General features: G+C 37.7%; 3 long non-coding RNA genes and 1 other non-coding gene across 7 annotated transcripts in view; 1 reads left to right on the forward strand and 3 right to left on the reverse strand.

Annotated features, from left to right (window-relative positions):
• Positions 1 to 14,024: 14,024 nt before the first annotated feature.
• Positions 14,025 to 14,129, forward strand: LOC121100837. The gene has a single exon (XR_005832628.1). It is a non-coding gene; the product is annotated as a U6 spliceosomal RNA (small nuclear RNA).
• A 16,844-nt stretch (positions 14,130 to 30,973) lies between these two features.
• On the reverse strand, positions 30,974 to 44,222 carry LOC103672152. Its single transcript, XR_571079.1, has 4 exons — positions 42,704 to 44,222; positions 33,673 to 33,836; positions 32,285 to 32,433; positions 30,974 to 31,354 (listed from the first exon to the last, which is right to left on the reverse strand). It is a non-coding gene; the product is annotated as an uncharacterized LOC103672152 (long non-coding RNA).
• Positions 44,223 to 59,342: 15,120 nt separating this feature from the next.
• LOC121100694 lies at positions 59,343 to 63,966 on the reverse strand. The gene is made up of 2 exons (XR_005832428.1): positions 63,896 to 63,966; positions 59,343 to 61,284 (listed from the first exon to the last, which is right to left on the reverse strand). It is a non-coding gene; the product is annotated as an uncharacterized LOC121100694 (long non-coding RNA).
• A 992-nt stretch (positions 63,967 to 64,958) lies between these two features.
• LOC103672151 overlaps positions 64,959 to 72,089 on the reverse strand; it is a 112,354-nt gene continuing 105,223 nt past the window's right edge. For all 4 annotated transcript variants that reach the window (XR_571077.2, XR_571078.2, XR_571076.2 and 1 more), the window contains one exon: positions 64,959 to 65,931. This is a non-coding gene — a long non-coding RNA (uncharacterized LOC103672151). The remainder of the gene's footprint in view (positions 65,932 to 72,089) is intronic.

A 72,089-nucleotide genomic window follows, 5' to 3' on the forward strand; every position in this document is an offset into this window, starting at 1 on the left:
GCATCTTTGGAGACTTTTCACTTAAGATTATGTTCATAATATGTTTTTCTATGCTACTGTGTGTAGTTGTAGGCCAAATTCATACTTCCTGCTGTATAATATCCTATTATGTGACTACATGATATATTTTATTTATTCTTCCACTAATGGTAATTTGGAGGGCTTGGGGTTTTTCTTTTCATTTTTTTGCTTTTGACACTTCACTATAAAAATTGAAGCATGTGTCCGAAGAAAGAGAAATTAGGGAATCCATCCCATTTACAATAGCACCAAAAACCATACGTTACCTTGGAATTAACTTAACCAGAGACATAAAGGACCTATATTCTAGAAACTATAAATCACTCTTGAAAGACATTGAGGAAGACATAAAGAGATGGAAAGATATTCCATGCTCATGGATCGGAAGAATTAACATAGTTAAAATGTCCATGCTACTCAGAGCAATCTACACTTTCAATGCTATCCCGATCAAAATACCGAGGACATTTTTCAAAGAACTGGAACAAATAGTCCTTAAATTTGTATGGAAACAGAAGAGGCCCCGAATCTCCAAGGAACTGTTGAAAAGGAAAAACAAAGCTGGGGGCATCACAATGCCGGATTTCGAGCTGTACTACAAAGCTGTGATCACAAAGACAGCATGGTACTGGCACAAAAACAGACACATAGACCAATGGAACAGAATAGAGAGCCCAGAAATGGACCCTCGGCTCTTTGGGCCACTAATTTTTGATAAAGCAGGAAAAAACATCCGGTGGGAAAAAGACAGTCTCTTCAATAAATGGTGCTGGGAAAATTGGACAGCTACATGCAAAAGAATGAAACTTGACCATTATCTCACACCATACACAAAAATAAACTCCAAATGGATGAAAGACCTCGATGTGAGACAGGAATCCATCAAAATTCTAGAGGAGAACATAGGCAGCAACCTCTACGACATCGGCCAAAGAAACCTTTTTCATGATACATCCCCAAAGGCAAGAGAAACAAAAGATAAAATGAATTTATGGGACTTCATCAAGATGAAAAGTTTCTGCACAGCCAAGGAAACAGTCAGAAAAACTAAGAGGCAGCCCACGGAATGGGAGAAGATATTTGCAAATGACACTACAGATAAAGGACTGGTATCCAAGATCTACAAAGAACTTCTCAAACTCAATACACGAGAAACAAATAAACAAATCAAAAAATGGGCAGAAGATATGAACAGACACTTTTCCAATGAAGACATACAAATGGCTAACAGACACATGAAAAAATGTTCAAAATCATTAGCCATCAAGGAAATTCAAATCAAAACCACACTGAGATGCCACCTTATGCCAGTTAGAATGGCAAAAATAGACAAGGCAAGAAACAACAATTGTTGGAGAGGATGTGGAGAAAGGGGATCCCTCCTACATTGTTGGTGGGAATGCAAGTTGGTACAGCCACTCTGGAAAACAGTGTGGAGGTCCCTTAAAAAGTTAAAAATTGAGCTACCCTATGATCCAGGCATTGCACTACTGGGTGTTTACCCCAAAGATACAGACGTAGTGAAGAGAAGGGCCATATGCACCCCAATGTTCATAGCAGCAATGTCCACAATAGCTAAATCGTGGAAGGAGCCGAGATGCCCTTCAACAGATGACTGGATTAAGAAGTTGTGGTCCATATATACAATGGAATATTACTCAGCTATCAGAAAGAACGAGTTCTCAACATTTGCTGCAACATGGACGGCACTGGAGGAGATAATGCTAAGTGAAATAAGTCAAGCAGAGAAAGACAACTATCATATGATTTCTCTCATCTATGGAACATAAGAACTAGGAGGATCGGTAGGGGAAGAAAGGGATAAAGAAAGGGGGGGTAATCAGAAGGGGGAATGAGAGACTATGGACTATGAGAAACAAACTGAGGGCCTCAGAGGGGAGGGGGGTGGGGGAATGGGATAGGCTGGTGATGGGTAGTAAGGAGGGCACGTATTGCATGGTGCACTGGGTGTTATACATAACTAATGAATCATCAAGCCTTACATCGGAAACCGGGGATGTACTATATGGTGACTAACATAATATAATAAAAAAATCATTAAAAAAAAAAATTGAAGCATGTGTGGAAGTCAAATACCTGGGTCATAAGATAAATATTAAATCTTAGAAGATAAGGCCAAACTGCTTTCTAATTTGTTGACACCTAGTTTTTAAAATTATTTTTATAGTGGAGCATATGGGCAACTCGGTCGGTTGGGCACCGGACTCTTGATTTTTGGCTCAGGTCATGATATCACGGTTGTGGGATCAAACTCCATAGGGCTCAGCACTCAACCAAGAGTGTGCTGGAGATTTTCTCTCTCCCTCTCCTTCTGCCCCTCTCCACCCACTTGTGTGCAAGTGTACACACACACACACACACACACACACACGCTCTAATAAATAAATAAATCTTTTAAATAATTAATTAAAATTATCTTTATAGCTAATATGTGGTTACCATTTAAATGGACACTTGGATAATATATGAATATGTAAGTTTAATAAACAATAAATGAACATAATATTTTGAAAATACATAAAAGGGTATCTAATGAAACTTAAGTCTTCTCCCCGTCTATCCCTTAGTCTTTCATGACCCTTCTCCCAGAAACAAGCTTTGTTACAATCTTAAATAGACTATTCTTTTAAAATCTTCAATGTCAGGGAGCCTGGGTGGCTCGGGTCGGTTAAGGGTCTGCCTTCGGCTCAGGCCATGATCTCAAGGCCCTGGGATCAAGTCCCATCCCCGCCCCCTCCCAAATCAGGCTCCTGCTCGGCAGGGAGTCCGCTTCTCCCTCTACCTCTGCCCCTCCCCCAAAAATCTTAAAATATAATCTTCAATATCAAAATATTGAGCATGGATTTAATTTTTCTAGGAGATATTTAGGGCCAACTTAAGGAACAAGAAAGACAATTTAGGACCAAAATTAATTTATGTCTAAAAAATAATGGCTCAATGTGATTAAGAGTATCTGTGGGAAAGGTACAGCTGACATCATATTTAATGGTGAAACACAGAATGTTTTCCCCTAAAAATCTAGAACAAGGCAAAAATGGCCACTCTCACAACTTCCAAACTAGAGAGCTTACCCTGTAATAAGATGAAATGGTTGGGGTAAGCGTGCAGAGGAGTGAAAATAGAAAAGGAAGAAGTAAGACTATCACTATTTACAGATGACATGAATATTTACATAGATAATGCTAAATAATCAACAGGAAAAAAAGCACTGGAACTAACAAGTGAACCTAGCAAGTCTCACAATAAAAGGTCAATATATATAAGTCAATTACGTTTGTACATAATAGCACAAACAGTTGGAAAATTAGTAACAAAACAGTTCCATCTGCAATAGCATAAAATATTTAGAATTTAATTTCACCACAGATATACAAAATCTGTATCCGAAAACTATAAAATGCTGCTAAGGGAAATTAAAGAAGACATAAATAAACAAGATGTAACATATCAATGGGATAGAAGATTCAATATTTGAATATGCAATTTTCCCAAAATTAATTTACAAATTTAATCCTATACCAATCATAACCCCAGAAGGCTTCTTATAAAAATCTACATGAATTTGGTTTTAATATCTATACAAAAATAATATGTCTACAAATAGCCAAAACAACTTTAAAAATGAAGAATGAAAGACAACTATCATATGATTTCTCTCTCATCTATGGAACATAAGAACTAGGATGATCGGTAGGGGAAGAAAGGGATAAAGAAAGAGGGGGAAATCAGAAGGGGGAATGAAACATGAGAGACTATGGACTATGAGAAACAAACTGAGGGCCTCAGAGGGGAGGGGGGTGGGGGAATGGGATAGGTTGGTGATGGGTAGTAAGGAGGGCACATATTGCATGGTGCACTGGGTGTTACACGCAACTAATGAATCATTGAGCTTTACATCAGAAACCGGGGATGTACTGTATGGTGACTAACATAATATAATAAAAAATCATTAAAAAAAATGAAGAATGAAACTGGAGGATTTACATCACTTGATTCTAATACCTACTCTATAGCTACAGTAATAAAATGGTAGAATATTGGCATAAGGATGTACAAATAAATTGATGAAACAGAAGAGAGTCCTAAAGTAGACAAAATTTTACAAAAATTTTTCAACAAAGTTACCAAAGCAATCCAATGGGGGAAGGGAAAATCTTTAAAACAAACGATGCTAGAATTTGATATCCATATGGGAAAAAAATGAACCTCAACTCCTACCTCACATCATATATAAAGTTATTTTGAAATGGATCATAGATTTAAATGAAACAGCTAAAATTATACAGCTTTTAAAATAAAACATAGGAGAATATCTTTGTAACTTAAGTGTTAAAAAATATTTCTTAGAAGGGACACAAAAAGCAACAACCATAAAAGACAAATTTATAAATTAGACTTCATCAAAATTAAAAACATCTGCTCATTAAAAAAAATACATTTAGAAACTGAATAAGCAACCACAAGCTAAAAAAAAAAAATTTCACAAAAAATATATATCTGACAAAGGGTTTGTATCCAGAATATACAAAGGGCTCCCTACAATAACTCAATAACAACCCAAGTTTACCATGTAGGCAAAAGACCTGAACAAACACTTCACAAAGACTGACATACAAATGACCAATATACACGAAAACACATTACCAAGGAGATGCAAATTAAAACTACAATTACACGCATTCTTATAGTAGCTAAAATTAGTAAGAATGACCGTGTCAAGCACTAGTGTGGAGCTGGAGAAACGGTCACTATACACTGCTGGTACGTAGATAAAACCGTACAACAACTAGAAACTGACTCAAATGTGTAACAGAAGAATGAATAAACACATTTATACAATGGAACACAACTCAGCAATAAAAACAAATGAATTACTACTAACCGCAACAGCATCAATGAACCTCACAGATATACAGAGAGGAAAAAAAAAAAAAAGCCAATCACAAAACAGCACAGATTGTATGATCCCATTTATATACAAAAATGGAATGGCAAGATAGTTCCCCATTACTGGAGGTAATCAAGAATAATCAAGGTAACCACTTGTAAGGGACACCATGAGCTAAGTTAGTCTAAATGACCCCAATGGATCTTTCCAACATTGACCTTCTCTAGTTATGTTCATTGGAAAGAACTTCAGTTTCATAAACCTTAAAACTTAGACAATAGTAGGGGAATGTATGTAATTAACCTCGCAGTAATTATTACTGCCATATTGACAAATAACTGAAATATGTTTTTGAAAAATCAGCAGGGTGCTGTTTTATAAGAAAAGGCAAACAGCAAAGGATTAAAGGGTGTTGCCTAATAAACATAATGGCTTATATCTTATTATAGTAATGTTGATATGTCCATTAGGTCAATCAAATGTTAGTATGGACCCAGAAAGAGGAACGTAATCCTACCTAGTACCTGCCCGGGAGAACAAATTTGTCTGGCTTTGTAAAAGACAACTAGAGTTTCAGAACTTACTCTGCATGCAATCTCTCATGGTATGTTCTTTTAGCTGAATGATAATGAATAAAACCTAGCATCACGTAGGTGTGTCCGTTTCTAACAGATAGGTAGTTGGAATGGGAGGTATGTTTTCATAATATTTTTAGATAGTGGAGAATATTCTTTGATTTTACACCCAAACTCAACAAGAGGTAACTTCTTAGTGGTTAGATGCAACATGGAACCTTAAGCCTTATCAATAAACTTATTCCACTCTGTTTCATTAAAATTAATTGTTCTGGGGCGCCTGGGTGGCACAGCGGTTAAGCGTCTGCCTTCGGCTCAGGGCGTGATCCCAGCGTTGTGGGATCGAGCCCCACATCAGGCTCCTCCACTGTGAGCCTGCTTCTTCCTCTCCCACTCCCCCTGCTTGTGTTCCCTCTCTCGCTGGCTGTCTCTATCTCTGTTGAATAAATAAAATCTTTAAAAAAATAAATAAATAAATAAATAAATAAATAAATAAAATAAAATTAATTGTTCTATGTTGTAATTTGAATGGATCTTTTAACCATAAATGATTTTGTAACAAGATACATTGGTCATTTCAAAAATCTTGGTCCAATGAGTTATGAATATCCTCAAATATTGACACACTTCATTATACAACATCAAAAAAAATCATGTCATCTCTATATGGGCAACACTGTGTTCTTAAATGACAGGATTAGAAGAGCTACATGGAAGCAAAGTTTCTATCACTCTACGTGATCCTCCAGGGTATTTAAGAAACCTCACCTTGAAGAAGATAGTACTGAAAAAAAGTAAAGAAGCTGCAATGTCTAAAGAACAGCTTAATACCCATTATTTTCATTGCTGATGACATAAGGAAAGTCTAAGTATTAAGAAACTTTCAAGTTCATGGTAGTGCATGCAAATTTTCCAAAATGCTAGTTTTCACTTGAAATCTCATATTTTGTCATTGACTATAAATGCTGTTCTTGGATCGACATTTATTAGAAAATATCTGCCAAAAACCCAAAATAACCATATTGCGTTTTTCAGTAATTCTTTCATGTAACAGTGGTGATCCATTAACTTGCAACTCAAAGCACATGTAATGTTTCCTAAAGACAATCATGATACTTGAAGGATGTAGAAGAAATGCTTCATGTGTACCCATTTTCCCACAAAACATTATAAACATGTACTCAAGGGTGGAGATATAATAAAATTAATAATTAAAGCTGCTTCATCAAGAGCACTATTAAAGAGATACTGATTTTTCTTGCAAGTATGTGGAAGTATCTATATACAGTATCTACAATTTCAATATGGTGCCACTGCCTTTCTGCTAAGATTTCAGCAGTTTGCCCACTGTTGCATCAATGCAAATGTTTCACAGTGTTGACTATGAAAAAGGCAGTAACATCTATTATTATGAAAATAGCTTTGAGTTTGCAGTCTGCCTGAAAGAGTCAAAAAGACTCTCTGGGAGCCACAGATTACACATTCAGAATTATGGGGGGTGAGAAGTTTAATTAACTAAATATCATTCAGCATATTGAAGAAACTATTACTTTAAAAAGCTATTACTATGTATCCAGTGTCTTAGGAAGAAGAAAAAACTGCTCACCCACTCTAATCCTACTTTGTTGTAGAAACCAATACTATAATTTTCCATATTCAAAATCAGAAACAAAACAGATTTTCATAACATACATATATATGTATACACTTAATTGTATATATAAGTATATACATACATAGGTATACATACACACACATAATAAGCTTGAGAGCTTGAAATTTGTCACCATGGTTTTGAATAATATAAAATATAATATGGTCTTGAACGTAGCACTTTAGTTCATTTTTCTATCTATTGAGGTGGAGATGCAGCTTTAGTCAATAAAACCAGTCAAGACATGGTTTTTTACTGCTCAAAGGCCAGACTGCCAACCACCCCAAACCCTGCGACCTTATTGCTGAGCATACTACTGTTGTCATACCTAACAGTGATATACTCTATTATTCAGGGAAGAAGCAACTATGATATTTACCTTTTCAATCTCTTAAGTGCATCATTTTATGAGACAGATGCAAAGGGAGAAGGAAATTTGCCAAGAAAGTTCTTAAAAAGACACGGTAATTAGCTAGAGACATCATTCCACCCCTAAGACTAAAAAAAAACCTACATTCCTGGGATATTACATGGGGGAAAAAAGTGCCCTTTAAAAATACCATATAACATAATTCTGTACTTTCTAGCTTTCATCTGCCAGCCCATATAACATTCCTTCCCACACATGTCCACATTAGGTCAAGTATCGATTTTGGAGCTGGATGAATAAAATAAAATATTTGTGAAAGAGCAAAATATCAGTCACATCCAGCCAGTCAGATATTATCAAATATCAAGGAGCCAACACTTAGATTCTTTAATGTTCAGACTGTCAGTAATAGGGCCCCTATGAATTTAAACCCAGACTCTTTTCATACGTTCCTTTTATATTTGAGGAAATTTTTATGAAAAAAAAAAACCAACACTGATATTATTATCTTCATTTTCCTATGAGGTCACTGGTTTTCTTCCTTCCTCCATCCTTTCTTCCACAAATATTTTTTGAGTACCTACAATTTTTTGAGTGCCAGATATTGAGTACTGCAGTATCTCAGAGAATAGCATTATGCCTCAATCTGTTGGCTTTTTTAATCTATAGAAGTGATTTCAGAATCTTTGAGAACTAATGCAAAAGAAACTGTACCTAGAATACACAATTATCTAAGACAGTAATAGCTTATTCCCTGTAATTAGGAGTTTTCCCCCAATCTCAGCTATTTTTTCTTCTATTGTGTCCCAACTTCTGTGCTGACGATTGCATGCTGTTTTTTTAATATCTCCTATAATGTATATTATTTTTGGTGTGGGTAATTTCCTGGCTTTTACTTTTACTCAATTCCACTCATTTAACAACACTGACTATTTACATTGTAAACAGCCTACTCTTTCTTGCGTTGCTGTTTTTATTGCTGTCACTGAAATTTAGACCTCCTTATCTTCTTCCATATTTATGAACTGTATATAAGTCTGGGATGACAGTTTATCAAGTAAAATCTTGGGCTCTGAAGTCACACTACCTAAATTTTGAATTCCAACTCAGTCATGTCCTAGCTTTGGGACCCTAAGCAAATCACCTAACATCTAGAAGCCTCTGTTCTCTCAACCACAAAATGGGGCTAATGATAGTAACTTCTTCAAAGATTGTTTTGACACTAAATGAGATAATGTACACAAAGCTCCTAGCATACTACCTCAGGGGTGTATAGTAGGGGACCAACAAATATTGGTCCAGTAAAATTAACATGGTGAACAGATTAGATTCTCCCTAAATTCACTTACTATTTGGATTGCTACAGCTTATTTTGTACACCTCCCACTTTCATTGAGGATGTTGCCTTGTACAAGGAATTAAAAGTAATTGCCACTCTTCCTTGGAATTTGAATACTCATTTGAAAGTTAAATAGCCATATTAAACAGTATATGACTTAAATGCAGTAAGAGTGACCCAAATGGAAAATACCGTGAAATTTCAAAGAAGGGAGAGATCACTATGGTCTGCATGGTCAAGAAGGCTTCACTGAAGAGAAAAAAAAAAGGGGGGTGAACTTAGTTAAGTAAGGTAAAAACTAGTGGAACCTTCATGGTAGAGTAGGCAACAGAAACAAATGACAAAAGCAGAAGAGTGCATGGCCTGTCCCAGAATACTGGCCTGATTTGCTCACTTCTCCTCTATCGGAAATCAGCTTGGAAAAGTACATTGAGGCATGATGGTAGAGAATTTGGGATGTCTGACTGAAACATTTGAACATATTATAGAATAGCAGTCACATTAATTTATTGATTTAATCAACAGATACATATTGAATGCAGTTTATGTGCAGTGCTAAGTGCTAGAGATGTAGCAGTGGAAAAAATCCCTGTCTTCACGGAATTTATATTCCATTCTCACACCTAAATGCCTACAGAGGTATATCAGGTAACAGAAGCCAGCCAAGTAGTCAGGGTTAAGTCATGGCATGGTGTGAAGTTGAATTCTGTGTCAACCTGAGTGGGCCACAGGGTGCCCAGATATTTGGTCAAACATTATTCTGGGTGTGTTTGTGAGAGTGTTACTAAAAGAGATTAACATGTAAATCGACAGACTGAGTAAAGCAGTTTGTTCTTCCTAATGTGAGTGAGCTTCATCCAATCAGATGAAGGCCTGAATAGACCAAAAAGGCTGAGAGTAACAGAACTCCTGCTGCGTGACTGCCTTGGAACTGGGTCATTGGGTTTTTCCTGCATTAGGATTCAAACTGAAATCTCGGCTTTCCTGGGTCTTCGGCTTGCTGACTGCAGATCTTAGGACTTATCAGCCTCTATAATTGTGTAAGCCAGTTCCTTTTAATAAATTGCTTTACACACACACACACACACACACAGAGTGAGAAAGAGAACCAACAGGATGTATATATACACATACACATATACATACATACACACATACACACCCCCACGCTCTATTAGTTCTGTTTCTCTGGAGAATCCTAATACAGCAGGGGATGAGGGAAAATACAGCTTGGGGCGCCTGGGTGGCTCAGTCAGTTACCAGTCTGCCTTCGGCTCAGGTCGTGATCCTGGGGTCCTGGGATCCAGCCCTGCATCGGACTCCTTGCTCAGCCTGGAGTCTGCTTGCCCCTCTCCTTCTGCCCTGCTTGTGCTCTCTCTCTCTCAAATAAATAAATAAAATCTTAAAATAAAGTGCATGCCTTACTCCAGCTAATGGCTTCCATGTGAGAATGGGACCCACTCTGCTAGCCCATTTATCAAGAAAAGCCAGAAATCTGGGTTTTTTACTACCTCAATTTTAAAGTACTGACAACAAAGTTAAAAAAGGGGGGGGGCACATCAGCTAAGCAAAAGCTGTCTAAAGGTTATATGCATCCCAAGGCTCCCAATTCCTTACCTCAACTTTAGACAATTAAGAGGCAATAAATGTTTTCTGAGCAGGATTATTCTTATGTCAGTACATGTTAAGAATTAGAAGACAGGTATACTAAGGACCCAGAGACTAGTTAAGAGGTCCTTGTTATAATCAAAGTTCAAACGATGAAAAGTCCAGTATAATATTACAATACTGAGATGAGAAAAACAGGAACACCTGAAGATGTGGTGCTAACAGACCGGGATGAAGAATGAAACTTGTCATTCCAAGACAAGGTTGATGATTAGGCCACTGGCAGAAGTATTCCTTCTCTGACCGTGACAGCTACTTTCAAGTCTCTGATTTAACTTCCTTGACAAAAAAAAAAAAAAAAAGGAAAGCTTGCTCTGCTAAGTATGTATTTTGTTGTTAAACCAACACTAATTACTTTGTTAGGTATACTTCAAAACTCCATTGGCCTAAGAAATAAGTTGACTATTTACTCATAGAACAGCCTTAAAGGGTAGCTGCCTTCTCCACAAAGACCCAGAGATCTAGGCTTTCTTCTCCTGAAGCTATACTACATCACAGGGCCTCTGAGTCCTTCCTTTGCTCTAGGTCAGTAGAAGGTAAGGAGCCTGGAGAATCCAGCTGGGAGTTCTGGTGAGCCTAGTCTCGTAGTAAAGCACATCACATTTTATCAAGTAGAACTCACTCACAAGGCCATACCCAACTGCAAGAGATGAAGAAGAAAGGAGCATGATGGACAACTAGTGAGGGTGTCACACTAAAGAAATAAGTATTCTCTCTGAGCCTATTCTCTCAACTATAAAATGAAAGGTTTGGATTTGGTACTTTCTGAGATTCCTTCCAGCTTATTAAGTTTTTTTGTTATTTGAGTGGTTTCTTAACCAGCAGTGGAAGAAAACAGAGCAGAAGACAGAATATTTCTACCCTTGATTTATTATAGGATACATAGAGAATAACATCCTATCCTTTCTTAAGATACCTTCTAACATTATTCTGATGAAAGCAATGTTCAAATTATACATTTCATGGCATTTTATTAGCAATTATTGTAACAGTGAGCACAAAGGATTTACATCACATGATATTTCCTTCCTGTATTTCTAGAAAACCACAGATCTTTCTGTAGTAATGACAATGAGTATATACAAAAGGATAACGTACTTCCTTAGACTTTTACTTAATTAACACTGAATGGAATTATGCTTAGAATAAATAAAAGATGAACAGCTCTTTTCATTCTTATTCTCTTTTTCCCAACAAAAATAATTTATAATTTCAACTTTTCCTGCTGCTTTTCCAAAATCCTAGTTTTAAATCCAATCAAAAGATGCTAACATATTCCAAAGTGAGAGAATGCTTTGGATTCTGTACTACTCCTGTCTTCTTCATCTTTAAGAAATTTTAAGTCTTTTCTTTCCCAAGCTGCCAGTTACACTGAATTGTTCTGAAATGTGAATGAATTTTTTTGTGTCAATATGAGCTTCCATCGACTACAGCAACAATAAGAACTTCACACTTGTCATTTACTAAAACCTGCCTTTTGAGCCCTGTCAGTCATGGGCCTCTACATGTGTGTTTCTTGGTTGGAGCAGCGTTGTTTTATGGCAGCTTCTGTTTAGGAATTCATGTTGCTACTTGGCATTTATGTAGTTCAGCTGTTAGAGAGTCAGAGTAAAAGGAAAGAAAACATGCAGGAGTGAACGTTTCAGGAGCTAAGAGGGAAATAAGAAAGGGCTCTGGGTTATGAAATAACAATGCCAGCCATGTGGCAGCAGTAAACCACAGGCACACCCCCTTGGTTTAGGACAGACAGTGTGGCAGAGCAGACACAGCTCACACCCATCCTGCTGACCTGGGTGGCCGAGTGCTATTATAAAGGGCAAGTGTTGTATGAAATATTAGCAGCTACGTTCAACTTTCCAGCTTTTTCATTCCTTTACAACATTGAGCTTGATTACAACGTGTGCCACTGAGTTTAGATGTGCTTAAAGCAAAGACAAAGAAACTCTGGAAAAGATAGGCATACAGATGAAAAACTAAATACTTTGGTCCCTAACCAGGGTTGACAGAACTGTGCATGATTCATAATATGGGCTCAAATATGTCCAGAAATTCAGATATTTATCCAACATTTATCTGCATAAAACCATATCCCTTGGGGCTCTTGCTTTTAAATGGGAAAATAATAGGAGCAGGCTTTCTCTGGGGTTCTCAAACACTTTGAGCTTATTAGTCTCAAATCACTAGGAACCTTGAATTTAGAGATTTGAGGTTCAGGGAGCAAGCTTTTTTAGAATATGTAAACAAAGAGCAATGCAAATTAAATTTCACCCCTTTTCCATGTAACTCCAGGAAAGGTAATATAGGTTTCAATTTTGTTTAACTGACATCTTCTATTTGTGTTTGCCAAGGAAAGAATGTAGTTTTCTATGGGTTCTTCAGAAGATGTAGCTTGTAAAGAGAGCTAAATAGGCAGAGATAAAATAAAAAAATGTATAGAAGTTAACAAATTTTCTTCAAAAATAATTGCTTCCATTCTACAGATGCTCTACATCTTTAACTAAATAATTTGAGACTTGTGTGTAATGCATTTTTTTATTTGTTGTGAAGTCCATACTGTAACATATCCATGTTTTATTAGTATTTTAATATTGATATATTAGTATTTTCATATTATCTTGGTAGAAAACCTCTCTAAAACAACCAAATGCAAATGACTATGAATAACAAATGAGACCATCAGACTTTAAGATATGAGGACAACATAATATTTATAGCAGATCTCATTCATTTCCAACTTTTTTGGGCACATACATATATTCTAGCAGCATTTATGCTCACCCATTTTTAGTTTAAAAAAAAAACTTCAATCTAATAACTGAAATGGTATATTCATTATGGCAAAAATTATCCACACACTGTATGTGTACTGATAGTGCCCAACAGTAAGAATGCTTTGTATTTGTACACAATGAACAATGCTCTTACACCTAATATCTCTTCGCTTACAATGCAAAAAAAATGACAGCTAAGGGTATATACAGCAATTTTCAAGCACTTACAGTTTCCTTCTTTTTAGTCATTTGCCAAACCAGAAGAGTAAATTAAATTGCCTTGCTTTTCTCTTCCACACTTAAAAATATATTTCAACAACTGTTAGAGACTTAGGACTTCATTGTTATAATATAATGAAGTAGTTAACTGAGGCACAGAATCAATCAATTTTGTGTTTCAAAAGCTCAGCAACAGAAGTATTCTTAAGGTAACAAAATACTAGATGACCAAAAAAATGTTAAGTATTCAATTAACACCTCAGTGCTTCCAAAAGAGGTATGAGTTAGACGTGAGACAAAGACAGGATCTCAAGCATAGTGTTATGCCAAGCACGGCACAATACTGGGGAGTTGCTGACTTTTCTTTTCCAAAGGGGCTGACAGGATAGTTATAATTGACTATTAGAAATAAAGTCTTAAGAGATTTAATAAATGAATCCTGTAAAAAGGTTACAAACTAATATGTAGTCATAACTTACTTTTGAAACTCACTTATGTGTGCTCACTTCCGCAGCACACATACCACAGTAGGAACAATATAGAGAAGAGTAGTGTGGCCCCTGCACAGAGCACACGCACATTCGTGAAGGAATCTCTGTATGTCAGGGAGTGCCAGGGACTAGGGGATGTGGCGAAGATACTGACTACAAAGGACCACAGTGGAACTTTTGGGTGGTAACAAAAATGTTCTGTATCATGATTGTAGTAGTGGTAACGTGACTGTATCCATTTGTCAAAACCCATCAAATTGCAGTCTTACAGTTGGTGATTTTATTGTGTGTGAGTTACATCTCAATAAAGCTGAAAAAAGAATTCTGACTCTTTCTTTCACCCCATGCACTAACTGGGATAATACAATTTCATGAAAAGCACAGGGATTTTTCCCCTCTATTCTTCTTTGCTTGAGGAATTCAGACTTGGCAGAACCAGCAGGTCTTTCAACAATTTATCAACCTCTTGCAATCAAGTAAAAATTCACCCATTTTTAGATACTGAAATAAGTAATTATTTCAATGGAATATCTAACAGTTGCTTATCACTAAACTAAGGGAAATATTGAGGGAACACAGAAAGCCTTATTCTTTTTTTTTTTTTTTTAAGATTTTATTTTTAAGTAATCTCTACACCCAATGTGGGGCTTGAGCCTACAACCCTGAGATTAAGATTTGCAAACTCCACAGACTGAGCCAGCCAGGCACGCCTTGAAAGTAAAATGATCAATCACTAGTTCTGTGTTGTTCTCAAAAAACAAAAGACTTTAAGGACAAAATCTTTCTTTAAGATAAAGATTATTACTCACCTTTTGATCACCAAGATCTAATTTCTTTCTCCAACCATTCAAGTTAAAACTTTGAAAAAAAAATATGCACATTATGCACATAAAATATGTATTTTTCTGTCTCCAATACATACACTGAGGCCAACAGATTATTTGATGAAATCAATAATGTAGAAAAGAGCTACTTTTGTCTTTTCTCCTTCTAGACTTTTTTTTTTTTTTTTTTTTGCAGACCAGTCTGATGAGGTGGGAAAAAATGAAGCTTGAAGAAAACTGAAGCTAAAAACAATAGAGAAGATTGATTAACCCCACGTTATCAGGTTAAGTGTCAACAGCAAGAAGCTACTGGGCTTCTGCAGTGTTTTCCTCTAAACTTTCAGCCTTACATCCGTCAAACCTCAAGATAACTATCCATCATGGAGTCAAAGTGGCGAACAACTGTGTGGTCCTTTGATAAGGGACAGTGTCACAATTTGTCTCCTTCTCTTCCCACAGATCGCCTCTAATGGGGTAAAGCCAGGCCACAACAGCTGCAAAGAGCCCAATGACATTCTTTAGTAAAAAAGAAATTCTCAGAAAATATGCACAGCAGGAATCTACACAACCTTCAAAAAGTATCTAAACTCAATGATTATCTAATTGTTCTGTGACAATTATATTTGTTCTTCCTAGACACTAATATTGATAAACCACTTTTTAAGTATAATTAAATGGCAGGATTGTGATACATTTAAAAATGTGATGATGTTAACAATCCCCTGAGAGCTACAATGCAGCATCTATATAACTAAGTAACATCTAAAATCTGTAGCTGGACTATATTAGCATTTACGCAATGCCTACAAGGAGGTAATTCATACATTTAGATGTATGATACAACAGAATATCATCTATGCCATTTAAAAATGGAGCCATCATCTCTGCAAAAAAAAAAAAAAAAAACAGCATAACTAATGAAGAATGCTTAGCAGCATAGAAAATAACTATGTCATAATATTAGGAGAAAGAAAGCAAACTTCTAAAATATGAATTATGATTACAATTATGTTAATAAATATTCATGGGAAAAAAGTACTTGAAAGTTTATGCAGTATACCAATTGGTATATTAGAGTAGTGAGAATATGGACAATAATTTTTTCTGCTCTGTTTTACAAATGTTTTCAAGTTATTTTATTCCTTCTTGACATTTTTTTCTCTACACACTTGAAAACTAACCAGGTTTACATTAAGATTCCCTTCCCTAACATTCCATATCTGCAAATATTACTTTTAAAAGAAAGAGCTCTAAATCATCACCATCATCAAGGAAGATGTCATCTCAAGCTGACCTGTAACTACCCTATTGTGGGCCAAGAGATCCCAGCTTCTTGAGTAGGAAGCAGCTCTATTCAAGGATAGTGAGAAAAAAAGTAATCCTAGGTAACTGTTCTGAGGCTTCGTCTTGCCACTCTGTCTTTCCAGTGGAATGCAATAAAGTAGAAATGAGGGAGGAGAAATAAAGATTTAGTTCAGAATCTCATGGGACACCCTGATGACCAAGCCAAAGTAGTTATTCTGCTCCATCCTGAGCACGTTTCTCCCCTTAAGTTATAGTATAACTTCTTTTGCCTTCACATTTGCTCTTGGAGTTCATTTTAGACTGATTTTATGTGTATAAAAATATTTAAGTGGGAAACACTGAGTTTCCCCAGGCTTCAAGCCACCTTCTGATAAGATAGTCCCTTAGCCCATATATGTCCCCCAACATTCTCCAACAATCATGGTATCTGAAGCACATTCTTCATTGTCTTAAAGGCATTTTAGTGTATTGGGTTTTTACCAAAATGCAAACACCTATTAAAGAAGTGTGATTAGCTAGTATCATTTTCAATTAACATTTATGTTGGGACTGGAAAAGGATATGGGCAAAACAAAACCTATGAGAATGAGACAGTGGCTAGGAATAGGAACTGCCAAAATGGAGGGAAGTTTATTGAAGGGCAAGGGAGGGACAAAGCAAATGAAATCTGCTGCATTCACCATTTGATCCTGGGCCAATCCTGTTGATTCTTGTTGAGTAAAAAATGTGAACTTTAGAATTGGAACAATTTGGATTCAAATCCTGTCTCTACTGCTCAGCAATTGTGAGGACATAGATCAGTTACCTAACCTGCCTCAATAGTGTGTTTTCCTTATCAGCCAAAAAGGAAAGTAACATATACTTCATGAAAATATTTTAAGTAACAAATAAAATAATTGTGCATTTAACCATGTATAATCGGAACTTCACAAATGTTCATTACTATTCCCTTCATTTTCCCTTTCTTCTCATTTTCTTCTGCAAATTAGGGATTCAACATACTCCCTAAATTCACAGAGAGTTTTGACACCCTATTAAAGACAGTTAACTAACATCATTGTCTCCATGATGGTCAAGATTAGACTTCCAAAGGCCATGCTGGCTCCTAAGGATTCTACTTTCTGTCTCAAAGAAAAGATCCAGGTCTGTTTTCTAGCTCTTTCAGTAAATGGCATAGAAACTCCACTTCTGTACTTCTTGGATGAAAAATTCAAACTGCCTGTTCCATACTAATCTGTTACAGAACGTAATGAGCTCCCCAGATGTGGGCTGTTTGAGAGAGGAGCCACATGCAGAGATCAGTAGAGAAGTGACTCTCATCACGAGCCCCCAGATGAGGCCTCGAAAATTCAGAGGGCATCGCAAAAAGCTATGAGAAGCCCAGCTATAAGCATGCAGTGCCCACTGACCGTCCCAAATGTAAAGTTTTACTCAACCTGAAAAACTGTCAAAGACGTTCGTTCTTAATTAGCAACACATATACCCTGCAAACTGAATAGCAAGAAAGTTCTGATTGTAGAGTCTTTGGTTTGTCACATACAAACTGTTTGGAAGTCCCAAGTTCCAAAACATTATGAAAAAAATCTTCCAAGGATGTAGGGTAAGACATAACTAGAGTACAAGCCAGTTGGGTTTTTTTTTTTTAATTTTATTTTTATTTTTTATTTTTTGGATCTATGGGTTAGAATTAAAAACAGCTCAAACAACAATCTGTGGCATGTTAATTGCTTTGTACCTGATCTTCCCATGAAGTCAGCAGGAGTTTTGCCACTGAAGAACTATGAGAAGGATGGTTTCTGCTAGGACCAAAAACTGCTACCAGCTATTCCAGTTTGATGGGAAAATTAAGTCCACAGTATGTGTAATAATAATCCATAAGCATGCTCTAACAGCATTTAGCATGCAAGCATTATTTCTGACAGTACTTTCAAATAAAAACAAATATGACTCAACCTTTAAACGTGGATAATTATGAACTTTGGGTCTATTAGACTAGAAATAGAATGAAATTCCTAACATAAAAAATGAGGGATACTTTGCATGTCCTTTTTCTTTGCTTTACATTTCAAAAGCAAAAAAGGAAAAAAAAATATTTTTACTGAAGCTTTTCCATCCATGAGGAACCACTTCACACACACACACACACACACACACATACACACACACACACACATCCTAATACATGAACATATCTTCTGGAGTGCTAAGCATGTGATATACATGATAAAGCATTGCTATTCCCAGAAATATGGCTCTAAAATAGTCATATGTGACTATTCAATGAAGAGAGTGTTTAGGATAGTCCAATTTGAGAAAGCTGTGTTACAAGATCAGATTCTATTTTTAGGCTGGATTTTTCTAGACAGATGTTGAAAACCCATAAAGAGGATTTTAAAAGTGTTATTACTGGTAAGTTATTGCACCCTTAATGTGGTCCGTACTGTGGCAATAGAAGCTTCAGGAAAACATCTTTTCTTTCCGTCTCTTTCTCTCTTTAAACTTTATTTATAGCCTTGCAAAAGACTAGCATTCACATAACCCGCCTTTGCAGGCGTGCCAGAAGATTAATGATATCGCAGTGTTCTTGAGAACAAAAATGTGTCTACCACTGTGTTGAATAATCTCTCCTTTCACACATTAAAAGTGAGATGAGGCCTACTTTAGAAAGCAAGGACAATGTGTCGCAAAGAGTTAGTTGGCTTAAAGACATACCCGTATTGCTATCCTGAATCACAAATTGTTTTCATGCATGTTATCTTGAGAATAAGAAAGCTTTTATCACCATCCCTTTTTTTTTAATTTACATAGAGCCTCAAAATCTGACTTTTTCCAGCATTTTTTACAATCTGTTGCTTGTAAGAATTGAGAATTTAGAGAAAATTGTTCATTGTGACCTCTTTTATGTCTACTGAAATTTAGCTGAGAAGAGTGAAAGCTAAAGATTTAAATATGATAGATGTAGTCATTTATGTTAAAGCTACTTTTGCTTATCCTATAGTAATAATAACTCAATTTTTATCAGAACTTTTTCTGATGCCGTGCACCATGCTAAGTATTCAATTTATATCATCTCATTTAATCCTTGTGAAAATCCATAGAGATAGTTACTACTATTATCCCCCCTGATGGAGGAGAGAATTTATGTTTAGAGAGATATAGAACTCACCCTAAACCACTCCTCCAGTAAGTGACGGAACCACAGTTCAAATCCAGGTTTGGGGAACTTCAATGCCATGCTCTTAATCACTATGATACACTGCCTCTTGGGCAATATTAATTTAATATAGACTTTCATTCAACCAGGTGATACTTAGATGCTTATAATTTTCAGGAATTTTATCACCGGTATTTAGTTATATGCCATATACCAGTCACTGCCACTGGTCTTTGGAATCATAAAAGTGAGTAAAACATAATTCTTTCTCCCCAAATGTAAGTGGGGACAACAGAGCCAACTTAAGACCTTTTCAGGCTCTAATCATTCAGAGTTTTCTAAATCCACCTAACCCCAAATAAAACATTAAAATGCACTCACATCTCACATTTAATATAATCACATAACTACATATGAGTTGTGTTACAGTTGCTTGAGATTATTTTTATGTGCATTTTAATAGTCATTAATTTTTCATAACTTATAGCCAATATATGTTCTTTTCCAGAGTCCCAGACATTTTTACCCAGGTTCTCTGCCTATAATGCCTAACAGTACATTGGCCCTCGTGGGAAAGACAGAAAAGCAAACTAGGAAAGCAACACAATGTGGTAGAAAACAATATAGAAAAGCAAACTAGGAAAGTGGCACATTGTGGTAAGAAAATAATACAGATACGTGCAAAGAATTATGGGAGCCAAAGGTATCACTTCACAGGTTAAGGGACATTGAAGGAAAATCTTAAGAGTTTGAGTGGGAGTTTACCAGGCAACAAAACCCTCATTTACAAAGCTACTGAGCTACAAACATATATGATATATCCAAGAAATGTCAAATAATACTGTGTGACTTAAGAACAGTATTTGGGCAGCATGATAGAGATGGAGGCTTACAATTCAATGTCATTGTATGTTTTCCTTTATTGGAAGGAAATTTTAATATATATTAAACTGAAAATTCTGTTTCTTTACTGTACTGAACTTAGCAGCTTGGTGTTCTCTAAAACATAATATAAATTATAATTAATATTCTTCTGCAGATTTTATTGCCAATTTTCCTAAAGGAACGACACTAAGAATATTGATTCATCAGGAAGTATTTATAAATCTGGGCTACTATGCTATATATATGTGCATTTATACTATTTATACTATTTATAGTTTGCATCATACATACAGTATATTCATTATGTATGTATACTATATACCATAAATATAGAGAATAGTAAATACAGGGGTGCCTGCGTGATTCAGATCGTTAAGCGTCTGCCTTTGGCCCAGGTCATGATCCCAGAATCCTGGGATCAAGCCCCACATTGGACTCACTGCTCAGTGGGGAGTCGGCTCCCTCTGCCTATGCCTCTTTCCTGCCTTGTGCGCGCACTCGCTCTCTCTCTCTCTCTCAAATAAATAGTAAATACAGAGTATGTGTATATATACATATATATGTATACGTATCAGGGATTATATATAAGCTTTATGTCCACAACCTTAATATTTCTTCTTAAATTATGAAATACGTCCAGAACCGACCAAATCCTTTATTTCCCATTAAAACTATAAGGCAAAAAAACCTGACCAAAAAAAAAAAAAGCCTTTGAAAGTAAATGAAAAGATTTTTTAAAAAAGTAAATGAAAATGTTTGAGGGTGAAACCATCTGTACAAGTGGGGAAAAACTTAATTTGCAACATTTTTTTAAGTAATTATCTTGAAAATATTTAATCTGTTAAAATAGTGTGTCTTCTTTAATAACTTAGTTCAATAGAAGGGGAAGATAAATAGCTCAGTTAAAGAGTCTCTGAATTAAGTATCTTTTAAAATACTGGAGCGAAGATGCTGTTCTATATTTTTTGGTAGTTAGAAATGGGGGAAGGGTTCTGAGAATAAGACCAACGAAAATAATAAACCAACCAAACAGACTAATACTACTACAACTTCAAAGCTATGTCATCTGAGAACTCTTGATCTAAATGAAAATGAAAGATTATAAACTCAGAGTTTATCAAATAAATGAGTTTTGACCTTGTGAAGTAGTAGAAAAAAGGATGAATAATCATTTTAAAACATAGGCTGAAAAAAAAATTAGGACACACAATGAAAAAAATATATGAAAAAAAGTCACAGAGAACTGAGAAAAATTCTCCCCTCAAACTATGATGTGAAGGCTTTAGACCTATGCTTACTAATATAAATGGGCTGAATAGAATACAACATGTATGACTATGGCCAGACAAGACTTGGATTGCTTCCCAATGCCTAGATGTTTGTGCTGAGACTGACACCAGATTAAATTATGTTGTAATGGCATCAAATGGGGCATCACCCCAAGGTCACAAAACTCTGTGCCTTAAAATCTTACTCCTGATTTACTCTTTATTTGTACGATGCTCTAATGAAATTCTCTATTTTCTCTTCTTTTAAAAAAAGCAAAAATGAGCTTTGACCCATTTCTCACTATTTTTGTTTGAAAGTCACAGCTTATTATACATACACTTACATATTTTTATCCTTTACATTCTAAACGACCAAAATTAAGCTACATGTTAAGGACATAACCTTGAAAAATATGGACATGAGGGGTGCCTGGATGGCAGTCGGCTAATCGTCCGACTCTTGGTTTCAGCTCAAGTCATGATCTCAGGGTCATGGGATCGAGCCCCATGTCAAGCTCCGAGCTCGGGGTGGAGCAGAATTGGGACTCTCTCTTCCTTTCCTTCTGCTCCTCACCTCTGTTCTCTCACGCTCTCTCAAATAAACAAATAAGTCTTTAAAAAAAAAAAAAGAAAAAATATGGACACAATCCTTGCCCTGTTGGAATTAAAGTCCAATAGGGACAGAGAGGTAAGTAGACAACTGCAAAACAACATAATACATGTTATAATAATAAAAAAAAAAAAAGTAAAGGGGTTATGAGAAATGTTAAGAGAAATTATTTGGAGGAATCAATGTTTTGTTTCCTAGAAGAAATAAAATCTAAGCTAAAACCTCAAGTATAATTATCAACTTAAGATAGAGAAGGGTGGGGAAATCAGGGAAGTGCTTCAGGCAGGAGAAACAGCATGTACAAAATGCCAGAGGTAGAAAGACATGGATTCTATGGAGGTGTGAAAATTGGAGAGATAAGCAAAGGCCAGTTCACACAGGGCCTTATACAGCATGTCAAGGAAACAGTATTTCCAAGCTGAAGAAGAACATAATTAGGTTTGTTTTGTAGAATCATCTGCTATCTTCTATGTAGAGAATTGAAGACAAGACAAGAGGTAAGGAGACCAATTGTAACAGCGTTGTAGTAGGTCAGGCAAGAGGCCAATCAGAGGATGGACAGTTGAGATAAAGAAAGATTAAGGAAATATTTAAGATGAAAAATATATAAGACCTAATACCGTATGTAGTTAGCCAGTGGAAGAATGAAAGAAACAAACATAACCCTCGGGTTTAATGAGCAGCTGGGTAAAGGATGGCACCATTTAATGGGTTGGAGGGTGTGGGGGTGGGGGTATCATGAGACAGGGAAGATGACAAGTCCAATTTTCAACATGTTGAGTGTGAAGTTCATAGGGGATGCCTAGTAGACAGGTGGGTATAGAAGTCTGATGCTCAGTATTGAGGTCTGGGCTAGAAACAGAAATTTAGAAGTAATCAGCTTAAAGGTTCTGTAATAATTCAAATCCTAAAACCAAGTAAGATTGGCCAAGAGAACAACAAGACAAAGGCTGAGCCCTGACAAAGCCTAACATTTAGAGAATGAAAAGAAAGGCACACTCAAAAAGTACTGTAGAAGAGATGGCAGAGAAAACTTGATGGAAATAAGAAGACTGGGAAGAGAAAGAGGGAGTGCTCAACAGTGTCCAATATGGTTGAGAAGTCAAGCAAGGCAAAGAGAAAAAAAGGAGACAGAGAAAGAGAGAAGTCAAGAAGGCAAGGATTTAAGAGGTGTCTATTCTCCTTATAGAGACTGTTTGGTGACAAAGAAGATAGACTATTAGCATATATAAAAATACATGTGTGTATATACATAATATACACATATGTATGGCTTTATACACATTCATTCAGTTATCATAACAACATCATCTGGTAGGTACTGTTAGTATGCTTTTATCAAGATGAGAAAATGGAGACACAAAGAAGAGACAATTTTTCCAAGGTTAAACAGCTAGTAAGTGGTAGAGCCAGAAATTGAAATTGGTTGAGGACTTGAGTGGGAGGTGAAAGAATATAGATTAAGAGTGCAGATAATTCTTTCTAGCAATATCACTAATTTTCAAAGATAGTTTTGTCTGGGCAGATTGTCTCTGCTTATCAGGTTCAAGCTATGTGGTGAATACTACCCAAATTGCAGACTGACTCTCGAGATAACAAATGGCTTATGGAGAAATGCTTTAAAAAATCCAATGTGTTTAAATGGCAGTGATAACAACATGAAAAAAATTTTTTCCAATGTACCATCTCCATGAGTTTTGAAAACAGTACACTATTGTTGCTCCTTAAACCTAAAACAAGTGTAACCCTTGCCTGGAGCTACTCCAAGAATCATACCAAGAAAGTTCTCCCAATGGATCCACCAAAATAACTGGAATCTTGAACGATGAGTTTTAATTGTTAGTATGTCTTTATGAAGTACCTATTACATGTATGCATTGTCTGTTTAGAGTGCTGTCCTTCCAGAAACATCTTAAGGAAACCAGGATCCATTTGGTCAATTTGCGCCACTGTAGAAAATTAGTTAAATGATAAATTGTCACAAAGTTGAAATTTCTTAGTATGGGTGAAATACCACTCATTCGTGTGGGAGAAGAAATTTCTCCATAATTTTCTTTTCATTTCCAAATATTTGGGGAATATTGCATAGCCACATTCATCATCTGCTAGTATCTTATTATAAACCATTGTTGGATGAGAAACCACATTAAAGTATTTGCTATTTGCAGGATTTAGTACTCTAGTACAAGTAAGTTTTAACATGGTATGACTGAGAGCATAATTAGAAAATCTCTTTTTAAACCAGATTTAGAAACAGCGTGATCTCTGGAGTTTAAAAAAAAAGGTGAAAAAAAGATACTTAAGTAAAATTATTAAAATTGTGATAGGCCAGCAGTTTTTGGAAAGTTTAGGAAACCATCATTCAATTACAATATTCAATTTGGTAGTTTCTTTTGTGTCTCTTCATTTAAAAAAAAAATCATATCCAGAAAAGAAAATCAATAGTGTGTACAGTCGCCTCAGGATTTTTCTTTGGCCAAAACTGCCTATTTTTCATAATTGAATTTCCCAGTGACAGTCCCATGAACTTTATTGCCAGGTTGACTAGCTGAAGACACTCGATTGTCCCCCCACCATACAAAGAATTGAAGGGATGCTGAACACAACTAACTTGAAATTGGGAAAGACAATGATTTGTTTTTAACCACAAAAGGCATACTACTACTTAGATGAGCCAAAATTTTGGAACAAAATAAGTTTGTTTCCAATATTCTAATATGTTACATCGGCCATGTCAAAATGAGGTTACACTTTCCCTAGGACAACCCTGAGATTCCTGAGGCACTCCTCCAAACCTCACTGTTCTACTAAACATGAAGTCTATCCTGTCACCTCAGAAACAGGTTACAGTGCCCTCCTCCGCTGACAAGAGACACCTTAGGAGTTGTAGCCCTGTGCTTGGCCACAGGTCTTATTTTAGCATTACACACCTGATTTTCAAAGGTTATCTTTCCTAAATTAAAGGAAGAGTGAGACTGAGATGTGAGGGCTCCCCTGTGCTGACTGTGGTTTGCTTACATAAGATCATGTAAGTTTCCCAATAAGAAACCATACCTTCCAGGTGATAAATGGGTCAAATTCACAGAATATTAAAAGTGTGGGAGGGAGGTTGGGAGAAAAGGAGGCTTTCCTGCTTTCTATTTCAAGAATGTAGTGTAACTGGGATACTCACAAGATTTGGTCTAAAGAAAGAAAGAAAGCCATGAAGTAACAGAAAAGTGCTAACATAATAACTAGGAAATACCTCTGTGATCGCTTTTTATTTTTCTACTACTAAATGTTTTTTGTACTTTCTTCTTTATTTTTAACCACTTCTCCCCTCCTTCCTATTTGTCTTAAACTGTCCCCTCTTAAATGTAAAATATTCCTGTCACTGTGATTATGTGATCCAGTGGGATCTGTACATAAATCCCTTGATTCAGACAATTACCATTAGATTCAAACATAATGACCCAGTAGGTATCTGCCTTATATGAACTTTCACTACCCACAACACAGAAAATCCACTCGTACTGCCCTTCCTTTATTCCAAGGGTTATTACTAGGACCAGATAAAAACGACCTCCCAGGCCATTTTCATTCTAGAATCAGGAATCCTCACTGAACATACTTGTTTCCATTCTATTCCCAATTTCCTTTCTCTTCTGGCTGATAAAAGACTGAAGTCCTGGGTCTCAAGCCAAGCTACCAAGGAGTATAAAAGAACACAATAAACAGGAGAATTGGAAAAAAAACTTCCTTGTTAGTCTTGATAAATGGGGAATTGCTATCTAGCTTTCTTGCCTCCTAGTCTCATCTCCCTCTTATGTTAGTGAAGGAGTAATCTCCTTTTTGCTTTCTCAGTAATAACCATCAATCTTATCTATCAGAACCTTTCTTCAATATCCTAAATTAGCTTTAGTTTTTGCAATAAAAGTTGGCATGAAGTCTCTTTTTTTTTTTTCCAGAAACGATATATGCGACCAGAAATCAGGTACCTTGAAGTCTACATTTCTCACTCATCAAAGACAATTAATAACCCATTTTGGCTCACAGAAGCTAAAATGTTCCATCATCAATTTCTTTTTCCATTTTCTAAACAGAGACTCTTAAAGACACTTGGTGAGCACATTAAGACTACAGAATCAGCTGATGCTAATGCTATCATAATGGGTGTTCTTCTAACTTACTTTGTCAATTTATACAAAGCACCTGTTTTTTCAACCAACTACATTAAATGGTTGACTACAGTAGCAAGACCAATGTCAGAGACAGGTAGATTTAGGGTGGGTTGGCTCTGTATCCTGACAGATATGACTATTATTCTTTGTCATTTTGTCAGAAGCATCTTAAAACCCAGAAAGAATCTATAGAAACCAAATGATCCATCCCTCTGTCTTCATACTGCTAAAGGATTATTTTTCATATTTGACCACCTGAGGTCCAAAGAGGTTAAGGGACTTTCTGGATGTCCCTCTGTTAACAGTAAAAGACAACAAATAGCCCATACCTTCACACTCTTATGCATAATACTATATGTTATTTACTGTGCCCATGAAAGACAAAGTAAAATAGCCTGTTTTATGCTGTCCATAAGTTTGTAATCTTAAAAAAAAAAATCTATCATCTACACGTAACACCCAAAACACTATATTCCAGTGACTCAATTTACCAGCTATGTGAACTGGAATAAAGTACCAACTTCTCTAAACCTCAAATTCCATTTTGATAAAACGAAGAAAGTAATAATTATTTTCTTAGAGTTTTTTGAGGATAAATGAGATAATACAGAGAAAGCTCCTAAACAGTGCCTACCATGTATTAGGCATCCAATAAACAGTAGCTATTATTAGTCACCAAATCCTGGTGATTTAGATATTAAAATAATTTCTCTTACAGCTTGAATGAGATGTATTTAGGAAAAATAAAGTACTGCTTTACACTGCAGGTAGTAAACATGAAATATTAACCCAAGAACTGTAGAGGCTAGATACATAAGCAGCTACCTAAAGGGGTAATATAAACATGGCATTAACAATTGACAAAAAAGAAAAAAGACTGATGTGAGATTCCCTACTTGAGGTTGACTGGAAAAGATGAAAACTTTGCTCTTACCAATGTGCTTTGCAGTTATTATCCGATTTAGCATAGCATGACCCCATTAGGTAGCAATGTAGCTTCTCTTACATTAATTGAAGGCAGTCTATCCAAAATCCCTGACCTCTTCAAAGAACATGTAGGAATGGTCAAAGCTCAGAGGTGGAGGCGCGTGTTGTGTAGGAGGGGCAAAATACAGTGGCTCCTTGCATGTCCAATTACATATGCTTTTAGACATAGCTTATGAGTAACAAAGATGATAAAAACAAAATCCTCTGTTATGCTGGTCGTTTTCCTACCCGAGGCTCAGGTGAGACCTCTCAGCGTGGCGCCACACCCACCTGCGGAGGAGCACTGCAATCAGTGGGTAGCCGCTTCTCTTACCTTTCTAATGCAGTACGTTTGGGTCTCTGTGGTGCAGAGAGGGCTTCAGCCTCACGGCCAACTTCTAGGATTCCTCTCAGTGGTGCCTTGTTCATAAATAGTTGTTAGCTGTTCTTCTTGTGAGGAGGCCCGAAGTCAGAGACCATTTATGTCGCCATCTTGGTGACGTCACTCTCCCTCGGTCCAGCAGCAAAGGATACTATTGGCCTCCTTCACTTCTTTGAAACGCCGACTTCGCCGGCATTTAAAGCACCACGCTACCTAAGCATTTTGCTTTGCAACCATTCTAGCCATCCAATTGTGAATGTCCACTGCATGCCAATCTTATTCCTTTAAACCCCAAAAGAATAAGCCCCATCCAATGACAAAGTTTTAAGTATCTTGGTAAATGAGACTCCTTTTACTAGAATTTGGGTATTTCTACTTCATACTAATACCAGGACTGAATTATGACAACGATGATTAGCCAGGAATTTATAAGACTGTTTCTTTACAGGGAGACCATTAGCATTATAGATCTCAGCATTCCTTTAAGAATGAAGATTCAGGGGCGCCTGGGTGGCTCAGTGGGTTAAGCGTCTGCCTTTGGCTGAGGTCGTGATCCCAGATCCCGCAGCCAGCTCCTTGCTCAGCGGGGAGTCCGCTTCTCACTCTACCCCTCCCCCTGCTTGTGCTCGCTATCTCAAATAAATAAAATCTTTAAAAAAAAAAAATGAAGATTCAGCTTGGTTTTTAACTTTGTTGGAACTCCTTCACCCCTTTGCTGGTTAAGTGTACTGGGCAGAGTGGTGAACTGGTGAGCCCTGGAAAGGCCTAATGCCATCATTGAGTGTTCTAATAACCTTTTTTTTTTTATATATCAGCTTTTCTGCATATAGAAGAACAATTCATACACTTGCTAAAGCTAGAAAAGTGAAGCATCCAGAGATATTGCTTTCCAATAAAGTAATAATGCTCCATTAGCTGTTTTGCTGTTACATGTTTTACCACGGACGTCTCTTCTTTAAGCCGTCTTGCCGTATGTGGCCCTGTGATAAATTTTATCAGTGGTCAGCGGGACAGGGTTGCAGGCTGGGCAGTAGCACAGTGGCTTTTTATCTGGCTTAGTTCCCCCTGCCATGCCCCCCACCCAAAGCAGCATTTTCTTGGCGTAATTTATGTTGTGGCATTTCTGTCAGTAGATATGGTGTCAGCAATTTGTGTTCCTAATGGAAGTTTACATGGAAATGAGATACTTAGCCACAGAGTAACATTAAGGATGGGATAAACATAATAAAAATTGTAATGCAAAGGTGTTGGTGCCTGCTCGTATATTTTTTAAAATTCTGAAACAAGGATTGTCTTTTGCCAGCAAAGTTTGTTTTCCAAGTCTAAAATACTGGCATATAAGTAATATGTATAGAGCACACCCATTCACAGTTAAGGCTAAAATTGTGTCAGCACATATATTAGAAGCTTCTACATTCCAGAGGCCTTATAGTACTGTCATAATATTTTAAAATAAACTTTCTTTCTCTTTCTTTTTCTTTCTTTCTTTTTCTTTCTTTCTTTCCTTCTAAATTGAAAATTTTAGAACCCAGCAAGTTTAACCAAAATCTGTGGCGTTGGTACTTTGGGAAAAATATGTACATATGACGTATATTTTTGTAAAGTTAAACTCAGCTTAGTGCAAGTTTTATTGGAGAAATCATTTCACTGATTGAATAATCTTTGTCCCCATACAGTTTACCATAATAAGATTTTCAATTATTCCATTGCAGGATATTGAGAGCATTTAGAAATAGCTGTGTGCTGCATTAGAAATGAAACAGAAGCATTGTTTAGACTCCTTAGCCAAAGTCCCCTGAGATAGCCCAAGCTCTGGAGTTAGATAGACTCTCAACTTGTCTGTCTTAAAAAAGGCTTTTACACAAATGGGATCCTCATTCATTTTGAGTTGCTGCAGACAGAAGCAGAGGTAGAACTCTTTCATGTACCTACAACCTCTGTTACTATCACACTCTCTTCCTCACAGACAACATGTTTCCCAAGAAGCAAAGAAGGAACATGGACATCGGGAATCCTCGAGACGGAGTTTCACTGCATTATCATAGGAAGCTTCCCGCTATTGAATTAGCAACAAGCAGATTTTATCACTTACATTTTTGTGTGATTTAAAGTATTTTAAAAATGATGTGTTTAAAGTATTTTTAAAATAATGACATTTTTCCCCTTAACTAAAATTTCATGGTTGACCCTTCCATCATATGGATTCTATCTTTAAGTATTTGGTAATATTCTGAGCCGAAAGTGAAATCATAGTTATTTTATGCACAAAGATGTTCAGAAAGGGAGACTTGCTTCCGCGAATGATTCCTGCATTTCTGAAACAATTTTCCTCAAGTCAAACTGGCAAGAAAGACCTGAACTCCATTAGTTGAAAATTTTCACCCTTTTGAAATGATTTAAGGACCTGTCCTTAGTAATTTTGATTAAAGATGAATGTTTTGAAATTCAGTCCCTATATCCAAGGTATATCTCCCAGAGTCCTACTAGAATCTTGAATAGACAGCCGAGCAGCATACACAACTTACACATACCAAAATGCCAATATATGTATTCAGCTTTGTAAATACGGCTTTAAAAATACCTCGCCATATTTAGCCACTCCTAAATATGTATTTACACAAGTCTACACACTGTAAGTGTTTACCTGGGAGACAGGAAAGGTCTCTCTGGTAAATAATATGGGTTTTATAGCCTTTCATGAAGGAATTTTTTGTTTGCTATGTAGAAAAAATCAGCTCCTCTCAGTTATAATTTAATAAAATTTTTCTTTCCCTGCAAATTTACTGCATAGCACTTGAGGTAAAGCCCGGTAATGTTCAGAAAGAAAAAAAAAAAAAAAAGACAACACTGGTGTTATCTTTGGGTACAGAGTGGCTTTGATTCATTTTGCTAAAAACTACAGAGGGTAGAAAGCATGGATATGATTTCTGAAAACCAAACAAATAAAAATAACCTGTCAGATATATTTTAGAGCTAAGGCTATTGAGTAATTATCTATTTTTTCAGGTTAAAAAAGAAATCAGAATCTTTAGGAAGATCCAAATGATTAAAACTACTTTGCCCTGAATTTTCTAGATCATTGACTTAAGTTTATACTTTATATTACATGAGTGGGTATAAGTTAAACATTTTCAGCTGATAAGCAAAATTGTGTTAAATCCAACATATGAACAAATTCTTACAGAAAAGCAGCATTGCCCAGTACACCAGTCCAAGGACAGAAAATGTTCGGTGCACACTCTTAGCTGGCAAATACATGGCCTTGAGCAATTGAGTTGATCTGACTTACGTTTTTGAATTTGTAATTAGGTTGTGATCTACCTAGATCTAATGAATGATGGATCTGTACTGATATATTAAGTACTGAATATTAATAGAGAAAAAATTTGTTTTTAAATAAGACACATTTTCCTTTTTTTAATTGAAAGATACAATGTGAGGTAGAACATGATGCTTGGAATTAAAGAGATGCCCTGTTATTTCGTAGGTTCTCACAATTTATTCACCATCACCTTCCCCACCTTCACTCTCCCCTTAGAATCTTAAAGCTTTTGAAATCACCTAATATTAAGCAAGTGGTCCCTGACTTTCATGAACCACTTTAGGGACCCAGAAATGGACATGGCTTAATCTGGAGTCCTTTAAAGTTTTGGGGGAGGTTCTTTCTGAAGGGACCACTATCCTAATCAGCTCACTTCCTTCTAGAAGATAAATGTGCAGGATTTCCAGCAGCTTGTCTCTGGAACCACTGAAGATGTTCCTGTCATCAGTGGACTTAGAGACCTACAAGAGAACAAAAAGACAGAGGCCCCTTACATGAATTCTAAAGACACTTAATAAATTACAGCTTTACGGTTAAAGGACTCCTCTTCTCGTTCTTTGTTCTGTGTCTTTCAAGAATTTTCTCTTTCAGAATCTTTCTGTGCATGGGTGCTTGGACACTGAATATATGAGTTTGATTTATGTTGAGAATGTGGGAAATATGGGCACTTTTGGCAAGTCCAGATATTGAAACATTTCAGGCTTTTTTCAGGATAGAAACATATCAGTTTTTTTAATGGGCCCAATTATTTCACCCTCACATAAAATGCCTGTTGAAATTTGTCAATGCAAAACAAGTGCTTGTATGCCTTCCTATCCTATCTCATCTCTAAACACAGCTTTGAAAAGATCAGGTTTACACACACACACACACACACACACAAGTAGGTGAGAAAATGTTTACATGTCAAATTCAGATGGCTTAAAGCAGTTTACTTTTAAGACTTTTTCTTCCATTTGTTCTTAAATTGCTGAAAGATGCGTGCTATCATGTAAGATTAAAACAATCCTTTAAAATGAAAATATGATTTGTTTTACGTTTAAATGTACTAGAAATTTAAATACAATGATATGCTTGATGAACATGGAACGGGGGTTTTACAAACTAGGTCATTAATTCAAATCTGATCCAGAGAGTGCTGAATATCCTATAGCTGTCTGTTAGGAGTATCTAAACTAAATATAATAAATAAATATCTGACTATATTTCATACAAAAATTATACTTATTCTACTAACTGAAATGGAACACAATATACTATTTGTGTGTTCAATTTATACTTTTGAAAGTCATTCTTTATCATCTTACATATTCACAAAAGAACAGAAAATTCATTGTGTGCCAATAATACCCACACATGTGCACTAAAAGACACAAAAATACATTGCCCACCTTCTGAGTATGAATCAGCAGGATACAATTCTCTCAGCTGCATCCTAGATCCTCACATACCTATGGACATGGCAGGTTAGAAGGATGACTCCTGTGTATAGCGAATCCATTCTGGCCGCAGTGAATTACATCCCAGGGGACTGCAAGAACTAACACAGGAGCAAAATTACTGACCCTTACACTGGAATCACAGCCGGTTAGAAAAAGCACTGCCTTCTGTCTCTTAGTATCTCTTAGACATTAGAAAAAATACAATTTCTATTCATTTACTTCTGACCAGTCACTCCACACCTTATCCCCATTAACACTCAGGCATAAGTTTAGAGAGTCAGAGTACTTGACAAAGACCTACTACGCTAAAAATTGCCTCTCCATCTTCTTGCCTCTTTTCCTGGAAGCAAACATGTGTACTTTGACTCTCTTCTTTAAGGGTTCTCTCCTGAAACTATGGCAAGACTTCAGAATTCTTGAGTTTGGATGGAGACTGAGGCCCACATCTCTTGGGATGAGGGGATAGTGTGAAGGAGGCTCAGTCAGAATTAAACTGCAACCCTTTGTGTGCCTGGCAAATGTAAAACTCCTAGAGGACAGTCCTACTCCAGTCTGGTTAAGTCAGTCCTGATGCGTGCTGCTTCGTTCGTAACGCTACCTTCTAAGACTGCACAGTACTCAGGGGAGAGAATACAGGGTCAAAAATGAAATGCAACATACCCTACAGAGTGCAGTTGAAAGTGCTGGGACTGCTTAGAAAAAAAAAATTGAGAGAATTTGGAATTCCCTTCAAATATCTTATTAAGGACTGTTATGCAGAAGATGGATTAGGCTTATTTTGTAGCTTATTCTGGCTGAATATAAAGAACTTCCTATGAGTTTGTGCTGTTCCAAGAAAGAATGGACTGCCTGCCTCAAGAGAACCTAGATAGTATCCAGCACAGGCTAGATGGCTTCCTGGGAGTTGGGCTGGATGACCTTTAAGCCTCTTCTCAATGCTGAAGTTGAATGAATCTATAAAACCAATCCAGTCAGGAGAGTTCCAAGGGGGCTCACAGCAGTTTCAGGATACTGTCACACAAAGTCATTGTAACTAGGCATATCCTCATTTTGGTTGCTTCTAAGCCCAGGATTTTTTTCAAGGAGGCTGAATTTCCTGCATTGAATGTGACTGTAAAAAGAACATGAATTCTCCCATCAGAGAATCCTGGTTTAGAATCCTGGCCCTTCCATTCTAGCAATTGTGTGAGTTTGAGGAAGTCAACGAATCCAAGAATCTCAGTCACAAAATTTAGGATTACTATTCCCATCTCACAGAGTAGTTGTGAGCACATTAAATGATCTGTATACTACCTGGTGTTTGCAGTAGGTATTATCTGCTGTAGGCGCATACGTACATGGTGCGTAGTATCATGGCCTAAAAAGCCCACTTCAAGACCTCATGGTAGAGATGATCATACTGCAGAAAGTTCTGAATGCAGTGAGCTAGGGTGATGTGTGTCAAGTACCCGCTTCTAAAAAGGTTCCCTTTTCCATCCAGAATACACACATTTATGTTAATCTGTAAAGAAAAAAGATCCTACTGTGGAAATTGTGCTATAAACATATAAAATGTGGTAAATGAAATAATAATCACAGTGATGAACTTTATCAAAATTTACATGAGATGAATAATGCAAAGGCAGAGGAAATTATTCTCTACTAGCAGCAGAAATCCTCTACGTGGCTCCCTCTTAATTTCAAGATGCTTCTAGTAATGCAGTCTTTCTGATTATTGCAGCTCCTTTATCTTTTTAAAATCAAATCACCTAAGGATGGAAGCTTTGGTCACAAAGACAATGAGAACTGCCTGATTTCTTTTCTTTTTTTTTTTTTAAGATTTATTTATTTGAGACATAGAGAGAAAAGAGAGAGAGAACTAGTGGGGGGTGGGGCAGAGACAGAGGGAGAGAATCTCAAGCAGACTCCCCCCTGAGCCAGAGTCTGACGCACTCAATCCCATGATCCTGAGACCATAACCTGAACCAAAAGCAAGACTCAGATGCTTAACCAACTGAGCCACCCAGACACCCTGCCTGATTTCTTTTCTAAAGAGATTCTTTTCACTCTCATCAGGTGAATCAAATTCCCAAACTAAAAATTGTGATTTTCAACCAAAGAGGTGATTATTTTCATGTATAAATAGTTGGTGAGTTTGAAAGTGGAATCAAAGATCTCTGATCTAGTCAGTCTTTACAACATGCATGGGGTATTTTTGACATAAATTTATACTTTTACCATCCTTTGAAGAACACCTACAGCCACTTCTGGGTTTTTCAGTTTGAACAGGAACTTATACACAATTCACCCTGAAATTGTAGTATTAGCTACAGTTCCTACTGAAATGATTCTGTGTGCCCAAGAAGGGACGATTAGATTTGATGGAAACATTTACTCCTTTAGATTTGTAACCTTAAACACACAGCTAAGTTAGGCGACCTTTTCAATGGTTGAATTCCTTTAGGCAATCTGGTTACAATACATGACAATGTGACATCCAAAGATGCTTGGCTTTCTGGGGCGCCTGGGTGGCACAGCGGTTAAGCGTCTGCCTTTGGCTCAGGGCGTGATCCCAGCGTTATGGAATCGAGCCCCACATCAGGCTCCTCTGCTATGAGACTGCTTCTTCCTCTCCCACTCCCCCTGCTTGTGTTCCCTCTCTCACTGGCTGTCTCTATCTCTGTTGAATAAATAAATCTTTAAAAAAAAAAAAAAAAACAAAGATGCTTGGCTTTCAACTTGCAAGAGAGGCTGGCGGTAGGGAGCTCATGTTCCAGGAACACAATTCTCTAGCCCCAGCATAAGTACTCTTGCTCATAGGAGAGGAGGCAAATTATCCAAAGGCGAAGGCTTTGGGACAGCCTCTGGCTTCCTGCCCTACCTTCATGTGGCAGTAATTTCCCTACACAAGAGGCAGAGGGCCTGTCCTTGACACACAGTGTCTGCCTTGCCTCCCACACACAAACCCACAAGAAAGTCTGACCCAGCGAGTATTAAGAAAAAAGCCCTGACCTGACCACACAGCAATTCTGGGGCATGAGCAGTAGCCACTGCCGTGCCCCTGGCAAGGGTTTCACTGCATCCAACTGAAAGTGGGCATAATAAAATTCCTTTGTCAGAGTCCCAATGGAGTGTTGGCAATTGAGTGCATATTGTCCCCTTGGTAGAAACGACTATGAACAGCATGAAATCTATGCTTTGGCAGCAAGAGAACTTGGTGCTAGCATTTTTCTAAACTGAAACAAGACAAATGAGTTGGCCTGATACTTACAAGTTATCTTACATGTTAAATCACCTCTAAAAATAAAAAAAAGAAAAAAGATTGAAAGAAAATTATAAATCTTATGAAAGGAAAAAGATGGTTAGAGAAGTTTTATGCTTGTAAAGAATGATTTTAAAGCATCTTGAGAAGCCTGAGTTGAGGAAACAAAGAATTGTGAGCACCTAAGTTGCTTTAGTCTGTTCAGAATTCAAGGATTGAGGGGCAGGGTATGAACAAACTCCCACAGTAACTCAGAGAGTACTTACTTGTAATTAGTCAAAAAGTTCTCATACACAGTAAGTTATTACAAAGTTCAGGAAATAGCAGGCACTGAACTTAGGCACTAAACAAACACAAATAGAAATAGATGCTGCCTCACAAAAATCAATTCACAGACATAAGGTATAAACCTTCTGGATAGCAAAGGATAAGCAGTAAAAACTAGAGAAATTTGATTACAGGCATTAAAAAGTGGAGTAAATATGCTAGGGAAATAGTCATATATCTTTTTCTTCCTCCAAAATTTCTCAATGTGCTACTAAGCCTTCATTTTCTTTCCCCTCTCTACTCTGATAGATGGCATTATTGATCAGAGACCCTGCCTCAGTTCCTACAAGGTCTGGATCATTGTTACTTCTCCATTTCCTAACTGGCTTCTGACTTACTGGCCCAAAGAAGATGGGCATAGCCCTAGAATAGGTTCAAGTTCTAAGCAACACAAACACAATGCTTCTTCCCAAAGGAATGTTTTGAGCTTTCTTTCATGGGAATAGTGTGTGTCTTAACCCAAATGAGGACAGAAGACCTCTTTGCTCATGGTCCCCACTACACTCAGAGAGCACAGATCCCGGGAACAGAAAGAAGAATAGGGGCAAAGCTTCCACACTCTATGTTCCTGATACAATGTGATAAAACAAACCACTTCATTATTTGTCATCTAATTCAATCTCAAACCAAATCTGATTTGAAAAGCACAATGGTTATCAGATCAAAAACCTGGAGATGCTTTACAAAATACGAGACAAAGATATAGACGTATGCATGAGCTACACATAGTGACATTTTAAAATACAGCAAAAAATGTATAAATCCTTTCCCTAATACGCCCAAGATTTTAAAAGTAAAATGAAGAATCTGTCAATGAGTCTGAAACTGAACCACTCTAACCAGGCTCAATGTTTATAGATGACGAGGAGCCAAACCAATAATAATATTGTGGCATTGATTCTTTATGGTCTCAGTCACACCCACCTCATCACTTAATATATTTTTCCTTCTAATATGTGTTCAATCCTTTTTGACGGCTTGGCTCAGAGCTTAGATAATAGAGCCAAACCATATCCCTTTGGTCGGTCTCAAGCTTGGCTGGACTTCCGATGACTTCCACATACTAAGAGCCACTCTCACAAAAAGCCTCATATGATAAAGCCACCTGCCTAACAAGTAATAAGAATCAGCATTTCTTGATTAGTTGTACCAGCTAGTCACCATGTTTAGGGCTTTACACACACTACGTCATTTAATCCTTCCAAGAACCCACTGACCTCATTAGCTCCATTTTACAGATAGGGAATTGAGGCAGGGAAGTTAGGACTTTCTCAAGGTCACAGGGTAGCAAATGGCGGGAACTTAATTCTGTCAATTACGTTAAAATTGCCGCAGGTTCACACAGTGTCGTTTGGCTACACTTTGAGGCAGATTTCCTGACTCACTTTTGGAAATGTAGAAAGCTTCACATGGCTGTATCATGTGAAGATTGGCCAGCATTTCTGAGGTGTCTGACTGGGAAATAAGTTGCTCACCTTCAGATAGTACAGAGGTCTAACGTTCACAAACACGCAATCAATGACTAACTCTACCCTCTGCCACCGTCACCTCCACCAACAAGAGAACTGCTTCACAACCACACGAAAGATTATTTTTTATGACTTGCAGGGTTTTTTTTTTAATTTCTTTTAATGTAATGTAATGTAGTATGGTGTCTCCCTGTTTGCAGATACTGGGGGCAGGATTATAAAAAGTGTGAGCTACCTCAGGCCAAACCCGAAATAGCCCCGGTCCTTCCATCCCTGAACTTCAAAGCCAGCCCATTCTCCCTGCGCTGCTGTGGTGACTTCTGCAGTGGTCACGGGCGTGCAGCCTGGGTGGTCCCCCATATCCAAGCATTCCCTGCGCCAGGGAGCAACCACATGCCCTGGTTCTGGGGACGGAAAGGCAAGGGAGGAAAAGACAGAGCTGATAAATACACCCTGGCTTCCCCAAACTCTCCCTTGGAGAAAGTCAAATATATATGAGCCGAATGTGCTTACACAAGGCAAAGCTTTTCAACAGTACACCACCGCCCCACACGGTCTACGGTTTTTCCTTCCTGACTACCGCAAAGCAACATGGGAGGCCACATGGCACCTCGTGGGGTGTGGGAAGATCATGAAACTAGAAGTAAAGAGACCCAAGTTCTGATTCTGTCACTCACAAGCTCTGTCACTCATAAGCCCTAATTCTTAGTTCTCTATGCCCATCCATATTCTTCATTTTATGATTCTCTAGGTGTTGGGCATTGGAGCTTATTTGTTTATTTCCTGAATATAGGAAAAACATAAAGTATTTCTCCCAAATTTCCTCAGCCCCTGACTCTGTTAGAGGAAAGTACTAATTGACAGTATGCAAGTTCTAGTGTAAAGAGTATTCAATTAGAAATCAGCTTTTGCATCTTGGAGAGAGCAGACAGGAAGTCCCATGGAGGGCCTAGACTCACCTCAAGCACATCTCTTCTCAGGAGAGAGAACAGAACATTGTCACCTGCAAAAGCAGGAACTTAGCAGTAACACTGTCCCCACTGAGCATTTGGAGAAACCTCTTTCTCCAGCTTGTGATGGGGCTTTAATGTGAGGGACATTATCCAGAAAGGCCTGGTAGAAACAGAGAACCACCAGCCTATGCAGCTCTGGGGGAAGTTTCTCTTCTTTATGAAACTCTTTTTTTTTTTTTAAGATTTTATTTATTTATTTGACAAAGATAGAGACAGCCAGCGAGAGAGGGAACACAAGCAGGGGGAATGGGAGAGGAAGAAGCAGGCTCATAGTGGAGGAGCCTGATGTGGGGCTCGATCCCGGAACACTGGGATCACGCCCTGAGTCGAAGGCAGACACTTAACCACTGTGCCACCCAGGCGCCCCTCTTTATGAAACTCTTAAAGGAACCAGCCCTAGCATTGGGAAGAATACCAAGGTTCCTTGAACTTAAAAAAAAAACAAAACAAAACAACAACAACAACAAAAACAGGTGTCTGGATGTTCAACAATCACGGGCTGCAAGGTGGGGAGGAAGAACTGGCTTTTCTTTGAAGCTAGAATCCATTTGGCATGTGTTCAGTAGATACAAGGAGCAGATCCCATGGTCACAGGTTGTTTTATCTAAATTTTTGGTCCCGGTTTCCTTTGTTGTGAGTTCCAAGCTGCTTTGCACCCTTCCATCCTTTACAACTATTGAGTCTCTTCTACAGATCTGTAAAAATAAACAGGCCATTTCCAGATTACCAGCCAGCGACACCACATCCTGTGTTAGAGGTAATGATAACTAAGAGTAAGGCAGGTAGTCCCCCAGACGCATCTGGGAAGCATCCTCTTCTCTGAACAGAAGCACACAGCATTCGATTCTAGCCAAAGCTTGTTTGGCCTTGTGGTCTGCTGAGTTGAAATGGTTATGCCATTTTTTGTGTGTGTGAATCTAAAGATTATGTTTTTCATCTGACATTTTTCCTTTTTTTAAATTTTGGTATAAAAAAGTAACCCCCGGGGGAAACTCCACTGGCTTAGGCCATGAATCCCAGGTGTATCCTAATTAGCTTTAAAACTTATTAAAAAAAAAAAAAAACTTCAAGTTGAAGACAGCTAAGGAACTAGCAGCCACAGTTTGGGCTAATTAACTCTTCTGGTAACATCTACTGACTGGAACTGTGGTCTCAAAGATTCTGTGATAAGGTAGCTACCCAGGATCTTATCTGCACTTTTAACTCCTTTTAAATTAATCAGCTTTATCATGATTAACAACCTGAAATTATTTTTAGCTCTAGTTCTTATTTATTCTTTCCCCCATTCCATTAATGTATTCTTCACTTTCTCCCAGCCAAACCCTCCAATCTCTACTTAATATATAGAAATTTCATGAGACCAGCACCTCTCTACTCCCAAACGTGCAGGAACATACACTGGGGGGTAAGTGTAAGGAGTAGTCTTTGTTCTGCATCCTGCATTTGGCATTCTCAGAAGCGTGGGCAGAATGAGGATGGGCAAAGACAGAAATATTGCCAGATTCCACTCAGAGAACTCTCATTCTGCTCCTTGGAATCTTAAGCTGCCCTCTCCATCTTCCCTAACTCCTCAAGGGAATGTGTTTTCACTTGGAGCAGTCTCTTGGTAGCTGATATGCAGTAAAAGGAAAACCGCACCTGCGGTTATATCACAGCCCAGGGAGGGACTAGCTATAGATCCGTTAATCTTATCCATCCTTCTGGGATGGCCTGTGACAGTTGGCAAATGGGCCTGGAAAGACTGCAATAATAATATAGTCCTACTGACCTCTCTCCTACCACCTTGTAAGGACAGGTGTCCCTTCAGGAAAACTTAGGTTTCATCCAGTTTACAGTTTACATAGCCTCAGAAGGCTACTCAGAAGACTTAGGCGAGAAATAAAAAATCTCTAATCTTCTATTAAGGAAAAGGAATATTGGCCCAGAAATCAAAAGAGCTAGCCTCTAATCCCTTCTCTGCCATTAACTTGTGACTTTGGAGAAAACAGTGTCTTCACGTGAACATTATTAAGCCAGAGGATTCTAAAGGCCCTTTCCATCTATAAAGATTCTATGAAAGAATGTACTCTCCCATTTGCTCCTTTGAAGACCAACTGCTATAACTGCTAACTCCTGTCCAGATATCAGACAGAGGAATCAGACTCAAGGAAACCCAGATTTACATTTCGTAGGACTCTAAGAGAATTTTCAAAGACAAACTTTTACCACTCTTTTCTGAAATCAGAGAGCTCTTGCATGCCAATGCCAGTTATAAGACCTACATGAAATAAAATATCATTTTTTCTGATGAATTGATCACCAGTCAGAAGGTTTAATTCAGATTCCCTGATGAAGCAATAAAGCAACTCTAAAAGTTGAACAAAAATAAATAAAGGGGGGCGCCTGGGTGGCTCAGTCATTAAGTGTCTGCCTTCAGCTCAGGGCATGATCCCAGAGTCCTGAGATCTAGCCCCGCATCAGGCTCCCTGTCTCTCTCTCTCTCTGTCAAATAAATAAATAAAATCTTGAAAGAAAGAAAGAAAGAAAGAAAGAAAGAAAGAAAGAAAGAAAGAAAGAAAGAAAGATGACTACAACAATATAAACACCAAACGAACATTTTACTCCTTATTTTGTGCCAGACATTGAGCTAGGAATTTCTGCCTGTGCTATCTCAGCTTAGCATTATAAACAGGCTCAGTCCTCTCATTATGTTCAATTATCACCCCCCGACCCAGGACAGCCTGCTATATGCCGACCTCCAGCACAGAGATATTGTATAAGGCAAGACCTTTATACACAGGCACACCCAACCAGTCCACCCACCCTATGGGCTTCCAGAGACTTCATCTCAACACATCACTTCCTGGAAAGAGGAAAAGAGTTCCCTATTTGTCAAAAAGAAAAGAAGTCTCAGTGTTTGCCTTTTTCTGGTATACTTCCTTCTGGTCTCTGAGAGTATTTTATCTACACAAGGAGGGTCACTCTAATGTCCAGATCAATATCTGCAAAAGCTTTTAAGCTGTAATAACCATGATCTTCAGCACTCAACATATCCTGACAAGACCCCCTTCATGTCAAGTGAAGTGGGTAAACTCTTAGGAAGGGTTTTTTAGACTCACTCCTTGGCTACCAGTACTTTTAGCAGAAAAGTCCATAATCATTAAGCCAAATATGCAAGGGAATAGGCATTCCCAACAACATAGTTTTAATTTTCTTTAAATCCAACCAGCACAAACTTCATCACTACATTGTTGCTAACTAATGAGTTGAATTTTGGCAGCCCATTAATCTTAATTTTGTAAACATTGATTTTTTTTCCCCTAGGTTTTGAATGGAGCTAAAATTAGCATGGGTTTTTGTTTTGTTTGTTTGGGGGGTCTTTTTTTAGTATAACCTCCTTTTCAACTTCCTGCTACTGGATATTTTATTGCAACAAACAGCTCTATCCTTGACCAGGGTCTAAAAAGAAGTCAGAGGAGTTCTGGGAATAATGGTCCCACCTCTCATCTTGTTTCACACACTTCCCCTGTCCCTTCTGGGACATGGAGCCACCACTGACTTCTAAGGAAATTCACTTGAGGCTCAATTAAAACTATGGGGCACAGAGAAGAAGCAGCATGCCCTCACCTTTTCCTCCCCGGTAAGATCTGTTTCCAGGACCAATCCTATATAGGAGAACTTTTGAGGGTTTGTGGTATAAGACGCAACTAGAAGGTTCAGGCCAGCCCTCATTCATTTGACAACTGCTGGTTTATCTCAAGTTTCTTTCATAAATGCAAATGCCTAAAGATTAAAGTTCAAATGCCTAAAGATTAAAACTGAGAGGATCTCTCCTACCAAAGGGAATGCTCATGGCTTCCAATCTCTCCCCCAGCTCGATCTGGCTTCTTAGCCACTGCCATTCAGCAAACACAGTTTAGGGAACAGCAGTTTTATTAGTGTTGGAGATGTGTGGTATGAACTACATTCTTTCCAGCTAAGCTGAGAAGATCATTTCACATCACTCATTTTCTCATTATGCCCTCTCTTTGGCATGGTCTCACTTACAACAGGCTACCCATCTTTCCTTTTTCCTTTTTTCCTCTGTGATAGCCTATTCTAGAAGGTTTTGAGCCCTTGCCCCTTATTTTCCTCAGAACAACCATACTGTAGCCTCCAAGATTCTCTCTTCCCTTCTCTACCATACACCTAGTCAGTTGCCATTACTTTATATTTCTACTAATAAAATACGAATCCAATCTCTGAGCATCATCTGATAACTTATGACAAACCAATCACATTTCTTCCTTTGAAGCATCCTGACATTTATCACTTTCCTTCAATATTTTATGCTACTCACTGAAATTCTAAAAGCAGTCATCTAATCAGTCTTGGGGGAGGGAGAGCATCTCCAGGCAGAAGGCTGTACTTGTGGTGATAAAGTACAAAGGTCCAACGGTTAGACAGCAGACAGCCAAGCAGAAATCTTCATGCTGCTACGTACTGGCTGCATCTCCTTGGTCATGTTCCATAAGCTCAGAAACAGCGACCCAGAGTCTGGATAGAAGAGAGCATGTTTAGCAGACAGGTTCTGAATTTGCTAAAGCAGAGCAGAAATATTTCAAACCTTCATCCACAGGAAGATAGAGTGGGATCAGCTTCCATTGACTTCACTGGGTGTGAGCTTTTCACTCTGGATCTCTTGTTGTCGTCCAAGTGTGACAAAGAAGTTTCGTCAAACCTATCTCTTAGCAATTGACAGTGGTTCATTAGAACTCTGTGTTGAGAATTCTGAGGCCACTGGCTCTTAGAGAAACAAAGCATGATTGATTATTAATGTCTTCCATGAAGAAGGAGAAAAAGGTGGCTTACATGTTTATGTCTGCCCTCCAGGCAGTGTAAACAATGGAGGTCAAGGAGGGCAATTTCAGCCAAAGAGTGACATGATAAAAGACATGTTTTAGAAGATTAATCTGGCAACAGATTATAGGAAGGGTTGCTGACACAGAAGTAAAAAAAAAAAAAAAAAAAAAAAAAAAAAAACCAATTTGGAAGCTTTTGCCAAAATCAGGACAGCAACCATGCAAACAGAAAAGAAGGACTACATTTAAGAGATTTTAAGAACTAATCGATATACTTAGCATGACTTCCAAAGAGCCTTTAAACTGAGGGCGTTTTTTAATAGATTTCATTTTTTAGAGCAGTTTTGGGTTCTCAGCAATATGGAACAGAGGGTATAGAGATTTCCTATTCACCCCCGACCCCCACACTTGCACAGCCTCCCCCATTATCACCACCCCCCACCAGAGTGGCACATTTGATACAACTGATGAACCTACACTGACACATTATAATCACCCAAAGTCCATAGCTTACATGAGGGTTCACTCTTGGAGCTTTACATTCTATGGGTTTGGACAAATGTATAATGACTTATATCCACCATTATAGTATCATACAGAGTAGTTTCAATGTCCTATAACTCTTCTGTGCTCTTCCTATTCCCTTCCACCAGCCCTAGCAACCACTGATCTTTTTACTGCCTCCATAGTTTTACCTTTTCCAGAATGTCACAGAGTTAGTCATAGTATATAGCTTTTCAGAATGCCTTCTTTCACTTAGTAATATGCATTTAATTTTCCTCCATTGGAATGAGATTGGCAGCTCATTTCTTTTTAGTGCTGAATAATATTTTATTGTCTGGATGAACCACAGTTTATTTACCTACTCAAGGACACCTTGGTTGCTTCCAGCTTCCATGGGCAGGTTTTTGTATGGATGTAAGTTTTTAACTCTTTTGGGTACATTACCAAGCAGCACAACTGCCGGATCAAATGGTAAGAGTATGTTTAGTTTTGTAAGAAACGGACAACTTGTCTTCCAAAGTGACTATATGCCATTTTCCTTTCCCACCGACAATGAATGAGAGTTCCTAATACTCCACATCCTCACCAGCATTTGGTGTTGTCAGTGTTCTGGATTTTGGCCATTCTAGTAGGTATGTGTGTTATCCCATTGCTGTTTTCATTTGCATTTCCTGTTTGACATATGGTGTGGAGTAGAGTTAAGGCATCTTGATTCTTGAGAAGGATACCTGTATTGGCTAGTTCTTACATTAACAAAGATTCATTTATTTCATTCATCCATTCCTAAGCAACGTCACCTAGGAGACAGCAAGATAAGAGGACATTTGAAATACAGTACAGGTAAATTTTGACAAATGACAGGTAAGGAAAATTTTGGATGAGATGCATTCCTAACATTGGTGAGTATTTTGGTCAACACGGTCAACTTTTACCCTGGTAAAGCAGAGGCCATCTAGAGAGACTCAATGACCTTGGGCAGAGGTGTTAGAAGATACTGAAAATAAATCTTGCCTTCTTCATAATTTTGACCAGCAGCTCTGGCCCTGCCTTAGTTCATTCACTTTTGCCTCTCCATCTTGTGATAGGTACATCATGACACTTATCCCGGAAGTAGAGACACAAGGCTGACACCAGATCTCATTTCAAAGACAAGTCTCTTAAAAGGCCTCCCAGAGCATAGAGCAGAAGGAAAAGGAAGACACTGATTATAATCACTAATACTGAAAATGTATTCATTTGTTAATTTATTGAGGGACCACTATGTATGAAGCTCTGAATTAAAAAGCATTTCAGAGATTGGGCACATTCAGGATGGTATGGCCATAGAGACATACTTTGATTTGCCGTTTGCTTTCTTATTTGTGCAGTAGTGTGTTGTTTAATATTTACATTAAATATTTAATATTTACATTGCAGATTTTCCAACTCTGTTTTATTTTTGACCCTTAGTTTTATACCACTGTGGCTGGAAATATACTTGGTATGATTTCAGTCTTCTTAAATTTGTAATATTCGTTATGTCTCTTTTTATGTGATTTAACCAGGGGATTCTTCTGTGTGTACTTAGAGAAAATGTGTATTCTACTTTTCTTGGATGGAAGGCTTTATATATACCTTTTAGAACCATGTATTCTGAAGTATGCTTCAAGTAAAAAAAATGTTTTGTTGAAAAAAACATTAACTGAGGATACTCGTTTAAAATAAAGCATATCAGAGGGGAGGTTGGAGGGACGGGTGAAATAGGTGAAGGAGATTGAGAGTACACTTATGACGAGCACTGAATAATGATATATAGAATTGCTGAATCACTATATTGTACACCTGAATCTAATATAATACTGTATGTTAACTATACTAGAATTAAGATTAAAAATTTAATAAAAAAATAAAAATAAAAGCACTTCAAAATTATATGACGTATATCCTCCAGAAACATACATTCTACCTAGGAGAAAAAATACATCTTTATTAAAATTAAGGAATAGATTAAGAGATGGCACAGGCCATAGATGGCAAATGTCCCTGCCTTATAATAGTAATTGTCTTAGGTATGGTACAAGTTGAATGAATGATTTGGGGAACGGGAATAACCATTCATGTAAGTGCAGAATCACAGAGATTTTCCAAAGCTAGACAAATGGTAGGCAAACAGGAATAACCAATGAGGAAGGGCTGTTTGGAGAGGACTGGCCCTGACTGGGGCTCCCTCCTTCCTGCACAAATGTGTTGATTATGTGAACCCAACTAGGCTGGGGGAAAGATGATTGGAACATTTCCTTAGACAATGGCCCAATTGAAAGGTCACTTCCTGACACTTTCCATGTCCCTGAGGGGGAATCCCATACTGGCTCCCAGTAAACAGAGATGTCTATGTTGAAAGCCAGGCTTCCAAACAAATCCTGCCTGCCAGAGTCATAGGCCCCCACTTTGGGGTTTAGAGATGAATTAAAGATAAGTATTCATGCTTAAATGTCCACTCATATATAATGAAATCTGTAGTTTTTCAATTTACAATCATTGCAAAGTAGCCGTGTTTTCCTTTACTTTGTTGACTCTATGATTTTTCATATCATCTGAGAAACAGAAATTCTTCACTCCCAAATGAGCAACATTTTGAACTCAACCCTGACCCTAACGTGATAAAAATCTGTGCCGTTGAAAAGAAACATAAAGTGTTTTGTTGTTTTGTTCTGTCTCTTCCCCTGAAAGCCATCCAAGGGCAGAATCCTGTTGCCTTTGTTCACAATAAATACGACATAGAAAGAACATGGTATTTTAGACAGAGCTTTCAGAAAAATCCATATAAGGGCAAAAAAGAAACATTTGATGCTGAATTCTTTCCTAATTTAAGACATTTTGAGTCCAGTTTTTATTTAAAAAAAAAAAAAAAAGGATAAGAATTCCAGGGCAAATGTTCCTAGGATTTCTTGTGTGAGCTGACAGTAGTAATCAGCAGACATTGTCCAAGTCATTGAAGGAACCCCGCATAACCTAAATGTCTCTTCTGTGTGCCCAGCCAGCACCAGCCTGCACAAAGACCTCATCCCTTCCTCACCCCCGGAAGTCCCAACATACTTCAAAATTCTTCAGCATTTTAAACATCTTGGTGTGTTGTTTTGAAATTGCTCTCAAGTTACTTTTTGGAAACATTGCATGATCCAACGCAGTGCTTATCAAAGCAGAAGCTCTGTATCAGAATCACCTGGAGTTTTATTAAAATGTAGACTCCTGAGTCCATGCCTGGAATTGCTGAATCTGGAATATCTGGGAGAGACCCTGGGATCTGTATTGTTAGAGACTCTCCCGTGGTTTGAATCTACAGTGCAAAGAATCCTGAACTTTGAACTCTAGTCTTAGTTCTACTATTAAATATTCATGATTGACTTTCAGCCCGTCATTTTAATCTCTACAACTCAGTTTTTCAACTGTAACACAGCATTATTGTGAAGCAATATATGCAGAAGTACTGATACAAATTAAAAAAAATATTCATACATATACTTGTGAATCTCTTAGTTAGATGATAAAGCCTTTGAGATCTGGGAATCTATTGTATTTTTCTTAGTGGTAATGTCATATTTCTAGCTGGATTTCAGTTGTTTAATACCCTAGACAGGACAAGAGTTAGAAGCATTTGCAGCCTGATACTTACAGAAAAACAATTAGCCCCCAGGAGTCCACATCAATACAGAATCTACCTTGGGTGAATCTATCATTGAGCAGGGTCTTCCCTAGGACTTGCAAGTTAATCAACTATCAGAGTCAATTAAAGTTAATAAGGCTGTTGTTTGCTGTCTAACAAAGCTCATAAGATGGACGTGTAAGGCCTCCTCGCTAATTTGCTTAATTTTCCAGGAGCAAAAGAACTCAGATAGCCTGGTAAGTCATGTTGACTACCCATATGGATCAGAGTAAAAGTACCTTTTATGAAGGACATTATTTTACTGTTTTTCATATCAATACTTTGGGAACTACATTACATCCCTATTTTAAAAATGAATAAACTAAATCACGGGAACTTAAATGGCTCTCTGTGACAACCTGAAATGTCTGTCTCCATAAGAGGAGACAAGGAAAAACTTGACAAGGATCCTGCTGATCACTTGGGCCTGGTAGGACATCCTGCACCCACTGAGGGCTGAGGCTGTCAGCTGATGTTCGTTGAGGTGTCTTGCTTCTGTTCTGTCCTCAGACTGACAAACTCCCTTTTTTTTAATTGAAATACCTATTTCTTTAAATACTTAAAGTCTCATTCAGATTTAAGTCTGTTATACTTGTGAAGTCAGTGTTTCCAACAAGTTCGTTTTATGTGATAAAAAGATGAGCATTTTTATATGAATAGGTAGTTACACAGTCGTGATCATGACTACTAGAAAAAATATATAACAAGTATATCACATCTTAATTTCAATAATAGTATTACAAAGATGAGGTTAAATCATTTTAAACGGTGAACTGATATAAAGTTAATTTAAGAAAAAAACATGGGGCACCTGGTGGCTCAGTCAGTTAAGCGTCTACCTTCAGCTCAGGTCATGATCTCAGGGTTCTGGGATTGAGCCCCTTGTTGGGCTCCCTGCTCAGCGGGGAGTCCTCTTCTTCCTCTACCTCTGCCCCTCCTCCTGCTCATGCTTTCTCTCTCTCAAACGAATAAATAAAATCTTAAAAAAAAGAAAGAAAGAAAGAAAGAAAGAAAGAAAGAAAGAAAGAAAGAAAGAAAGAAAGAAACATTACATAACACCTTAGGTGTTGTGCGGATTTGACCAATTTGTGGAAGGAGTAATAAAGACAATTTGGGAAAGACTACTTTAAAATGACTCTACTTACCTCCCTCTGTTTCATTCTGAGTTGTTTTTATATTTTAATCTTAGGAAAAAAATATTTCCCTGTTTTCAAGTTTCTCAGGCAGGGCTTCAAAGTAGCCTCTTTTGAACCAACAACATATATGTACTTCATTTGACTTTAAGCCACTGCTATGACTGCAAATCACACTAAATATAAGGATAGTAAGGACGGCTCTATTTATTGACGTTTGGCACAGATTATTCATCGCACGTATACCACTGTTAATTACCAGAACTCCTGTGAGGTAGGTATCGTTCTCCGCAATTCACAGGCATGCCAACTGAGATTGTGGAGGTCAAATGATTACCCACATCTCCCTTATTACATGTAGGGACCAAAAATTAAACTCGAATCAAAATTTTTCTTCTTTCCCCAATATATGTTACCCCTCTGTACCAAATTTCCTAAAATGTATTGCTGCCAAAATATTTCAAAATGTCTTACACTGTAAAGTTTCAGTGAGTACATTGTAGTTACAGAAAAACTATAGGCTATATCTGTGTGTGTGTGCCTTTAAGAGAATTCAATTGATTCTATTTTTAATGCGTTATCTTTAAGAGGTCCGCCACTTATTATATCTTCTCTTCTAGAAGTCAACATTCCCCTGCTTCCCTTGGAGATGAAAACCTGGCAACTACATGTGTACATGAGATGCCCTCTTCTGTGTAACTAGGGGTCAACACTGATCCTAAACCAAAGTCAATCTGATTTTCTTTCCTGCAAATCTGTTCTGAGGACAACTTTGCTAAACAGAGGACATGTAAATTTGGGAGCCATGGGACAGGAGAGGCAGAGAGAAGACGGAAACAGAGGTGCACCTAGAACCAGAGAATCAGGCCTTGCGGAGTGAGAGTGGGAGAGAGCAAGAACTCCCATCTGGACTCCTAGTTACAGCCTATCTTGAGCCCCAGTTATTGTATCTTCTGCTCTCATGTTATGTGAAGTATCCCTACAATAAATTTTTATGTTTTAATTAAGCTAGTTTGACATGGATCGCTATTATTATAACTAAAAAGGTGTTAAGTAATACTCCCAATGTTGGAAAGAAACCTCTCCTTGAAAACACTCTACAGTGAAGTGCTGGGAATGGCCAGCAATCCCTGTACCAACGATGAAAGATTACTCCCAATTTTGCCGTGAAAGGGAGGAGAACGCAAGTGGGTCAACGCTCAGAGACCCTTTGCTCTTCTTCGCTCCCGCTGTTATTGGTCCTTCAGCATAATCACACATCCTTACCATGGTTTCTCAAGCACAGGAAGTGTGACAAGGGGTTTTACTGAAACTGGGAGGATCTGTTTATGGAACTATACGATATGCTAATCTGCGTGTTCTACCAGTTCTGCTAAACATAGTTTAAGGGACAATGCCTATGTCTCTTTGATCACAGGGCGGCTGTTTGAGCCAAGAAAGCTTCAGGTAAGGAGGGCACATATTGCATGGTGCACTGGGTGTTATACGCAACTAATGAATCATCGAACCTTGCATCAGAAACCAGGGATGTACTGTATGGTGACTAACATAATGTAATAAAAAAAATTAAAAAAAAAAATCTTTAAAAAAAAAAAAAGAAAGCTTCAGGCAAGGCAACTCTCCTGTGCATTCCAAAGGCCTTCGCCCTGCTCTGAAACCTTCCCTGCCCTCAGCGGCCTGGGCTTCGGTGTTAACGTTTTTAGCGAGCCAGGTATTATGGCTGATTGTATGCTCTACATTAACCCCAACAGTGAAGGATTCTGAATCGTTCCATTTCTTCTGATCATTTACTGGTAGTGACCATATGACAGATGATTTCAGTTAGTTCTAAGAGCCAACCCATTTGACTGCATTACAAATTAAATTGTCCAAATACGTTTTCATCATAAAGTATTCAAATGAGAAAACATTACATTCTCCCCTAAAGAGCAGAATCATAAATTATGGCCTTTATTTACCAAATAAACTCCTGTTCATCTCATTTAGGCCCCTTTTAGTGGCTTCCTCTACTCATCTTGTCTTAAGCATTCTTACTAGAAACTCCAGAATAATTTTTGACACAGACAAAAGTAGAGGCAGATTTAGTAACCAAAACACGTATATTTAAAAATTGTCCCTTACTTAGCATATGTTAATATGGTGGTTCATACCAGAGGAACAAAATAAAATCATCACAAGAAACAATGGCAAAACACAAGCACTCTGGATAATTCAAACTAAGCCTTCTTGCTGGTTCAAACAATTTGGTTTTGATTTCATACACCACCAAAAGGAGACATTAAAGAAGACTCTACACGGAGTGCTTTTCTATTGTTGTTCATCCATGTTTTCCCTTGGGTTTAAGAAAGAAAGAAAAAAAAAAAAGCAATAGAAACCATATAATTTTTTTCATTGAATTGATTTTTAAAAATGAGTTTGGCAATTAAAATCAGATTTTTTAAGAAAGAAAAAATACTTCTGAGTAAAGCACTTATACGAAAAGTTTTAGCAGAATGTGGATTAAATTATTGGTTTTTAAACCACCCCTTAAAAGTGGCATTCACTCTGGAATGGAAAAATCAGTAGACCCAAAGCATAACAAGATTTTGACTAGTAAAATTAAGAGCTAAATCAAAACTTGGTGTAAATTAATTGCAAATTTCATAATCCTAGGAAAATTCTGACTAAAGCACCTTCCTAGCTGAAACTAATCTTTTTCTAAATGTTTCCTTTTAGTGACTGTTTCCGGTTTATTACAGAAATTCTTCAGGCTATAGCTCCTGCAGTTTAATCCTCCAAGTAGATTTTTTGGTAGCAAATCTACTGAGTGTCCAGCCTCTTGACCTTGTTTCTTTTGGCCTGAAAGTTCTTCTTTTCAATGCTTCTGCCCCAAAGAGGAAAGGCAAATCTAGAGATGAGGGAGGTGCCCTTGTTTTATGAGCCGCCATAAGAGTTGGCAGGTGCGAAAGGATCAAAATGTTAGGAAACCATACAGTTATAAATACATGTTTTAAAGAAAAAAATCTTGTTCGTAGTACATTAATATTACTGTGTGTCATGCTGTAGATGAGTTTACTTCTACAAAGTGAATACCTTGCTTGCTGGAAAATGAGCTAGCAGATGTTTGATTTTGAAAGGAAGAATTAGGGGCGCCTGGGTGACTCAGTCGTTAAGCGTCTGCCTTCGGCTCAGGGCATGATCCCAGAGTCCTGGGATCAAGCCCCACATCGGGCTACTCTGCTGGGAGGCTGCTTCTTCCTCTCCCACTCGCCCTGCCTGTGTTCCCTCTCTCACTGGCTGTCTCTCCCTCTCTGTCAAATAAATAAATAAAATCTTAAAAAAAAAAAAAAATAAAGGAAGGAAGGAAGAATTAATGCTTAAGGCTTAAATTAAATATTTTTTTCAAACCTGAAAACTCAATGTGCATTATTCTTTGAATTTATCAGGCCACTAAGAGTAATTATTAGGCACTATTAATATAATATGTTAGTATATAGCAGAATAATGGACCAGGCTGGCCCTACACTGAAGAATAAGAGCTTTCCATGAAGAGTCTATTAGAGACAGTATCTCCCTAAATTCCCATAATGGTGCTTTGACCCTGGTTAATGCCAGTGAAAACCGAAGAGCTGTTAAAAAGCAAGTAACTTTAAGTCTCCATGTAAACTCTTTTTGCTGCTTATAGAATTCTTCCCCTGACTCATCTCTGCAGAAAGAGGTATTTTTTCTTGGTCTCAGTTTATATGTTGTCCCTTCTATGAAGCTTCTCCCACATCAGCTCCTTCCTCTTGCCCAACCCCCAATGCAGCAGAGTTAATAAATTAATCACGCCCTCTGTGTTACCATAGCACAGTACTTATGCTGTATTCCAGTTAGCTCTGTACGCATGGGTTTATCATCATGATCCTGGAAACTTTTGAAAGTGGGAAGAGTATGTAATTCATTCAGTGCTTTGTTTATAACAAGTACTCAAAAGACGTTCATCAGAAACAAGGGAACAAAATCCTCTTAACAGAAGTGAATGCATGGATTCACTCATTCATATCTCTATTCAACAAGTAATGTTACTTAGGATATATTTTGTCTTATTGCAAAATATTTTCTCAGAGACCTAGAGGTCATTGGAAATCTTTCAAATGCTTGACATCATGCAGTGGGCAAGAACAGAGTAAAAGAGACAAGAAAACAACTCCTCCTTCTTAAAAATTTTGCCCTTGGCTATCTCTGATGCTAAACATGTAGCAGGTGCTTGATGAAAACTTGTTGAATGATTGATTGATTGATTGATTGATTATAGCTGAAGTTCAACTGTTTTCTGTCATAGCAGGTGATAAAAATACCTGCTAAAATTTTCATCTTCTACAAAAACGTTCTTAGGAAGTCGAGTTTTGTCCTGACAACTAACCTACACAAGACTGATATCATTCCTCATTAAACGTTCAAAATGTCTTGTATGCATCTCTTTATATTCTAAATACATCCATTGATGTTTATGTAGTATTTGCGTATGCTTTATGCTGCCTTTACATGCTGATTTTACATCCTATTCACTTCCTTTACAAGCTGATTTCCTCAAAATGAGAGAAAAACATTTTATCCCTGAACTAAAAAACTGTATATTTGTGCTTCTATAAACCAGGAAATTTGTTTAATTGTCTTTCACCAGGTCAAGGACCATTCATATTAAAAATGATCAGCCAGAGGCAGTGCAAGTTTTGGTACTCCTTCTGAAGTATCATCAAATGACAAAATTGCATTTGGAGCCATGCTAGTACCAAGCATGGATGACCATATCCATAAGTTCTTCAGCTTTCAGAGTTGGAGGAGACTTAAAGAATAATATATTTCAAGTTTAATGCAAGGATCCCTTTAAAAAAAAATCTGGTAAAATCTGTCTGGATACCACTAGGGACAGAAATCATTTTCCTCACAGAGTGCCTGTTCCATTTCTGAAGAAGTCTAATTCTTAGAATGCACTTCCATTTACTGAGCCAAAATCAGATTCCCTGAACTTCAAACATTGATCCTGGCTCTAGCCTCTAGTGTTTCAAAGATTTAATCTAATCCCTCTTCAAATATTGAAAAGCAGCCATGGTTCCCTCTAGGTATTTTCCAGTACAGCCTATAAACCTGACTAAATCTGTATCATCCAGCACACATGTGTCTATTAACCATAAGGACATCATGAGAGATCACTTCAAAGGCACTACTCGTGTACTAATGCCAGTATTTCTTTAACCACCAATTAAATAAGCAAAGTGAATTGGTCATGATTGCTGCTAAGAAACTCATGTTGGCTCTTAGTGATCACTGCCTACTTTCGGGTGCACATATGCAATCTGCTTAATAATTCATTTGGCAATTGGCACATTTTTGTTTCCAGGATCTATATTTCATTCTGTATCAGTCACAATTCAACTGGGGGAGGATGGGTCTCTAAGTATTTAAAACAGTGGAAGGGAATGGATTTAATACGGAGAATTGGTTACACAGATGCAGAAAGGCTCATTGAACAGGGAGTGGTGAGACAACCCAGAGATTAGAAATAGCAGGAAGTAAACAATGAATCATGGAACACTACATCAAAAACTAATAATGTACTGTATAGTGACTAACATAACACTAAAAAAATTTTTTTAAAAAAGCAAGCAAGCAAGGAAGCAGGAAGTCACCAGGACTTCTAGGCTAGAGAAGAAAAAGCAAGAGCCTGTGATACCAGGGCCAGGGGTTAGGGTCACCTAGAGGATGATCAAACTGTGACAGGAGTGTAGAGCAGGAGTTGCAGCTATAGAGAAGACACTACTTGAGACATTGCTAGAAATATCCCCTGAGGCACAGAGAAAGAGGGAAAATAACCTGGTTTGCCCGTTCCCCCAGCCCTTTACTTTTCCACTGGGTTTCTCACTGGCTGAACCCACTAGAGAGTCAGCTGACACAGAAATCTGGAAAATGCAGCCAGTGGTGATGGGGGTGCAGAGCAAAGCAGGAGAGGGGTGGAAATGGGTGCCTTTCCACAATTCTCCATGATTCTTTAAAGACACCACACTTACAGAATATCTCAGTACTTCTGATAACTACCTTAATTAAAACACTTATTTCATTATGGTTTGTTTTGGAGGTTTCTCCTCACATAAATGTCTTCCCTAAACCTGGACATGCATGACGTAACTGTGTTATTATTCTGGTCATTTGTTTTTACCAGTGTGTTGCATCCAGAAATACAAAAAAATTGTATTTTCCCCCCAAAAGCTCCTCTTTTATTATCACCTCCCTTGTTTGAGGTTCAATTTCTGCCTAATCATGTTTGCATTATGTTTTTTAGTTTATGGTTAGTGTTAATAAATGGTTAACTGGAGTTTAAGTAGATCCAATTTTCCTTCTTAGCAGGTTCACTCAACAATATCTGCACTTATTGTTTTTCTAACAAGACACACCCAACTTTTACTGTTGTGAAGAAATGCCTCATGAAAATGTTCCACTGGCATTTAAATGATGCATATCAAAAGACCCTTGACATATTTTTATTTTTTAAGTAATTTGCTTTTTATCTTTTGGGATTTCACTATAAGAATATTTATATGGTATCCCTGGCACAAATATTGTAGCATTTAACAGCCAGGTAGCTTTATAAAATCATCTATCAGCTGACTGAGTTTATGAATGTAACTAATCTTTCCCCAACAGGGCAGCCTTTCACAGTGATTGACAGAATTGAATAGCAATTGCATCATTGTGTTGATATGGGATGCACAGCCAGCTTTTTCTGACTGTCCAAAGTAATCATTTTAATTACAGACACTAGACTGCTCCTTAAACAGTGGTGTACAGAGCTGTGCTATCCCATACAGTACACTCTGGCCAAGGAAGGCTACCAAAACCTCAAGATGTGGTTCTACTGAATTGACTAAAGCTATATACACCGAATGCACACCAAGTTTCAAAGACCTAGTATGGAGAAAAGAATGCAAAAATACCTTATTCATATTTTATATTGATTCTGTGTTAAAATGTTAATAGTCTGGAAATATTGGGTTCAATAAAATGTTATTAAAATTAATGTCATCTGTTTCTTTTTACTTCTTAAGTTTAGTTCTAGAAAATTTTTAAAACATATATGTGGCTAGCACCTGTAGCTTTCTTTGTATTTCTTTTGGATAGTGCTGGTCTAGAGCAAATGAAGAAGTGAGTATCTGTGGAGACAGGCATAGCAACTAACGGAGAAGTCATCTCTCCTTTTAATTAGTTTTGTAATAGCAACAGATTCAATGTCAGACATTTAAAAGAGACAATACTATTCTCTTCAGTCAAGCAAAACTCCCACTGTGGTTCCTAAGAGTTCTGCCTGAGTGAACCAAATGAGATTAAGCCCATGATGTTTACTTTGTACTAAAACGTTTTCTCTTTTCCGAAACTTTCTTGGTATAGTGTTGGCTAGCAGGCCGTAGAAGTGCAGCATAGAGAAAGGATGAAAGAACAATAAAGGAACAATTTGAAAGTGTTGTTTTGAAACATGTAACTAGTGCTGTCAGCTGCTGGTTCTTTCCATTTTGTACATTTACATTTCCTGACTGTAGTTTAAGAACATTTCACTGCGTGTTACTATCAATCATCCTTAACCTAGAATTGCACTGTACATTAGTAACAGTTAATTGGCATATTTAAAGTAAATAGCTACTTAGCTTTGTTGTGAAGGTTTTGCATACAAATCTATAACACCACACGCTTTGTTTGTTTCAATAGCAAATATCCCTGTCTGCAACATTGCCACTTCTGTCAGTAGCTGAATAGAGATGCAATCACACTGAACTACCCTGCACACGAGACGACAGCCCAAATGACGTGCAATGTGTAAGCAGGCACTCTTTGCCCATCAAATGATGCCCATACAGAGGCAAGAACACAAAGACGTGAAAAGGAGAGGCAATGTGAAATTTTAGGATGGTCAAGAAAGAAGAGGGGAAAAAATAAAACACAAATTATTATTTTGCCTACATGTTTTCTACACATTCAGGAGCTAAGGGAGATTACTTAGCGTACATTGTCTTGGCCTCCGCCATTTGTGCAAGGCTGGGTATACACCCAGCAAGCAACATACTTCCCACAGCTCAGGGAGACATATCATTCTACTCTTCATTCCCGCAGAGGGATGGAATTGTGGAACTGTCCCTCTTCGTTGGCAGCAGGGCTAAAATGGGAATGGGTTAGGTATTTGACGGTAGAAGATAAAATGAAAAGGACTTCTTTCCAGCTGTGAAGCTAACACATCAATGAGATATACCCAAAAAACAAACAATCCACACTATATTTTGGGCGAATGCCAGAGTCTCCTAGACCTACAGAGATGAATCTTCCCCCAAGTCCCAACATTTTCTTTACTACCTGCACCAAGGAGTCAAAAGAGACCATTTGGTAGTTATGCCTGTTTATAGGTGTGTGTGGAGATGGGTGGGTGTTTGTGTTGTGAATGAGATGAGTTGCCACCCTTTCCCTTAGCCATAATTCTGTACTAGGATTTCCATAGAAGCAACAGTATAAACACTTGTCCATATGGATCATTTTCACAGTCCGTAAAAATCCTATAAACTGACAAAAAGTTTAAAATAAAATTAACAATATCACTAATAATAGTACAATTAGGAATCAGAAATCATAATGATACTATTGTTAGCACTAAAAACATTATTACAACTCTATTAAGAGATTAAAGGGGGAAAAAAGAAAAGTTTTTATGGAGATAACCTGAAAAGATTTAATCACTACTCATTTTTTATTTCTTTGATGAAATTCAAATATGAAATACTCCAAAAAAGTTTTACTTAAAATATCAGTTCGATACATCATCATTAAGTAGGCTTTGTTACTTTTTTAATGGGCTAACCAAGCTCTGGCATTTTTCAAGTGTTTGCAACATGCCAACACATCCTGCATAGGCAGGAGTGTTCTGAGCACATGTCCTTCAACCACTTCCACGTATAACATTCTACCTTGAAAGGAAAAGAAGAAAAGTTGCATTGGTGTTATTTCAAACATCAGAAATGTGAAGAGGGGAACTTCCTTTCCTAAGTACAACTATCAGGAAGAATTTCCCATCTGTTCTAAATTTCTAATATTGAACTCTTCAGTTGAGGTCCACAGTTTTTCCTGGTTCACCGCACATTTCTAAATAGATATTTTGCCAGCACCAACTCAAAATTGAAAAGCCAGAATTCCTAGTGTTTTTGAAGCTCTTTATCCAATGAGGCTATCTTATGTGAACTGGCAGCAACACCATCCAGGCTGATACCAGGCTTGGGACTGCACATGTCTCCTTGTTACGTGGCCCATTCAATTCAGGACTGCATCCCATCCCTCTCCTGAGTAAGTTGTGTTCGTTCCTGTCCTTTCACAGCTATCATTAAAGCTCTGAGTGATGGTTAATGCATAACTAGATTATTGCTATAACCTCCTCTTCATAGGGGGATCCATTGTCTCTGTTGCAATTCATCTTACATAAAATTATGGAATTATGGACTCTAAAGGGATGCCTCTTAAACTGTCTGAACACAGTTAGTGAACATGGTTTTTATTTCCTCCAACCCATCATGGACTGATACTTTGATAAGCTAAAACAAAATGAACTTCTGGAAAAGTGATCACATGCTTAGAGGCCCCAGCTATGTCAGGTTGCTGTAGAAGTTTCTAAATGCTGACTCTCTATTTCTGTATTTGTCTCATCAGAGACCTTTACATTTGCTGATCAGAATCAGTGTGCAGACCATACTCTGACAGCACCAGTGAGCTACATTCTATCAAATCATCATTATTTTCTAGGCTCACCATTTACACCACTCCAGTCCAAGCACCGAAAGTCAACCTAAAACTCAACTGTCTGTCCAGATGAGTTGCATCTAGAAAATACCTGAAAAGCTTCTTTCTCTCCCACTAAATATCCTCTGATCATAAAACACTTTAGAATCCTGTGTTAGATAAAATTGTCAAAGATTTTATGGCAAAGAGGTACCAATACCTTCATCAAAGTATGAAAGCACAGGAGGATACTTGAAAATGCTGTGGCCACAAAAGTCTTAGAGAGAAGCAGAAAAATGACCAAAAACAAACGAACAAACAAAAATCCCATCCAAACTTATTAAAGAGAATTTTAACACTATTTTACAAAAGGGACATAAAAACTGTATCGAAGTTCTTGTCACTAAGATGACCAAATTCAGTACTGAAAGGCAATATAGAAAAAAAATGTTAAATAATAAAGTTCTTCTGTGCACTCTCCCTTTATATCTAGTAAGTTTTATAAAAGTCAAACTGTTCATTTTGTGTTATATAAGAAAAATATCCAGATGAATTTCTGAAATTTCGACCATATTCACTGATGTCAATATGTTGCAGAGATGCAAAGAGACATTTCAGTGAGACACTCACCTTCCAGCTATGCCTGGGTATACCATTTGTCTTAAGCATTAAAATTCAGGGATAACAATACCCTCTCATCCATAGGCTCAGAGTCATAATAATCTCCTTCTTTCTGGATTCCATTGCTTGAGCCAGATTACTTTTCATACTGTTTCTTCATATACTTTGCAACATGATCACATCGTATTTTTCTTCAAAACTCTGGCAGATTGTTTGGGCTAGAGATAGATGGAGACAAGAGGCACCATCTGGTGTAAGATCTTTATTCCTTGTTAGCACTACAGGAGTTCTGGTATTTTACATGGTTCAAGCAGTAGCAACAAATTTTTTAAATGCATAGATTGAGAAGGTGTAAGATGGTCAAATGGCCCTTGGCACTGTCTAAGCACATCACTGGTTTCATCGGTGTAGAGTTGGGTTTTTCATTTGGGGTTTTTGTTTTTTGGGGGGTTTTTTTTTGTTTTTTTGTTTTTTTTCCAATTCAGACAACCAGTGGCATATGGTTTCATGATTCACAAAGATGGTCCTTGACTATAGATTTGACGATCTCAACACAACTTCCAGGCTTGCCAGAGCTGTGTTACAGCAGAGAGAGCAAATAGCTCATGATATTTCTCCTCTGATGAGTAAGCTCCAAAATCACAGGTTTAAATTTGATCTGGGATTGAAAGAAAAGGAACCATGTCCTCCCATGCCAGTATCCATGCTTTTTCTTTGTCAGAGGTGAGTGTCTATTTCTGCATCAGTGATCCATGGCTTCAGGGAACAAATGCTCGAATAATGCCCAGGTTGATTCTGTTGACTTAGACTGAATATATACATTTGCTCTTTTCTTTATCTTTCTATTCTTTGGAACGCCAAGCTTTTCCTGAACTTTAGCTATAGTTCTAAAAATCTAGCAACCATTTAATAGAATGTTTTTTCACCTTCCACACACAAAGTCAGTGTTTTCTAATGGAATTAGCTAAGAGTTGGGTGCCAGGAGATTTGCTGAGACGCTAACTCACAACTACCTTGCGAGGATAAGTGAAAAAATGAACTGGATCAGTGCTTTGGAAACAAACTAAAACATCAAAAAATGGGACTTATACAAGTGAATCTTGACTGCAATTCAAGAGTTGAAGTTAAAGGAAACCTCACCTGTTGGCTCCTGATTTCAGAAGCTACTTGGAATTACTGCTGTTGGAATGTATTGCCAAAAATTTGAAGTATCTTTCTAAGGATCACATTAATATCATCTTAATCTCCATGAACTGCTCTGCTATTACCCCATACACGTATGGTCCTCATTCTCCTCTCTCCTGTCAGCCGTTTTCTTTGATTCTTTTGTTAATCCTAAATTAAACCCTCATTTTTCTTTCATGCTTCCTCCAAATACTTTCTTACCTGAAGACTCACGTTTTTACACAGTTTTCTGGATCCATGAATTATGACTTTACTGAGTCCTTTGACCACTTATTCCTGCCATCCACCACTCCTTCACTGAAAGCCTCCTTTTTTTTTTTTTTTTTTTTTTGATGTCATGAAATAGTGCGGATATCAGTGGGGATGATTTGAAATGAAGAAGGAAAAGAAGAAATAACAGAACATAAATAGGGTGTTATGTTGAAGAAAGTAGATGTCAATATGACAGCAGATGGTGTAGATAAACTCACTATTAATATGGTCAACTCGTTGCATTTGCCACATGGCTGCAATTGTAAACCATACATATAACTCAGAAGTCTAACAAGCTCCGCAGGTAGTTATTCAGTGATGCTCTTTAGGCAAGAGCTATGCCAGAATCAATTCTTTTTGTGTTTGTCCAACAGGCAGAGTACCTTACAATGTTGAGGTCATTGTTTTAAAGCTAATGATTCGTGAGCAGTCTCATTTTTGTGTTAGCAGCAAATAATCTCCTTCAAAGTTCAGAGGAGAGACATCTGTATACTCCTGACATGCCTTGATTTCAATTCTATAATAGGACTCTGCTTCTTCTTGGAACACATGCTCCTAAAAGAAAAAGTGAATGTACACCATTCTATCTTGATAAAGTAGAAGAGAGCAATCTCCATGTAGCAGTTCCTTTCTACTCTCCTCTGTACGTTGGAAATGAAACAGAAGTTGGACTCCAGGGAATGACCGACCATCATTGGACGTTAAATTATAACTTCCCAAAATACTGGCTTGGGAGATAAATTTGAAGCTGATGACAAATCTAGGATCCAAGGTGCTTATCAATAAATTGATCATTTCAAAATGTCCAGTAGTTTCCTGATGAATGTAAAATAAAGGCCACACTTACCAAATTGACATTTAGAGCTCTCCACAGTCTGGTAGCAACCTATCTTTCCAATGTGTAAACTACTTCCATTTTCAAATAACCCTCGGTTTCCTGTAGAAAAAAATCTATTCTCTGTTACTTAAAAACATTATATGGATTCCAGGTTATACAATTTGGTTTATATGTAGCTCTTTTCGAGATGTCCATCTACTTATCTCTCAACTTCTCTAAACAACATCCTCCCTTTGGATCCGTCCTACAGACTCATGTCATCTATGCTTCCTTCTCAGCTGCTTCAGACCTTGATGCCTCTCTCCTCCAATCTCCTAAACATCTGATTTCCCACCCCACCCATAAGGCTCTTATCATGGGCTACGTCTGATTGCTAGTTAACATTTTTTACATATGTCCTGTCCTCTCTACCAAATTCTGCTGTGCCAGATGCTATGATTAAGCCCAGAGTGTAAATTCCTTGTAGATAGTTACTCACTTCTTTGTGCAACCTTTACAGAAAAGGCACTCATTGTATTTGTCAATGGATCATTTTATTGAATTCCTGCATTTTAAATATAAGTGCATAATCAATGTTAGATGTTCAACTCCAAATTTCTCTAACAGTAGAGACGTTTGCCAAATTGAGTCTGGCTTTATAAAAGCATATTGCTAGGCATTAATGTAAGCCTGAGATAACACCCTAAAATCTAAGTTAGAAAAATACAGATTGAAAGCCTAAGAAATAAAGTAGAGATAAAATTTTAAAATTTCCTTTAGAAATCTGTAGTAAAGACATCTTTTAAAATATAATTGGTTTTTAAAGACAACTTTTCAAAATAATTAATAGTCTGACCGTTAACACAGTATTATAAGACATCTTTTTAAAACAGATCTGTAGGATTGACCTCATCTGGTATTCAGAGCAAAAATAAAACATGCAAACTAGCTTGTGTTGAAAAGATGCTGAGACAAACCTGGTCCTTATATTCTCAGCTAAGCTCTGAAAGAATCATTCTGAATAACCTAGGACAATGGAGCATTCTACAAGGAATTCGGGAAAGTAAATTAAAGAAGGTGACAGTGTCTAGAAAAATAAATATGGTGACAAAGACAAATTTTACACCAGCTGCAATGTGATTACATCTATATAGGACTACTGCACAAACTCTTTATACCAAAGTAAACATTCCATTCAGCAAAACAATTGTAAATTCAGTCAAACAACCAAGTGGGTTGCCTCTATTCAATTAATTGGCTGGTCGATTGAATTGACTGAATGTTTAGGCATTAAAAAATCTGGCTCAAAAAAAAAAATTTGGCTCATAACTTCGAGTGGCCTTAGAATGCAAAGAGTATATAGCTGTAAAAACCATTTTCTCAGCTTAAAGTAACATACAAAATGTTGTGCCACAGACCGGCAGCTGTCCACCAAAGATGTGTGCTCCATCTATAGCACAGAGTTGCTTCCAGAAAGTGGCTGGAACCAGGGAGTCCATTTCCCAGGCCCCTTGCATTTAGGTGAGGCCCTGGGTTAGTTCCAGTATTAAAAAAACAAAACAAAACAACCAGAGAGAGAGAGGGGAGAGAGAGAAAGAGACTAAGTAGTATGGGCAATTTGGGGAATAAAATGGTTAAAAAAACATTGGTGCCTTCTCCACAATTCCTCTTTCCCTACCTGCCCAGGCTCTTGTCCTTTCCACATTTGCATCATTGCCACACTATGGTCCTATGGTTGGAAGAGCTTTTGTCATAAGCTAAGTGTATTAGTCAGCTCAGGCTACTATAACAAAATACCACAGACTGGGTCACTTAAACAACAGACAGTTATTTATCACAGTTCCGGAGGTTGGGAAGTCCAATATCAAAGTACCCCCAGATTGGGCTCTTGGTGAGGGCCGTCTTCCTGGCTTGCAGAAGGCTGCTACCTTGCTGTATCCTCACATGGCCAAGAGAGGAAGCTCTGGCGTCTCTTCCTCTTTTTATAAGGATGCTAATCCCATCATGGAAGCTCCATCCCTATGACCTTATCTAAACCAAATTATATTCCAAAGGCCCCACCTCCTAATACCATCATATGCAGGGTGGGGGCAGTTAGGGCTTCAATGTATGAGTTATAAAAGTTGGGGGCAGGGGAGGGACACAAACACTCAGTCCATAAGTTTTCTCTTCTCAAACCAAATACATATTAACTTCTATTTGCCTACTCAAAGCTTTAAAGACAGGCTTAGAAAAGAGTCCAATTATCCAGTGAAAACTGAGACCACTATCCATGCACCATAATTCAACATTTGATAATAATGATGGTGGTGGTGATAATAAAAAGGTGATGATAAAAACTAAATGGTTTTCTGTTTGTTTTTAGGAAAGAGTCTTTTAAAAATTCATTAAAATAACTGCTATGTTTAAAGGCTTCTCTTTTCAGTCTTTCGAAAAGGAAAAAAATAATTATTTCAATTAAAACTGAGTTAGGCAGAGCTTAAGCAATCTCTCTATAATTATCAGGAAGATTAAAAAAAGACTGTTTGAGCCTGTTGCAGTTTATTCCCCCCAAGGCATTTACTGGGAAGGTCCCTGGGGCATTACTGTAGCCTAGTATTAAAGTTACTGATTCAAACCACAGTCCATCCAAGAAAGCCCCTAGCAGAGCCCTTACTATTATTATTCAGTGCAAAGAACTGCGTTGTCTTCCTGAACATCTAATTTAGAATGAACTTATATGAGCTCTTACCTGCATCACAGTCTTGTGGAGCCACCAACATCACCCTGAAGCTGGACCAGGTTAAAATATAAAGTTAGGGTCCTGTGAATTGCAAAGGAGTGAGACAAACCCAATGTGTCCATAAGATCACAGAAATGAAACATACTTTACCTAATCGTTCTACAATTTCTTTAACTAACGTTAGCATTTATAAGGGAAAACAGTAACTTAAGCAAAAATCCTATTTTTTTAAATATATAAAAACTACTTTTCCTTGGTTTGAACTGATTTTCCCCCTCCCCCCCAATCTGTGCTGTTATTTGGGGTTTCCAAATATAATAGTGCTTCTGACCATTCTTAATTGCACCGTAATGGGTGTTAAGCATAGGAATGTGTGCAAACAGACTCGACTTTTCTAGTCTTTGACTATTCCTTGCCTCTGGCCTCTGTCAGAGAGGCTTGCTAACTACATCTCAGGGGAGCAATCACACAGCTTGACTCAGCCTGTGGCTCTGACTATTGGGACTTCCTGAAGTCACAACCACTTTGGCGTCCGGAACTGGGGCACGGCGTGTCTACTCTTCATAAAATCCAGAGATTGCAAGTGTGAAACGTGAGAGCTGATTAGGGATGCACCTTAAATGGTATCAAGGGAGCCAGTTAGCAATGCAAAATATGAGATAATATAAACATAACATTCACTGCCAGTTGATCACTTACGTGATCACCACCAGAAAAGCAAAATACAACAGAAAAAAAAATTGGAGGTGAGCAACAAATACAAGATTTCTTCAAAGATAATTCTGCATAAAAGTTCAATTTCATGGGGAAAAAAATGCATAATAAAATGATGTGGAATGATGTGCCAGAAAAAAATTGATATGTCTATTTGTCTTTCTGGAACTTGCTTGGTATTAATCATTTCTAATGGGTATATCTAGTCCTCTTTATACATACACTGTCTTTCTTGCATATTATTGATTGAGAGAATTTGAAGATAGAAGATGCAATTATTGTGGCTGTATTTAACCTGTTTCTGTGACTACAATAGAATGATTCCATTTTCCCTCTTAAAAAGCCAAAGTAATCTTGATTCAGGAATTTCTCTTTTAATTATCAGTTTTTAAGGAACATAGCATCATGGTTAGCAGAAGGGCCCTTTCTTCCTCAGTATTCTCATGCAGCTACTCTCCTGTCAGCCTAGGCTTTCACAGAGAGGAGAAAAAAAATCTTCATAAAAGCTTTGGCCTAATTAACAAGAATGAACTAGATTTTATGATGAACAATTTATAGGCAGTTAATAGAGCTCATACACGGTAGCCAGGAGCTAGATAATTTATCATAAAAGGAATTTCAGTTACACTCTTAATCCCCATTCTCTTGATATTGCAACCAACTGCATTTACAATTGCCACTTTTATAAGCTTTGATTTACTGACAAATGATGCTGCATTTATAGAGTCATAACGAAACTTATAAATGCAGTAAATACTTGTATCTCTGCCCATATGCTTCAAATGCTTCGCCAAACAATTTACTCTTCTACACTGTTATCTCTAGATGAAAATAATTTTTCAAAGATCTCCTAAGGATTCTTCATACTAGCACAAATAATAATAAAAGTAATAGCAAATTGTTTATAAACCATCCTAAGTATTTCTTGAAAAGAAACTGATTTATCCCTAAAAGAACAACACAGCTGTTGTAATGAGTTACAAGTGATAATGTTTTTCAAAATTATAAATAAGATGAAATAGCAAATATCCAAACATAATTTTTTAAAGGGCAGAATTTAATGTAGGTGAGACCCAGAAAGTCAGATTGTCTCTTATCACTTGGTGTCTTACTGCTGTTCCTATTTTAAAGTTATAACAAAATATGGCAGACATTGTGGGGGCAGAATTGGATGACTGTATATACACTATCATATCAGCTACATCTCTTGTATCCATTGATCTCTAGATGAGTTCTTGACGGCCTCACGTTCGGTTAACGCTTCTTCCGGAAAGGCTCTCTTGACCACTGGCATCCCTTCTATACGCCTTCTTACCATCCTATTCTTCCTCCTATCACAAAAACAAACACAACAGGGTTGTAACTGCCTGGTTAGCATTCACATCCCCCATTAGCCATGAACTCTAAGACAGTAAGGACCATCATATTCCCATTCCAGAATCAAAACAATGTCTGGGACATAATGTATTTGTGAATGAGTGATGTCCTTGGTTTCCAAGTCTGTTAATATAAGTGAGAATAAATCATCCTAGTTGTATGATCCAGTAATAAATTTGTTCACTAAAATTGGCAGTGAATTAGTCTGTATTTTAAAGAGTAGAAAATTCAAAAGTCATGACTTTCTCTACTTCTTTCCCATGACCAGCATTATAAATACTCTTAAATATTATGCTTTATTTAGATCTTCCACATTTCAAAAGGGACATGTTATAATAAGAAAAAGGTGAAAATAGAGAAAATAATAAAAATAAGAAACAACTAGAATAGAAATCCAGAGGAGAAGCTCAGAGAAAGATGATGGCTTGACCTGAAAGAGATGTGCTAAATATTACATTAATCATGGACCCTGGGGACAAAAACAAAGTGCTGCCTATTTCTTGAAGGGACAGAGCCATGGACCATTGCAAAGGTGTTTAGACCCTGTAACAAATTCCTGACTTAACAGGCTATGAGATGTGAGATTAGGCCCCTATAGGTCCATTCAACAGACCCTTTTTCTAGTGATTCGGGATGTAGTGCTGCCTGCCAGACAACCAGGTTTTGTACAGCTGATCACGTTCCAGGCAGGTGGTCAGTTTTAGTTTGTCATCAGCTATTCCCAGATATCACAGACACCTCTCTTTCATCCAGGGTTTCTTATCTCCAATCTAGAGGTTATGAAGTAGGTGCTATTATTTTTTAAAGCAAGACATTTTTCTAGGAAAATAATCCTTTTTCCTCTCCGAGTCACCCCATCACCACAGAGAAGCTGAGGCTCAAACAGCTGTCCCAGAAGGCAGGTCCCTGGCTGCCAAATCACCCGTAAGAAGACAGCATCCCTGGCACACGCAGAATGGCTAGCAGGAGAATGCAGCTGAAAATCTGCTAGTTCCCTGACACCTTCTCCAATTTATTCCCCATCTGCGGAAGTGTGGAGACCCAGTGCAGAGCAGGCTCCCAGCACTGTCTACCGAGAATGCCAGCCCAGCAGGACCATGCCAGCCCATGACACCTATGAGAGATGGAACCAACATCTCTTTTGCCCTGAGTCAAAATAAAGCCTCCCAATGCTATCTTTTATGATTCCTAATGTCAACTAAAAATAACAGAGGTGGTTAGCTCAGACCCAAGATTCACCTTGGAGATCTTCCCTAATTGTACATAGCCCAAAAAGTGGCTTTTTTCCAAATGGAATTGGTCATTGACATGTGGATGTGCTCCTAATAGCAAAATAAAAATATTCCCTGCCTGAAGCATTATAATAAAGTTGTCTTTTTCCATTTCCTTGTCTCAGAACATTTAATCAATTGACACGACATCTGGGGCAGGTCAAAAGAAGCCACCTCTACTAATTTATAATTGCAATAGTCATTAACTTATTGATGACATACTCTTATTATTTTATTTTTAACAGTTTTAGTTTCAGTTTTTTAAAATGTTTTTAAACTATAAACTCACATTGGAGTCAGAGATAGAAACCTATGCACTTTTTTATCCTGTGCTCCTCATTTGGAAAAAAATCCAGCCCCAAGGAAAATTCTGAAGTGGACATATTTTGTCTGCGAAAAAGCTGGCCTCCCATTTTGGAGGGTTTCCTATTGCCTACCTAATCTCAAGAGCCTGAGATCATCTACCTCCCAAGCTCTCATTTAAATTTTATATTAAATGAAACTTCAAAGGTATATTTAATTTTTCTAAGACAGAACTGGGTACACAGTAGAAGCCCCAAATTTATTAACTCCCTTCGTTTTCCAGCTCAGGAAAAGATTCATTACCAGTTATTTCCAAATGTATGAGGACATCAATCAATAATTTTCTTCTACCTGCAGTACTCTCTTCTGTAGTAATGAAAGAAAAGTCTTGTCTCATTAAGGAAGGTGTATGTGTGTCTGGATGAGGAGGGAGAAGGGGAAGTGGAATGAAAGAAACACAAATTTTTCCTAGGTTGCCGAATGGCACAAAACAAGCAGTTACCTTGCTCTGCCTACACATAAAACCGTATTTGCTCCCTTCTCCTCCCCTGCTGCCTCCTCCCACCCCTTTTTCCCCCACCACCCCTGACTCCTAGGCTGGGGCCAGCTTCCCTGTCTTTATCTTTCTGAGTTCACAGCAGGACTCTGACGACCCTATCTTAATTCTGGTCTCAAGCTAAGTACTTTACTGACAAGACAGGGCTTGTCCCAGGCAGACAATGGGAAGTAGATAAGTATTAAAAATGCTTAATTCCAAACATGGCAATGAATAAGCTAAACCATTTTGGTAATAATTTTCCTCAGTAACGAATACGATGAGGAAAAGCATTCCTTAGCACAATGGTGTGTACATGACGAGTGGTTGGGCTCATTTACTTAACATGTTTTGCATAAGTTGTGATTAATAGTCTACATTTTTTTCTGATATTGTCTCCATCACATTGTGATTTTTAGCCTTAAACAATGGCTGTGTTTCAAATATTTGAGAACATACCAGACAGGCATCCTCCACCCTATTACCAAAACTATTATAAATACTAGCTAACTTGGGGAATCTGCATCCCATATTTCTTCCCCACCAAGCTTATAAAATGTCTGTGCATATATGCATTCGTATGCAGATTTTCTTGCTAGACATAAGTACACTCACAAAGCCATGGTCACTCTCTTATTTGTGCTGACAAAGATATACGTTAGAACAAGGACTACATATTGCAATGAGCATTGGGTGTCATACGCAAACATGAAGCATGGAACACTACATCAAAAACTAGTGAAGTACTGTATGGTAACTAACATAACATAATTTAAACAATTTTTTTTTAATTTAAAAAAATAAAAGAACAAGGACTACATTGCAGGTACAGTTCAGGGCATCTTTGAATGGCACACCCTCTCTACAGAATGTGGGCCACTCATCTAGACATCCTAGTATTTTGACATAAGCCCTGTCAAATAGAAGATTCCATGCTACCAGATACACTTCTTTTGAAAATGTCATCCAGGGTAGAAATTGATTTTCTGCCTCAAATGCAGCTGTTGCTCTGAGAAACCCCCTAGCCTATTAAAAGTGTCCCTGTTCCACCTCCATCTAGACATAGGCCACATGATGGAATTGACATATCTGTAGGAATGCAAAATTCTCCCTGATTCATTCATTCATTCAACAACTATATACAAATCACTGTTCTAGATGCTGTGGATAGAGCCGTGAACAAGAGAGCGAAGGTCCCTGCTCTGATGGAACTACTTGCTATGATTTCAGATAGTATATGTATTATTATGTTAAAAATAATATAAAATGGGGTAATTTGCTAAAGAAAGACTGTTTTGGATTGGACAAAGAAAATCTCTCCCATGGCTGTGATACTTAAGCAAATCATACATAATCATAGATATTAAATAACTTGGTAGAAAGGACACAGGATCTGGACGCAGAAGACTCAAGTTCTAATTTTTTTTTTTTTAAAGATTTTATTTATTTATTCGACAGAGATAGAGACAGCCAGCGAGAGAGGGAACACAAGCAGGGGGAGTGGGAGAGGAAGAAGCAGGCTCCCAGCAGAGGAGCCTGATGTGGGACTCGATCCCAGAACGCGGGGATCACGCCCTGAGCTGAAGGCAGACGCTTAACGACTGAGCTACCCAGGCACCCCTCAAGTTCTAATTTTTTAAGAGTCTTTAGGCCAGTTCCTGAAAGCCTTCTCCTTTTAGCATGGAATAGGTATCCCACTGGGAACATTTCTCATTCTCCCTGAAAGGGTTGATATTGGTTCCACTTGATGAGATTTCTCCATTATGATATTTATATCATAACTAAAACCCACTACATCCACCTTCTTAAATACGAAAACTCTAAATCAATGGTTCTCAACCCTGAATGCGCACTAACTTGGAATCCTAACCCTGCTGGCACTGCTTTAGATGCTGAAGTAAATAACGTGAGATGACTCAATATGAAGGACTTACAGGTCCCATCCACAAGCAGCTTAGAGAAGGGGGCGAGAGTGGGGGTCTTTTAGAATTAGTGAACCCACAATCTCTGGTTGCTCATAGAAAACCACCTAATGTCAGTGAAAATCTTTGAAGCAATTCAACATTTTCATAGCAGATTTATCCCAGGTGATTTAGCACAAGGTATCTGTATCAGGGACAGGAAAAAAAAAATCGTGGTCATATGATCAAGCCAGATTCGGATTGGAGGTGATGTATATGTTTGCGGTGTTACCACAATTTTTTTCAAGTTTTACAACAGAAATCACACTCTTTTGAGGTTAAAAACTGCCCTACTCTCTTCAAAAGATTTTAAGTTTCACACCTCCACCCACACATTGAATTATTAGTCCAAACCAGATGGAGGTTAGTGCTTTAGGTTAGAATGACTGTCTGGTGAAAGTCTCTCCTTGATTGCCCGTTACTATCACTTGTACCTTTAGGCCTAACAGCGCTTTGCTTGATTTCTGACATTAAACTGCATTTATGCTGTATTAAGTCTTACTCCAAGCTACACAATTTTCCATACCATAGCCATGTGGAGTGGCTCAAAAACAGTTTTCTGATAGGTCATTAGGAAGAACCAAGAGAGAATTCAAAGATGAGTCAGAAGTGTTTCAATAAACAAACACATTCACAGGCCAGCACCTTTTCTCACGGTGCTAATATCCCCACCAAATGCTCATTTCTTCTTCTTAGTCACCCAAATTTTACCCAATCTTCAAGGCTCAACTCTACCCTCTTCTTCTTTCTCCTTCTACCAACCTTGTAGAATTCATAATTCTTATATATTACCATTGACTTCTCTTCTAATTGTTTGTGTTTGATTTAACTGAAGTATGTGTAAGAGATAAAAGATATCTCTCCAAGATAAAAAGCATATTTTACCCTCCTGTCTCTCAGTAACCTCTCTGTAATTAGACTAGAATCAGGCACACAATGGGGACTTGGAAAATGGGCAACAAAGGAAACTACTCTTGGAGACCTTGCCTACGGATATAGGATTAGATCTGAATCATGTGTTGAGAAAGAAGCAGAATAGACCCAGTAAGCATGTTCCTGGCTAGAAACCAGTAGCTTTGGAGGCAGAAGGGGAGACCTCAGAATCTGAAGGCAGAACCAGATTGGAAAGTTAGTTCAGCAACACCTCTATAAAATGGGCTCGCAGAATTCCAAGAGGAATTAACATAATGCACATAAAGCAGCTATCCAGTGATGACTACCATATAGTAGGTACTTGGCAAATAATAACTATTATTATGATGGCCCAATATTGTTGGGAAAAAAAGAATTTTACTATACTTTTGACTGGAAATTTAAGAAGAGGTGTAATATAGGCAAAATTTTAAAAAATACAATATAAAAAAATAATAAAAATTACAGGCAAAATTAAAATCTACGAAAAAGATTAACTGGGTCACACTAAATACTTGGATCCAAGTGAAATTTGGATTTATGTGGGAAGAGGGCTTCTCTTCAGCTTCTATTTATCCCAGAAATGCATCTTTTTTCCTTCCTTCCAGTTGATCTTATAAAATGTTAAAGCTTCCATGTTTTAGATACTACAACAAGGTAGTACAAAGGAAAGAGCCCAGGATTTGAAATCAGCATATGTGGGTTCTGGTCTCACTGGAAGAAACTGAACAATTACCTTACTCTCTGCACCTTGTTTTGATCCGTTGTAAAATAAGCACGCTTACTCCACAATGCTCTTGAGAAAATTAAGATGAGGTATAGAACTTACTGAATTGCATACCTTAGCGTTGAGATCGGCCAAACTATTCAGCAAATTAAAAAAATTCATACTGAATATTGGTACTTATTATTTCCTATAACCAAAGGACCATGAAAGATACAAAAGAAATTGGAGCCAGAGGACCCAACCTAGGAGGACTAGTTGCTGATGGGACTGCAAATCACTTAAAAAAGGGCACAAAACTAGATTGGCATAATGCCAACTGTGAAAACATGGAACATTCCATAGAGAGTTATGATGCACAGAACTTGATCATTAACCTCTCAGGGCTACCACTCCAAGGCAACCT

This window comes from Ursus maritimus, unplaced genomic scaffold, assembly GCF_017311325.1.
Source record: "Ursus maritimus isolate PB19 unplaced genomic scaffold, ASM1731132v1 scaffold_5, whole genome shotgun sequence".
Taxonomy (NCBI): Eukaryota; Metazoa; Chordata; class Mammalia; order Carnivora; family Ursidae; genus Ursus; species Ursus maritimus.